Source organism: Pagrus pagrus, assembly GCF_965226575.1.
Source record: "Pagrus pagrus genome assembly, chromosome: 13".
Lineage (NCBI taxonomy): Eukaryota > Metazoa > Chordata > Actinopteri > Spariformes > Sparidae > Pagrus > Pagrus pagrus.
Window position 1 is genome coordinate 25,827,895 of NC_140197.1, and position 60,948 is coordinate 25,888,842.

General features: G+C 41.4%; 2 protein-coding genes across 3 annotated transcripts; one reads left to right on the forward strand and one right to left on the reverse strand.

Annotated features, from left to right (window-relative positions):
* Nucleotides 1-5,671: 5,671 nt before the first annotated feature.
* On the reverse strand, nt 5,672-18,532 carry usp31 (ubiquitin specific peptidase 31). Its single transcript, XM_084371993.1, has 16 exons — nt 17,336-18,532; nt 17,025-17,159; nt 16,568-16,662; nt 16,380-16,472; nt 15,377-15,512; nt 14,842-14,989; nt 14,578-14,758; nt 13,978-14,089; nt 13,680-13,774; nt 12,652-12,729; nt 11,241-11,370; nt 10,693-10,812; nt 10,182-10,407; nt 9,908-10,066; nt 9,437-9,589; nt 5,672-8,300 (listed from the first exon to the last, which is right to left on the reverse strand). The coding sequence occupies exons 1-16, from the start codon at nt 17,858-17,860 to the stop codon at nt 6,811-6,813; spliced, it is 3,876 nt and encodes a 1,291-aa protein (XP_084228119.1). The 5' UTR covers nt 17,861-18,532; the 3' UTR covers nt 5,672-6,810.
* Nucleotides 18,533-24,392: 5,860 nt separating this feature from the next.
* baiap3 (BAI1 associated protein 3) lies at nt 24,393-57,737 on the forward strand. 2 transcript variants are annotated; one of them, XM_084372491.1, is made up of 34 exons: nt 24,393-24,581; nt 32,109-32,251; nt 38,953-39,040; nt 39,834-39,917; nt 40,117-40,224; nt 40,560-40,619; nt 41,729-41,795; nt 42,437-42,650; nt 42,873-42,917; nt 43,310-43,387; nt 44,382-44,487; nt 44,646-44,753; nt 44,841-44,933; nt 45,180-45,283; nt 45,373-45,490; nt 45,663-45,787; nt 46,890-46,980; nt 47,194-47,250; nt 47,367-47,464; nt 47,595-47,646; nt 47,739-47,890; nt 48,042-48,165; nt 48,290-48,430; nt 48,558-48,653; nt 48,930-49,145; nt 49,236-49,304; nt 49,396-49,475; nt 50,595-50,703; nt 51,781-51,852; nt 51,953-52,036; nt 52,601-52,721; nt 52,799-52,922; nt 52,999-53,204; nt 53,393-57,737. In XM_084372491.1, the coding sequence occupies exons 2-34, from the start codon at nt 32,118-32,120 to the stop codon at nt 53,494-53,496; spliced, it is 3,528 nt and encodes a 1,175-aa protein (XP_084228617.1). In that variant the 5' UTR covers nt 24,393-24,581; nt 32,109-32,117; the 3' UTR covers nt 53,497-57,737. The 2 variants fall into 2 exon arrangements, with proteins under 2 accessions (XP_084228617.1, XP_084228618.1); XM_084372492.1 differs by lacking the exons at nt 24,393-24,581; nt 32,109-32,251 and adding an exon at nt 38,234-38,420.
* The last annotated feature ends 3,211 nt before the right edge of the window (nt 57,738-60,948 follow it).

The following is a 60,948-nucleotide window of genomic DNA, read 5'->3' on the forward strand; positions in this document are numbered from 1 at the left end:
GCCAAGATCTAACTGGCTGCTCACATGCTGATGCCAGTCAAACATACTGTACATAGAGACACTGTGGGTTAAAAGATGCTTTAACTATTAGTTAACTATTTAACTATTAACAAATTAGTAGTGGCTTAAAGTTGGTTGTTAGAGCTTTTCCAGGCATGTGTGTATATGTGTCCGTCCAATCTGATTTGTTAAAGCATTGACAAAAAGTGATTAACACCGATTATAATCTAATCTTGATCGAGCCAAGAACATTAAATCTTATAAAATATTACTGGTATAACATTCACTTTTCAACTGAACAAGTGAAATGTTTCGCTGTCGTCGCAGCCATGGGTGCAAAAAGTGGACTCCGAGTACAAGCTGGGCTCAGACACGCTTGCATCTGCACATCCCAGCTCCTGCACCCCCTATACTCTGCAGCCAGGAGAAGCTTGAAATAATAATCCTGGCCAGAAATTTAGAGCCACTCATGTATCGCACAGCCTTGAGGTCTCAGATAATACACTGTCTCTGCAGCGGTGAGACAATGAGCAGTGGATTTGTGCACTCGTACACATGCTCGCCCAAACCCGGCAGGATATAAACTGGATAAAAGGGGAATCTTTTCACATTAAAATAAGAAATTCTTCAAAATGTGTCTCATGCTGCGAGAGCACATGTGACAGCTGTGAGAATACAAACGCCTGTATGGAGACAGACTGTGGACGGTGTGTCACGTAGATCTGAAAACTGAGCCCACTGTTGATTGGTGAAACTCATTACTGGCTCGAGGTGAGATCACAAGTTTTTTATTAAATTTTTTTTACATTAATCCATCTGAAGCTGTGAAATAGTAGCAGCAGTTATGGACCTTTAATGTTCATTTTACTTACATTTTATTGCTGCAGTAAGTCTCTATTTGAAATCCAAGAGCTTCATGTTATATGACGTCCTGCTGAGAGACAATCTGTTAGAGGAAAGCTCCCTCTAGTGTACAACGAACACACCCACACAAATAAACATGAACAATCACACGTCACTAGAACTGTTTCAATATTTTTAATCAGGTTTTTTTTCATTTTGTACTTGCATGGGTAAACCAAGAAAGTATATACACATTTGTCCTTTTGGAGAAATAAAATAAAACAAACATCAAAAGTGCGTACATGATAACAAAAGAGCAATAAATTAACACGGAAGACTTTGACACAGTCTAGAAAACTAACTTTAAAAAACAAAATAGAAAAACAACAAAATAAAAGAGGGAATTGCTGGAACAGAGGCCCTAATGCGGAATAAAATAAAAACTCTGGGCCCGTTCAGACAACGCAGATGCCAATAATAAACTCATGAACCTAGTAAGACAAGAAATACAGTAAAACAGCCGTAATAAGTGAAAAAATATCAATGAATGCAACACAGTATTTTACAAAATGCACTATGAATGACATTATAAAAAATCATAATACAAAGACAGAAAGGTCAAAGGGAAGACATGCTATGTATTTAGCACTGTAGTGTTCATTGTTAGCTTAGAAAATCTAAATGAGACTCATGACATTCATTCATTCATTACACAGCTCCTGCATCCTCCGAAGAAAGTAAACTGTCCGTTACAATTTGATCTGCTTAAGGCTCCTGAAACGTCTCAGTATCATCATCATCATTTAGTGTTTACATCTGTATAATGTCCCCGAAACAAAGTCCAAAAACAAATTCTCAACTGAAGTTCCTTCATTCGAGTCCCTTAAAGTCACAACACTTGTCCATGCAGCTGTATTGCTCTAGTTCTCCAGTATCTGCAGAATCTTAAGTCTGTGGCTCAAATGTAGGATTAAGGTCTTTCACTGTCAGTGGTTATTGCAGCTTTGATTCAGTGGTGAATTGCCTACACAGTCGTGTTGCAGATACTGGCATTAATTAATGGTTTCACCTTGGAAAAGTGGAACTTCCTGCGACTCAAGAATAAAACAATGCAGCCGTGTTACAACAATAACTCGGTGAATGGATTCTCTAATCTTAATTAAATTCTGCGGGGACGCCTATATGCACTTTAACAATTAGAGTGACTGATGTTTTACACCCACTCCACCAGTTATCAGAAACAAATAGTGGTGCTGCTTTAAGCGTGTCTGGAAGTTGTCGTTTGCTTGCCGATTAACTGGAATTAAAAAATAATAAAAATCACATCATGATTGGAATGATTGATGTGGCATAAATACTACAAAAAGTGTCAACTAAACATTTATATTTTAATGTCAACTGTTAATTACATACTGCAATAGAAAACTACAAATTTACTATATGTCTTTATTGCATTTAGCTATATATATTGAGTTTTCTTTATATTAGAGACTGACCACATCTTTGATGCAGCTGAGAACATTTCAACAGGGGTTCACAAACTGTTTTCACTGAAGTGAATAAATGAAAGGCTTTTTCACAATACATACGTACGTACATACATACATGATGCCATTTAGTGACCACACAGAGATTATCGCATCCATAGTGTTGTCTCTGCTGGTTTACAACGGTAATTATTAAACATCTTTTCAAAAATAAAAGACAGTAACCTACCAGTTTGGTAGGAGCACCCAGAGAGCACAGATCAGCAGAATTCAAAAAATAAAAAATATAAAAAACATTAAATGGTAGAATGCTGAAAGCAATTGTGGCATTAAATAGATTTTCATATAGGCAAAGTTCTTAAATTTAATCCTTTTAACTGTACAGATGAAATATTCTGTAATTTACAACTTCTAAATATTGGAATGGTGTGCAAATAAAGCAATGGGATACACCAGCCATGCTCTGCTCTCTACTTTACGCAGCCAAAGACTCTTGCATAGTTAATGAAATACATGCATTAGCGTTTTCATGCAATACTGCATTCCTTAATCATTCTCAATTCTGTACACAGACAACAAATAATACAAAATTTTAAAAAAAACACAGACGATAACAGCGGTGAAGAAAGCTAGAGAGGAAAATCAATTCTGCAAAGTCTCGTTTTCTCTTACATTTAACATTGATTTCTGACATCGTGTCTCAACAGGTATGTATTTGGATTAATTGGATATACAATATACATACTTCTCATATGGAGTACAGTACTTGTCTGGTCTCTTAATGGCCTTTTGAGCTCTCAAAAGTCGCCCATGTTGCACTTTTTGGTAATTCAAACCTCAGCTTTCTGTATTCAACGGTTGAATGAGATGATTACTAGTTATTGCTCTATCACTAGTACGTTAGCCGAGGCCGACTGGAAGCAACGGTTTAAGAAGTGTCATGACGGTACGTTCCTGTGACACAACACAGGACCAAAGTGTTCCTGTAGACATTCAAATCAGCTCAGCAATATGCTACAGACCTCTTTACTAAAGCTACTGAATGTCTCATCTATCATGTTGTAAAACCTAAACAGTAATGTAGGCAATGTGGTGGCTATTAACACAAATGTTATGGGAAAAATGAAAATAGTTGGAAAACAAGGGAATAAGTTCTGTACAGAAAAACAATTCTGCCATTTGCCTCTTAAACACAAAATGATCTCAAATCATGAGCCCTAGTTTAATATACAGTAAGCTATATGCAGTATGTCTACTGATCCTTGTTACAATGCCCCGAAAAGCTAAAAAATAAAAGTCCTCTAGAGGGTCCTCACATCCTAATCCACTGGGTTCTGGCTACATGAATGGATTAGTAATCCAATAAAGTTCTTATTTAACAGGTGGACAAACAATTGTAACAGCATGATCCAGCTCTAAATTGCACACAGACTTTATAACAGGCAAACAAGATGGTGAAAGCCAAAATTACATAAAATTGTCCTGCTTCGATCCAAAGTGCCATGCACAGGTTCCTGATAGATTACAATGTAAAGTAGAAAAGAGCAGCTAAAGGAATACCACCACGTTTGAACAGCAATTTGTTATTTCTATGGTCGGTGACAGTTTGAACAATATATTCTCTCAGTAAAAAGCTCTCACAACATTTTGGGAGACTGGGCTGCTGCTCAGCTCGTGACAGTGATTAAAATCCTGAGAATACAAGAAGGATTTTAGTGTTATTTATGTCCATTGCTTAATAAGTAAACTGATGAGACAATCTTCTTCCTCTAAAATGTCAGACTTGGTGCTCTGGTGTCACATTTTGAAGAGGGATGTTTGTAGTTTCTGTGGCCTAAATAGTATTCTCAGGAGATGGCTGTTCAAATAAAACATTGCAGGGTAGAATTTGGACTCAAAGTGTCACCGTATAGCAATTTTACTTGCCAAGAGTGCACTGATAAACAGCTTGTTGTGCATCTTTGAGTTGCAAATAAAAATGTCTGCTTGGAAAGCAAGCTGCAGCATTCAACAAGAGGAAAATGTGATGGTTATGTGACACCTTACAGCTCATTTTTACATCACGAGATGTAGAAAACTGCTCTCAGTTAACACATATAAGCTCAAACCATACACAGACCATTTAAATAACAAACATCAATCCTTAAACTGCGTGGTGGTTCCTCTGAAACCATCTGAGAACCAATGTAAACCCGGTAGATGCTACAGAGAGAGAATAAGAGGAATAGGATTATGTTAATGTGTGAAGTAAAAACGACTTTCTAATGCTTGGATATCCACATTCATTCGTTCAAAACATACACTATGCTGGTATCTAAAATATGAATATTGCAGTTGCAGGTGGGGTAATTCTACAATGACAATGCTGATTGTTCAAAACGAGACCAGCGAGCATCATGACGGCTGCAGTGACCGTATCCTGCCTCTGCTTCTATCATTTTACTGCGAAAGAAATATACTGTGCAGTGTTCGACGGTTGAGATTATTCAGCCTACATATCAGTATACGGACAACAACTTCTCAGAGACAATATAAATGTAGTTCAACTATTAATTAAATGGCTCGTTATCAATACTCTGTTTCAGCCCGATGAAGAAAAACATGGCAACGTGTTGTCTTCTCCAGTGAGGTACCACAGGTTATGATAAATGCTGCCGACAGGTGTCTGGTTCACTGAAGTGTGTGGTCACAGCTCTGAACATCAGCATTTGAAAATATGCTCATTTAAGAAACATCAGTGCCAGAGGAGCATCGGTCTGTAACAGCACCAGGTGTAGTAAAGAGGTGATTTCTTCAAATGACCCCTGAAACATTGAGATGAATGTACCCTTTTACCATATCAAGTCTAAGGCCTGTTGACTATACGTTACGATATGTCTTCAACTCATGAACAGACAACGTAGTAAAAATAAGATAATTACATTGTTAAGTTAGTGTGTATTTATATATATGACTGCGTAAAAGAAAACTACTTTATCTATACAAAGTGCGAACAAAACAACATTCCTACTCAGTGATGCATACAGTAGTAGACTACAATGTTGCCAAAGGCAATTACTTGTTTCCATGTACAGCATTGGAAGGCGCTTAAGATCATTTTCATCTTGCTCATGGAAAGGAAGAATTTAGTTATATACTATTTACTTTGTCAATATCTGTACAGACATGTATATATATATATTTATGTATTTATATACTTTAAATTTAAAGGGTTTCATTCCAAAACACACCAGTCCTTTGAGAAAAAAAAGACTGGCTAAAATACATTTCTATCGAAAAAGTATTAAACAAAAATAAAGTTTTAAAATATTGGAAAACGTATCTCACTGTTTGTACCGACTCTTCCACATCTCAAATCCTTTTCTGTTTTGGTCCTTGGCCCTCCATCACCTCTGTGTTTTTATACTGTTTATGTTCATAATCAGGTAGGTTGAAGTCTTTTCAGCTAAGCACCAATCCTTGATACTCTCCACATGAAATGTGAGTTCACTTATCAGTACATACAGATTACTAATGTCTTTCTCCATTTCTTTGACAAAAAATACTCATACTAACCCTATTAATTAATGCGCGAGGTGTTCAGAGAAAGTGTTTGAAAAACAGATTGCAGGTTCTAATTAAAACAACCGATGAGAACTCGATTTCGGAATGAAACTCTTTTGTTTGTGTGTGCGTGTATGTGTGAGCATATCAACTCAGTTTCAGTATCTGTCCAGAGAATATTTTTGATGTTACGCTTCTGTTGTCGCTGATGTGCAGTTTAAAATGCTTATAGAAAAGCAATGAGGCTTAGGCATCAACAGCCAGCTTATTTTCCTCTTAAATCTAAAGAGATCTCTGAAAGACAAACCATGCATTGTGGGTTCATACACGGTGAATATGTTCTTTACCCCTTAATTATAGCCTTTTAAATCAGGTTTTTCCAGCAGGATATTTAGCAAGCGAACTAAACTTACTGATTGCAGCGCTGCAAAGATATAACACGGCTCGTGTCTGAAGGAAAGATAATTGGATTTCAAGATTCCAACAGGGAATTCTGTCAGCTGTCATATAGGCCTCCAGTACACACAATCAAATAGATTGTGCTCCACAGCTGAATGCATATGGCATGCTCATGTACCCTCCATGTCAGAAATCATCTTATGTGTCAAGCCATCACCCTGCACTCCCCATTTTCTTACTCGCATCAAACCCATTCATAATGCTCAAAGGTGTAACTGACAGTATATACTGTTTTAACTAGATGATGCAGTGCAGGTGATGTTCAGTTTTTTTTTTTCTTTAATCCAGAACAGCTAAAAATACTCTGAGCTGGCTGCCAAAGTTAAAACCTCATAGTTCCCATATGCATATGATGCCAGTGTCAAAAGGAAAACCATAACATCAAAAAATGTCTCTTTACAAATACTCCTGAAGCTCCCTGGAACTTAGGCACAAAGAAAATAGCTGCATTATGTAAGTTCAATGTACTGTGGATGTATCATTGAGGCCTCTGTGTTGTACGTGCAGGAGATTGCATGCTTGATGACAGCTTTCGGGAAGATGCCATCCTCTCGAGAGGCTTCTTCCCGTTTGCGGGAGACTTGAGACTTACTTCGGAAGTGGAAGACTTGGATTTGCCAACGTTCAATAGAGTGCGACTGAGAGAGCTGGGGGGCTTGGAAGACGTCTTTGTCTCTGACTTCGTCTCACCTCCATGAGTCTCTGTAGATGTCTGTGAGGACACTGCATCTCCTGTTTTTCCCTTATCACCACTGATGTCCTTGGCCTGTCCGTTCTGCTTGCACGTCCTCTCTGAGGCTTTTTTTGCAAGCAGGGTGCTTTTCCCTAGATCAGCCGACCGGCGGCTTTCCCTTTGTCGGAGGGCACTCTTGAAGAAAGACAAGCCTTTTTCCTCAGGTTTGCTGCTACGCTGCAGGTCTCTGGTTGATATGCTGGGTGAGCGCAGGCTAGTGACTGAGGAGCTGCTGCTGGAGCTCCTTATTAATCTCCTCTCAGGTCGGTTGCTTTCCCCACTCTTCGACAGGGGAGAGCGGGCTACCGAACTGCCTCGGAGACTGTCGACCACGGGGCTCGTGTGCATAGAATCTCTGCTGAAGCTCCTTTCTACCAGCTTCTTCCGGCTGCTCGTGGAGCTTTTCTCATTGATCGTTGAATTCTTCTTTGACGTTGGCGAGGGAGAAGCTGAGGACTGTGGTGTGGAGCGGACACATGGCTTATGTTGTGGCGTCTCTACGGGATGAGTTGCCTCCTTTGTTTTGGAGGGAGTGCCACTTGGTGTAGAGGTGCTTTTCTTGGCATTTACACTCTTTTCTTTAGTACTGCTCGCCTTTTTGCCTTTCACAGGTGTACTGGAAGATGATTCAGAAGCGGAGGTCTTGTAGGTCGAGCACAAACGTTTTTTGCAGGTTTTCTCCGTCTCCACTTTGCTGGAACTCTTTGTGGAACCTGTGCTTTCTGCCTTTGAACCAAAACCTCCAATACTGCTCTTACGTTTCTGTTCTTTGGAGGGAGTAGCTTGAGTGGGGAGAATGTTTTGGTCTATAGCTGTAATCTGGTTGTTGTTCTCAGTTGGCTCATTTTTGCTGCTCTTCTTTTCCACTGGTGTGGGAGCCCTGCAGTACATCATGTCAAGGAACCGTTTGTTGTTGTCCTGGTCACTCAGGTTGCTCTCCATCATAGACAGGGGAGACCTGCTGCCAAAGTAACGTTCATGTCTACTGTAGCTGCCAAAACAGGACGTGGACACCTTGTCATCACAGGCTTCTCCTATCCTCTCCAAAGGAGGAGAACATCGAGAGTCGAGGGAGAAACGTGAGGGCGAGTTGGATCGCATGTGCAGCTTTGCAGAGAGAGACCAAGAGGGCTTTATCCCACTGTCGCTGAAGGCTAAAGGGCTAGCGATGGACGACCTGGAGGACAAGCTCTGACGCTGGATGCTTCTCACAAAAGGGCGGACAGAGAATCCTCCTAAAAACAAGGAAACATTTTACAAAGAAATTAATTTTTGTGAAGGACGGTTAACTGGATCAAAGTATCTTTAGCAACCCTGAATTAATCCAAATTAAAACAACATTTTTCGAGGCTATTAAAAACAAATTTATGCAATGCAGCATAAGAAAATTCAAAATTCAACCATAAAAAGAAAACCCATTACATATACCCATTATTTCTGAATTAGTGCCAAAAGATATTTCAGCAGCTTTAATTTAAGGGCGTTAATAATCAATTTGTAAGTAATTATGCAAATTACCTTATAATAATATATTTACTACTGTTAGGACAAGTATTGATAAGACAATTACAGGTTTAGGCACTCAAACATATTTGCAATAAAAAAGCTGGTTGTATAACAGCATACATCATTTGAAGCGCTATCCACAGTGAGATCTGTGGAAGTCGTAGTTAAACATCAGTTTGCCTGGCCAACATATTTGGGGCCTGAGCAGACCCTGTATTCTCTACATTTATATTAACCACACACAGCAGCTCCAGCCAACATCTGTCTCCATTTGGACTCACTCAGACTGTGAGGCTTCCCACAGTACGGAGCTCTCTCAAGCATGTTGTCTTGCTCGCCCCAGTCACATGTGACACATGTCCTTGTAATATTCTCCCTCTTTTATGTTAAATCTTATAATTGGATTTTGGAGTTGACTTTTTTTAAGTTCAGGTGCTCCTGACTATCAAGAACTGTGGGAAACCTTGGTGGTATCTTTTGATTCCAACAGAAATATTGTCAGTGGAGGGAGCATTACACTTCGTACAAAGGTTTGTGTTCCACATGTTGAAAGGTGGAATACACTAATACACAATGAAAGCAAAGCTGTCTCTATGGAGTATTTTCCATTCATCATTTGCGTCTGATGGTTCGCCACATGTATGATGTTGTATATTGGTGTTGGACCTCTGAATTTAAGAAAGTCTGGTCTCATCTGGTGGATGGATGAATGGTAAAAAAAGTTAATTATTAAGTTAGTGCTTCTGTTAGAACGCTGAGCCAAAATTTAAAATGAGTAAAAAAAATAGCAGTTTATGTGCATCTAATCACAAAGCACCACAATCTCACACCCATACAAATTAAATAAATATATGCATTGTCTTACCATCATCTTCACTGCGTTCTCCAGGAAACTCGACTGACTCAGCCAGTGATGCCAAAGAAGTGCGTCTGGATGAGGCCCCAGAGGCCAAGCTAGCAGGCCTACTGCCAGGTAACCTGTTGACCCAGTGGTCACACAGGGATGAACTGGTGGAACCTGCGGAAAAGTAAATAAAAACTCTTATATGACATTTTCCTCAAAAGGGTCTGACGTGTGTGGTCAGTACATGCACATTAAACTTAATAAAAAAAGTAAAAGTCAAAACTAGTAATGCTTGACTCCAATTAATATGTTTACATTGGTTGCTCGACATTCAAACGTTAGTTTGTCTCAAGTATTCAAAGTCAAACCCGAATTGTCACAATGTCACTGCTGTATACTGTATCAATGTACTTTCATTCTGTATTGATCGCAACATGACTTGAATTATGAATATGGTAAATATAGAACTCAGGAAAGGAAATAAAAGCTGACCAGCAACAGAGCTGTTGGCCGACCACGAGGGAATAGCTGTCCTCCGCTGGTAGAACAGTATATAGGCCGTCTGCTGACACACGTCATCGTCAGCTACTGGTGAAACCTCACTGTCATCAAAGCAGTACCACTGACCATCAATGGAGTTCTTACAGTAGGCTGTGAGGGCAAAGCAAAGGGAAGACTGGGTCAAAATTGATAATCAACACATAACTATACAGTCTATTCTATATCCTGATAATAAAACCTTTGAATCAGTTGTTGATCTCATTACCTGTGTAGTGGCCTCCGTGCATGTTCCCGTGGTGGTTGCACACAGCGTACAGGTCGTACAGGTAGTCATCTGGATTTCTTCCCAGGCCGTATGGCCGTCTCCATGGCGACCAATGGGAAGGTAAACTCCAGCTGCTCTGGCTTCTCTTCACCACATGAGGTGCCATGTCCATGCCCATCAGCGGGAACCTCACCATGTTCTGCATCTTCACCCTCCGATCCCCCTCCTGGAACAAGATAAAGAGATCAGCATTTAAATTTATTCAAGCTCTTGATACTCAGAAAGTATCAGAATCATATTCAGGTTTGTTGCATTGTAGATGTTGTCATAAGATACATTTTCCCGAGTTTTGGTGCACAAAAATAAACACACAGCAAGTAGAGAAATATATAAATTTGTGCAGGAATGTGCAAAATATTCACCAGGGAATGTAATAAAGTTGACCTTGGATCTAATGGTAGACCTAGTTTCTATTATCTATTTGAACAAGTGTTTGGTTGAGCTGACATACCTGTCTGAATCTCTTGAGATGCAGTATGAGCACGTCCGGCAGCGTCCATAGGCTGAGCTTGATGCGGCCCTGCTGCAGCTGCTTGCAGTGGGGACAGCGCCAGGCATCGTCTGGGGCCAGCTGAAACACACACACCACCAATCAAGGACAAGCTCCAACCACACTGCTTATAAAAAAAGGCCTCACACAGGATGAGGCCCAGAGTTTTGTGCTCGCTTCTCTCCATTCCCCCTCCAGAGCAAGCGCAGGCAAGAAAACCCACAATGCATATGTCGGTCTGTGCTCAGAATTTCTGGTTTATTCCTAACATAGCATTAGGAGTCAAATACACAGTAAAACCACGGAGAGTGGAAGACTGTTTGAACTTCAGCAGAAGAATAATAAGTGGGAAGAGAAATGTGAGACTATATTTCAAAATATACTCAACACTGACATGTGCCAAGGAAAATCTAAGATTTATTTTCAAACGTCAAACTACCGACAGTGATCAGTTCTGTGTGTATTTGTGTGTGTGTGTGCACCAGCTGCGTGTGTGGTCACAATGTTACCTGCTCCTCCTTAGTGTAAAGCTGGAAGCACTGAGCGAGAGTGCAGGCCTGTGGCTGATGATGATGTTCCCTGTGCAGATACACACTCTCAGCATCAGGAATGTACTCCTCCTCAGTGTGTCCAAACAGACTGCGGGAAACACGAAGCACAGTCGTCCATTCATTCAGCAGCAAAGTCATGTGACAATCAGAAAATCTCTCTCCAGAATCTGTCCCCTTATATCAAAATGAAATATTTAGTTTTTATAGTTTCAGTTGTTTTTTTTTTATTAAAATGGGGGTATTTGTCATGGGCATGTGCATGGGATTACAATACAAACACAACACTTTGTGAAGGCAACTGACTCAGACATGTAGACATCCTAGTCTCAGAAAACATGGACCAATGGCTCCTCATGCTTGTTGGTTTGACAAATCTAAGACATCTCCAGTTTATTTTCATTGCATTTGTTGGGTTTGTGAATACAAAATATAATATCAGTTAGTTTTCACTTTTTTTCCAAAGTCAAACAAGTCTATCTATCTATCAATCTGGTTTTGAGTCTTGTTTTTCTTTAATAACCTTGCTGGGGTGCAGCAGCATTGAAAAGGGCTCAGAAAAGCTTCACAAGCACGAACCATGTGTGTAGTTCTGTGTGTGTCTGTGTGTTAACCACACAATGTAGTAATTAGCTTAAGTGAGGAAATGTTGTTGATTGTGTAGGCGGAACTTCAGACTCCAGTGTTTACTTGGCTACAAACCACAACTGTTTTTTAATCACGTAGATTTGTAAGTAGATAAAGGGAGTTTATTTTTCAAAAAGCAAGTAATGTGATGAATAGCAGGATATACAGTGGGCGGCACCAAGGCTCAAATTAGGTTTAGTTCTGTAAAATAGCCCTTCATAAGTTCAACATGTGGCTTGACTTGACAGTTTTTCTTTTCAGTAATCCTGCACACTGCGATGACTGTCATCAGTTTTCCTGAAATGGTGCCGTACCTTGAACTGTAAACTTGTGTCCTTTACTGACACATGACGGTGCAGTGATGTGTGGGCGAGATTATCCTTGTTTAATTTGAAAAACAGGTACAAGGATTGGATGAGCTGACTGACCATTGACAACTTTGTTTCAATAAATGATACTGTTGACACATGCAGCTACAAGATTCAGGCATATTATTTTTCATAATTTCATATATTTACTTTTAAAACTGCTTCTGTCATCTCAGCTGTGTTTTCTACTTAATAATTTACACTTACACACTTGTTAGCTCGCCTATTACCCACAAAATTACAATAAATTACAATAAAATACACATTCGTGTCATGTCTACAAGGCAAGTTATTTTCGTCCTTTCATCCTGTGCAGAACAAAGATACTGTGGATAAAATAAAGCAACCTCTAGCAAATATTAATCTTTTTCACTCACTAGTCCTTGGTCTCTTTGTCCCACTCGACCACAATCTTCACATGTGGTGGCCCCCCTTGTCCACAGGACTTGTATGCTCTGCAGTGGGAACAAATGAAGACATAATCAAAAAGGGATTTTGAAACCCTTTATCTATGTGTGAAAAGCTTTTCTGGGAAGGGTTGCGTGCCACATAATCCATTTCAAATTACATGCAATTTCAAAATGGGGTCACTGTGAAGGAAATTTACTTTAGAGGGTAGCTAAATCCAATACGGCTGTAAAAGATGAAATCATTTAGTTACTTGTAAAAAACAGACATAAGTTCATGGTTGAAATATATTTCTGCCTTTGGTTAGGTTATACAATTGTGTGCATAACAGGAAATATTTGTTATGAAAGCACATCCTGATCAGAAACAGGTTGGATCTCACTTTGATTTGTGCACCTCTTTGGAACAAAAAAGTTGTGACTTGTTTTATTGTTGTGAACTTATGTAGGTGATGCGTCAAACGTGTTAAACTGGCATTTTAACAAACAGTCAAAATCATGTCAGGGCTTGTCAGCGAGGTAGGCCTGAGAGAGCAACAGTACTGATATGTATAAAGAGAAGATGACAGGACGAGATGGATGTAATTTTGACCTCACCCAATTACCCAAGATCAGGCCTGTCTTTACCTTTGTGTGGATGTGTTTACAAAGTTTACTTTGATTTCAGCGGAGCTCACTTCCACCTCTCACTGACATTAACGTCGAGAAGACACTCTTGGTTTCAAATATCTACACCTCTCTGGATATACACTCACAAACTAATAGAGTATTTTAAACAAAGGTAAAGGTCTTTAAATTTACTATAACGTTCAAGTTTTTCCACATTTCCAATATTAAAAAGGCGTTCCATCAGGAGATTTATGAAAGCATATATCGTGTACACAAATACATGCTGTGTTAAAGACAGGTACATTTGTGTAACTGCAAGACAAAATTACACCACAGTCAAAAGTAACCACTATATAATTGTGTGATTGTCACACAGAAGCAGAACTGACCTATCCACAGTTGGGTGACACAGTGGTCTCTCATCTTGAGGAAGGAGGTAGGTGATACCAACAACGCCAACCACCCGAAGACTGAAAGGTCCAACCTACAAAGAGACAACATCATCAATACTTATATAAGACCAGTATGTCCGACTTAATAACAGGGAGAGCGGATGTCTATGCATGAAGTCACTAATGGTAACTTCACAACAGTTTCACTGATTTCACTCTTTTTTCAAGCTCATATTTTAAATCTCTTCAGTACAATATTCAATATTTAAGTCCAGCTGCTTGGTCCTCCTCCTACCTGAATGTAGACCCCAGGCCTCAAAAGATGACGCATTTTCTCCAGGATCTCTTTCTGTAGAGCATCCCAGGTCACAGTGCGCTCCATGTACAGTACAAACGGCAGTCCGAACCTAAAACAACATAATGTGTGGAGCTCTGTTAGCAGCCATCAATTTCTCCAGGAACTTTTTTTACTACAACTAGGGTGGACGATCTGGCCAAAAGATAAAATCACTATCTATTTAATTGCAATCTTTTTTCTCAATTACAAGGAAGAGCCTTGTGACAAAATGTATCAAATTCGCATAGGCATCTAGTTGGCTACATCATTCTGTCGGTTTGTTTACATAGCGCAGACCTACTGTGAGGATATGTGAAGTTTGAAAACAGAAGAGGACATTAAATGCCACAGTCTCTACGAATGACCTCAAAAGTAGATTGTGTACGCCTTCAAGATCAATAACAATCTAAAATCGTCAGATTGGCCACCCCTAACAACACAAATAGCCCATCAAAGTTTTACTAAAAATGTTTTGGGAACTACAAAAAAAGTAGATCTTGTGTTGGAAACCCCAGTCCTATTATTGACAAGAACAGGAGAACATAAAATATTCTGTACCTCTTTCCTTGGTGGCCGCTACAAGCTCTGTTACACACCAGAAGGATAATTTTTTCAGGTCCCAGGTTTTTATTGGGTGATGCAGTCAAAGGAGTCATCGCCCCCTGCATGAAAGATGGCGTCCTGCTGATTTCTGTCCCATATTTCAAGTTGTTATGATTCAGGTTTGCCAGAAGACTTCCTGTGAAAGGTACAACCAAGTCTCAACAGATTTCCTTCTACAAATTTACTGGGAAAATGTGCAAAAAAGTACGCATGATTTACCTCTTTTTGTGCGTATGTTTTCCAGTTTGAAGGTCTCTGGTGTCTCGAAGGCAAATATGGAGTCGCTCTCTTGAATGATGTCAAGATCGTCATCATCATCACAGAATGAGCGATGAAAACCATCATAGTACATTTCAGTCAAAACAAACTGAAAAAGGAAAATAAAGAGCACATTTAAAAGATTTACACTAACAGCATCCAGATTCTCTTAGTGTTTTATATGGTTACTGGAGATAAAACACAGTCATCACAATATCCTGCTTTAACCCTCATTAATATTTACTCTTGAGGCATTGTATCCTGCCAGCTTCAATCAATGTTAGCACTCAGTTGCTGTTGCAGCCCTAAGGACTACTGAGTTACAACCTGTCTTACTCTCTAAATGTGCAGTGAGTCCACTTCATATAACACTGGGTTCATGACCAACTGCTGGTCAGAGGTAGAGCTGGCTTTAGGGACGCTGTGCTAACATTGTGTGACTGTAACATAGTCTCACTGTGTCAGACCCTGAGCTGATAAGAGACAGGAATAGCACCTGGTCCATGGGGATCTTGGTCTCACGTGACACAGCATCTCTGAGGCGATAGACGGTGCTGTTGAGGGGAACAGCGACACCGATCCTCATGCAGTGAGAGTACTTCCCCTGGTAGACCACCGTCACATACAGGGGCCTGAAAAAAAACAGCCACATACATGACATATTTTACTAAGAAAGACCATTTCTCACTATTTTCATAAGTTTTGTAACCCAAACAATCAGTTGATTAACAGAAAATAATTAACAGGTTAATCCGTAGTGAAAATGAATAATCAGTATTAGTCCTGCTTCACCTGAACTAATTGTAACAGTAAAATCCTGCTTTTACATCCATGCATGTGTAATAGTAATCTCATTTTTTTAATTTTGCCTATTATATTTTCATACTTTTATTTAAGTAACATTTTCAATGCAGGACTTACTTTCAATTACTGCTTACTGTGGGGTGTTTTTACAGTGTAGTATGAGTACTTTTACTCATACCAATTAATTTTGCAACTGAATATTTTTACGATATTTGCAGTAGGGGGTCGGAAAATGTTGAAGACCCCTGTTGTAAGATGTAAGATTATTTCCTCTGACTACACATATTTAACAAGTCTATTTACTCCTCCAAAATGAACACACTGTTCCTTTGCTTTGAAACCATAAAGTGCACACTCCTCCCACACCTGTTAGCTGCCCCTCCTGCACGCTCAACACCCCAGGTTACATTCCTTCTTCTGCAACTGCACATACTGATATTTGCATCAGAAACTTGTCAACACACACAAAGACTGACGTTCAATGAAAGTGAACTCATTCATTGTACTTCCTCAGAGAGTAGAAAAGAGGTAGAACAAGCTTTTATTTGGAAAGCCTTCTAAAAGGATTTTTGTAACAATATCTGTTTACTTTAGTGATTACTGTATATAGCTGGTAAACTATTAATAATGGGTCATGAACATGCAAAAACCTGTCAACTGATCATGCTGTAGCACAGCTGAAGAGTGTAACTCACCGTGTGTGTGGCAGTGGGATCGGTAAGGAGATGCAAAGGAAGGGATCAAACGTATTGCTCTGCTTTTGGCAATGTGGGCAGGTGAGAGAAGACCTGTTGGGACAAAATTAAACCTCTTAATAAAGCAGAGACATTGTGTAGCCACACTGAAAAGAAAACATGGAACTTAAACTGGACATGAAGCCTACCTGTACTGAGCCTGAAAAAGTTCTTGTACAAACGACCCAGCAGAGAGGGGAGGAGATGGCCCCTCTATGCTTTGGTCGTCTTCTTCAATAGGTGGCTGAACGAACACATACAGATTTTATTGGTCAGATTGAAAAGTCATGAACAATACCATCCTGTCAGGGTTTATAAGTTACTGTGAAAGTTGTTTATTGACTAGTTCAAGAGGAAACAAGACCAGGCAAGCCTCGCCAAGCCAGACTGTGATTGCAGTGAGAGAATATTTCAGACACCTGTGAGTTATGATGCAGTGGAACAAAATAGCAAAACCAACTGGAATAACTGGATGAGCAATAAAGCGGACATGTACAGTTTTGACTTGGTTATGACAGGTGTGTGTGGACCACACATACATTCAGTGTTTCTCAATAAAACACCAAAATACGGCTTTAACAACCTTCACAAATCATCTAAATTCACCTTTATAGCGGGCCTGCTGTTGGGGTTGACTGTGTTGATGTCCTCGTGTACTCTGTCCAGCAGCCACAGTAGAAACTCTTGAGCATCATGCTGAGCGTTTCCCTTAAACTGGGTGGCATTTTTTGACACAGCATTCTGCAACAAACAGGGTGGCCCAGAGATCATAATGCATGCAAGGTCAAAACCTCATGAAGTTTAATTAGCTGCACATCCTAGACATCATTTGTCCCTGGCATTTTCAGCATGCGTTAGCAAAGTAAAATCTTCCGGAGGCAGTGAACCATTAGGATCCATACAGATGATGAACCTACCTTAAAATCCCTGCTATGCTGGGGGGTGTACTCAAACGTCCATAAAGCCCGCACCAGTCCTGACAGCTGCTCTGTAACTTCCCCTTTGGCCAGAGGGCCCTTCTTCTGCAGGAGTACGCCATTTGTCTTTGGTTTGTCCTCATCCTGCTCGTCGTCTTTATAGTGCTCCAAAACCAGGTACTCAGCAAAGAGTTCAGTGTTACTGAGGCACTGCAGAATGGCATTCATGAAGCAGGTGTTCCCGTGGTTTTTGAGACCTGACACTCCAGGAATCCTCTCACCAGACAGTAAACTCCCGAGATCCCCATCATCCATGGGCACATCCTTACTTCCAGATTTGAAAGTGGAAAATCCTCCATCATCTTTGTCATCTTCTGTTTGAACTTCAGACCCAAAGTGAGACAACGCTGTCAGTGTCCTGAGGACTCTGCTCATGAAACTGCCCACAGAGCGCACAGAGCCTCGCCTGAACAGCTTCTTGCTGAAGCTCGACTTCTTGTCCTTGGTTGCGGCTTTGCACGACATGATTTCTTCTTTCACAGACGTACAACTCAGACAGATGTGTTGTGGAGACCGACAGCCATCTCACTGGCTGCTATCTGCTGCTCCATCTCAAAACATGTAGACAGCGATAACGCCAACTAGTTAACGTTAAAGCTTAGGCTGCAGGCAGCATTGGGTGCGTTAGCTAACCTTTGCTGATAAAACCATTTTTAACGAGGAGTCTTCTTCTAAAGCATGCCGCGGCGGTAGGTTAATCTCACTTGTCAAATAACGTTAGCAAACCGTGCTCTACAACCTCGCTTAAAACACTGGCGACGGCTACTTACATACCGAGTTGAGAAGCGTGACACGAACATTGCTCAGGTCAGTTACTACGACCGCAACTTGCCCCAGAGTCACCTTGTTTTTGCGGGTTTACTGCCCCGCAGCAATGAATCAACATCGGTTATGCTGAGATCGAAGACAGCAGTGTTAGCTAATTCAGCTAACGCTGACGCTAGCTACAATAACAACAAGACCAACAGAAACAGCAACAGTCCTCTCCGGCGTTGTGTCCATCTCCAAAAGAAACTGGTAGTCCTCCGTGGTCTGCAGGGACTGGCAGCTAAAGCGGAGAGTGTGTCCGAAATTTGGTTAACCTCATATTTGTCACATAATTGGAGGCACATTCGGGCTAAGCTACAAATAGCAGAATCGTTTTACTTCTTCTTCTTCTTCGTTGTCTTCTTGTTTGTGTTGGCAGCTGGTACGCAGCGCTACACGCACGTTACCGCCACCTGCCGGACTGGAGTGAGAACAGCAGCCTGGCAGCCAGAGGCTCTTTTTAATGAACCTTTGTTATTTAAGTACTTTAAATATAGACCAAGCCAGTCATTTTAACTGTCAAATCAATAGGTTAAGTGTACTCACTGCTAAATTAACAAATTATCCTCTTTTTAACAGCAACAATACTCAGAATCAGGAGAGTTTTGTGAATAAGATATCCACTAAGACTGCAGCAGCCTGCGTAAACATGCAACTTTTTTATTCTCTGTTATTTTCAGCTGCAGATGTAGAGCTGGGGTTTACATCACAGACACCAAAGACAGTATTGTTGATAACCATTTTATGAATCACGCTTGCCCATTTCCTGCCATTGCAGTGCATCAATTTATTAAAATAGATTTTAATGCTTTCATACTCACATGAGCTTGTCTTTGAGGCATCTGTGCTGTAGTGCATCTGAAGGTGATCCAGTACAAAAACATTACATCGTCTCACTCTTTTCATCATCAGTGGAATTTCAGTCATTTCAACCTGTATCGTAGAAACCAATTATTTAAATGCACAACTGCTTGTACCTGCTCAGTATCAGTAATTACTGCTTTATGAAATTAAAAGAAGATCTGAGTTTCTGTCTCTGTCATTTCACTCTTCTGCCTGAGGGAGGCACAACGAGGATGGGAAGAGAAAAGGAGAAATAAAGGGACAGGATGTGTCCGTATGTACAAATACATTAAATATTGAGTACCTCATCGAAGTGATTTTCTGTGTGTACGATTGCATATGTGGGTTTTTTTTATACTTGTGCTTTGTGACATACTGATTAAACGTTAATGAACTATTTTATCTGTATGTCATGATTTTTTCAAATCTTAAGTGTGAAACAGATTATATAGAAAATAGCTGTGGAAAGGTATATAATTAAACAAAGTGGACTTTATAAGTGGAGTGTGAGAGTGCACACCCTCTTAATGCACGTAGTTTCTATTCAATATGAATCATCCGCTTCCTTTTGATATAAGTGGGTGGAGAAGATAAAGATAGAGGAGAAGAAAAAATACTCCTACATATGTTACAAGTACAGTTGATTTTAATGAGGCCTAATTCAGCTAATGTGAAAAGATATATATATATATACTTTCCTCTTGTCTTTCATAATCTACTCAAGGTGGAACATCCTGTTTACACTGTAAATGTTAAGTGGGATGACTAATATCAGCTTCATTTCTCATCCTGCAATTACTGGCTTGAATTCAGCAATAGAAAACAAATCATAATGTCAGTGAAAATCCCAAACATTGCATGTCATGATGGGCTTGTCACTGATTCACAATCTAAGAAGTGCAGAAACCTTAATGAGGAGGCAAAACACAACATAAATATTCCCCAAAAATCAAGTTTTTCATCATCAGCTACTGCTGCAGTAATTCAATTAAAGAGAGTCTGAGTGCGCTGTCGTTCCGCTCGTCATGTCAGTAACTACACAGCACATTTCCTCAGATAATGAGTTTTGAGTGACAATTGTCTGGAGTTGTCAAGAGTTGATTAGCTGCTTGTTCTCTCTGATGGAGAAAAATGTAGCTCATACAGTAAACACTAAGTAACAGTGATAGTTTCGTTGTGTTGAAATCTTGAAATCTCTTGTCAGATATCATTGTGGGAGCAATCTAACGCAACATGATGAAAAATACTACCAACCACCAAACTGCAAATCAGTTGCTACTCTTAACTTTTAGTTTAAGGCACTGGCAGAGGCAGTATTTAGACCTGAACTTAGCAATATCATACATAAAAGTGACACTGTGAAGGAAAATTAACATACTTTAAATCAGCGTTTTAGTCCTGATCAACTTTTAAGTGTATTTTAACTACTTTATATACATTACTTTTAGGTAGTTCAGCCTTTTTTCATCTGTTTAATCATTTCATGTCAATCAATGTAATCAGTAACTGAAGCTATCAGAAAAATGACGTGGATGAAAAAGTACAATATTTCATGTGAAATATAGTGGAATAATAATTTAAAGTAATATAGAAATACTCAAGTAAAGTACAAAGTTAAACACCAAATTTGAACTTAAGGGCAGTACTTGAGTTAACATGATTAAATACATAGCACCACTGGTTTTATGCAATGTTTTGATTGCTCCAGATGCATTTGTTATGCAGCTGTTAGTGAAATCATGGATATCAGTGATATTGTCATTGAGGGTACAGTACAGACACACAACTCACCACTGGGTGGCTCTATGTGCACCTCAAAGTCCTGTCTTTTTTATTTTGGTCATACTGCTGCTGCTTTGGAAGACTTGGACACAGCTCTGTGCCGCTCATCAGTGAACAAAGTGGGTCTAAGCTGTGGTGGGTGCAGGTTTTTAACCTGTCAGCAGTTCCCTGAGTGCAGTTTACGTGATCATAACACTGGAAACTGTTGCTGCCTCCATTGTTACAGGTTTTTCGACTCTGATTCGACTGGCAGGATCAGCAGAATGCGTTGCTTCATCCTGATTTGTCGTCTGAGTGGGTAAATTCAGCAGTAGTAAATGGGCACGCGCTCATCCTGCCACTTCAGGCAATGTTGTTGGGACAAAATAACTACCCAGTGTACTCAAGCAATCAAACATATAAAGTCACATTGCGGCAAAGGTTTTATATACAACAGCCCTCTCTTCGCTAACAGTGGTTTGACTCATCTTATTCGTACAAGAGAGAAGAAAGAAAAAAGGTTGAATTGCACCTCCAGCAGTACGACTAATGTAACACAGTGTCTGAATGACCTTTGAGAAGACGTGAGTGTGATCTGACGGTAAGGAAGTGCAGCTTCTTGACACACAGATAAGAACTTCAAGTCTGTCAAGGCAGTAGCAGATCATTAATATAAACTGATGAAGAAAACACAACTACAAAAGAAAAAGCACACATGAAATTACATATCATTAGAAAAACCTCATCACCAGGATATCTACTGTAATCTTCCCATTGTGTCACACCTATCGGACTGTAATGAGACGAGTATTGGACTTGAAAGTCAGCTTCGCTTTTGTCTTGCTTGTAACGAAATCCTTCACTTGTTGTTTGCCATCGACACTTCAAGCAGTCGGGGCCAGCTGGGGAAGTTCTCTAATGATGTGTCCATGGAAACAAGGCAAAGGGTCACATGTGTCTTATCACTCACCACAGGAAAAGCCTTCTGTTCAATTTCGCTGAGACTTGAAATGATGTCAAAACATATCCAAATCAGGGAGACGTGTACCTTTTGTTTTACCTCATTAGTGAATTAGCGAAGGTACCTGATGTAACTCTCCAGACTCAGGCTTATAGTTTCCTTGTCAGCATGTTTCTTTATAATTCCCCGCACAGTCACAGCTCAGGAGGCACTCGCAGTTAGTCATGAGTGAAAATTCCCTCTCTTATTAACATCTGTCCCGATTATGACCCACCTGAGAATTAAATATTACCTGGCGTTGACTTTGAGCTGAAAAACAGTGGATGTAGGATTCATTTTGAAATCATTTTGAAACATATAAGAGTGCTGTGGCACCTTTAATAGCTTTTAACGGTCCCATATTATGCTAATTTTCAGGTTCATACTTGTATTTAAGGTGTTTAATAGGAAATATTTAGATGCCTTAATGTTAAAAAACACATGATTTATCTCAGACTGTCCATCGCTGCAGCACCTCAATTCACTCTCCACCCCCTTCAGAAAAACCCCAGTCTGCTCTGATTGGTCAGCTCTCACAGGCCTGAGCAGACACTGGGGGGCGTGGCTGGGGGCGTGGCTGAGGGCTATGACATCAGAACGTAGCAGAAATTCTTGTTTAAAGGCACATTTTCTGAGCACAGGCTGTTGACTGAGCGTTTTGATACTTTCAGTATTCATAAGCACCCGGACCTGCTTTATGATCACCAAAGACATGGAAAACTAAACTTTTTTCCAATTTGGCGTCTTCAAACTTTTTGTGCAGAGAGCGGAGAGCACAACATTATTATAAAACAGATGTGATTTTAAGTTGCCTTGGCATTATGAATATTTACTGTTAGTAAGTGTTTTTCCACAAGAAACAATAAAAGCTTCAGATCTGGCTCTTATGTAGATTATTGGAGGTAATTAGTGATAAGGAAACTCAGGATGTGGGATGTGGATACGCTTTCACTCTGTTGATGCCTCCATTAGTGAATGGCCAGCTTTACTCTATGATATAGTGTCTGACCGCAGCTTCTGTTATAATGGCCGTGTGTGAAATGCCGTCTACGCTCAGAGACGGGCACATCTTCCCATACAAGCGTATAATTAATGCTCCTGTGCCTATTTTAAGCGTTTGTGCAAATGCTACTCCGTTCACGTATGCGCAAAAAAACAGACAAGTGTGAAAACGCCTGACGTGTCCTGTGATGCAAGGGATTCAGTGCTTCCGCTCAACCTTATTTCCATGTGCTGTAAATATTATCGTAAGAGTAATGAAGCACTGTCGAGAAAGAAATGGTACAGTAAAACAAAAAGTGAAGAGCCAACAATTACTCTTGTATCCAATCATTGTAAATAAGAAGTTATATTTGATTGGCCAGCAGTAAATGTAATATTTACATATTGTAGCATTGTGATAAATGGAGGAAATTGGTTGTTTTTTTGTGTATTTATCTTTTGAGGACGGACACTGAGACCTGTTGGACCTACTGGTGGTGTCTTGGTCTCCTGAGTTGCCCACTTACGCCCTCAGATGTAAAAGGTTCGTTTAGATGTAACCTCATTAAAGCATTGGATGAGCTCATTAGGCAGAACAAAGTAAAAGTAGATGACTGACAGCTGAACCTGGTCCCTGCTGGTGCTCAGAGGATTTTTCTCGGCGACATCCCTCAGCAACAGTCAAGTGATGCCTTCAGGTGCAAACCGTAAACTCCGGTTTTTCTTCGTGTGGTTGGAAGTGATGATCATCCGTATCAAGCAACACGGAGAGTGGAGGAGAAATACGTTTAATGTTGTTTTTGAGAAAATTAAAGCTCAAATAGAATTTTATGATGCAATTGAGTGCAAAACTATGGAGGAATGAAACAGCGAAAATAAATCAAGCTGGGGGAAATAAATAGGAGCAAATCCAAAGGAAAAATAATGCACAATAAAATACCTCGTTAAAAGAATACTGATAAAATGATAAATAAAATAGAAAATGTAATGATATTGATACAAAGTCATATAAATACAGAATAAATTAAAACAGAAACATCAATGTACGTCACATTTTATGAGGAAACTAATGCACACATTTAAAAAAAATTAAAGTGCTTATACTTGCATATTCTTTATTTTTGATTTACCAGTCGTGTTATACTGTATATGTACTATTGCCAAATTGGGTAATAGTTTATGTGTAGGCCTATCTTTTGTATTTCATAAACTTTTTTACTTTTTAATCTGTTAAATTCTCTTGTTATTTCTACTTATTTCTGTCCATGTGCTGCTTCTACTACCAATTTTCCTCTGGAGGGATTATCTCTTTAATCTTTTAAGTCTTTATAAATATTGACATTGAAAAAGGAAAAATATAGGAAAAGTAAATCCAGTCCCTCCTTAATCATCTGTCGGCCATCTGGTGTAATTATTATTGTTCAGTTTATGGACAGAACGCAAATCTGTATTCAGTTTCGATTTCAGATGGCCTCAACCTTTTTTGTGTCGTGCGCTCAACGCGCGATTGCGATATTTCCGACAGTAGTCGAGGGGCTGTGAAGTGTCGTCGCACTTCCTATGGCCATATTTGGGTGAGCATCGGTGGAGCGAGAGCTCAGGAAGCGTTTCGAAGGACCAAAATGAGCTTTTGTCTGTCGTCTGTCACAGGAAAAATATCCAAACGTTGTTTTCTCTGAAGTTGATTGCGCCACGTTCAGAGAGGAAAACAGCGTCCTGCTGCAGAGAGCGGAGGAACTCTGACACACGCAGCACATAAAAGATTTCTCACTGGGAAACTGTCTGGAGACACAGGTAAACTGGATTTTTTTTATCATTTAACAGCATGAAAAAATTACATGTTTGGATGAGAATCATTCAAGCAAACACATGCATCATCTTTATTTACTCATCCTGTCATTACTGAGGAGGCTGGCTGATTGGCACCTGTTGATCTGAATTTAAAATCATATGAAATGAGCCTTTTTTTTTTGAGGAGGATAAAGTTCTGTTTATACACAGATCATATCAATGTATGAATGAGTTTATGATGAAGATTTTAAAGAAAATCAAACGGATTTATTCCACTTTTGGTGAAAAGGAGCATTATAAGTGCTTTACTGTGTCTGCCTGGACAAAAGTTCACCTTCTGGTCATAATAAAGATGTTAAACACTAAAGCTTCAACCTGATCACTAGTTCAACTTGTCTGTGTGAAACCAGATTTTGGAAGAAGATTCTGGAAATCCAGTTCTGTAAAAAAAAAAAGAAAAAAGAAAAGGCTTCACCTGAACTTCACAGGTGGCCATGGCTGGATGGTTTCATGAGGTTTCACCATTTTTCGTGAATCCTCTCCTGTTATTCCTGTTATGTAACATTACTCTGGACGTCTCTAAAAGCTAGAGACGCCCCACACCCATTAACAATCAAAACACAAACACGTACACGCAAAAACACACACATATAGGTGCAGCAGAGCAGCACCACATCAGATAAAGCATGAATTTCACATCGAAGACGTGCTATTTTACTCATTTTACTTGCTACAAACATCTGAGACGCACTTTTTGGCACATTTGCAGGCTCGTGTTGAAGATGTGCATCTCTCGGGTCTCCAGGTGAGAGCAGGACAGGTTCAGACCTCTTGATCTTGATGTGATTTTAACCCCTTTAGCTGTGTGCTGAGCCTCATGCTGTGTATGAATCAATGATGTACTTTGGAGTGAGCTCTCTCTCTCTCACTCTCTCTCTCTCACACACAATCATCTTTCCCCCCAGTGACAGCTGCAGCAATTCTGAGCCTGTAATTTACCTGTGCTTTTAATATTGACGATGATTAAATGTGTAGCTGATTAAATGGGTAATAAAACAGGACTATGTTTCATTATTCACTGCGGTGTAACAGAAACGCGGGTGCGTGTGCAGAAATGATGTGTGACTCTGTGTGGCTTTCTCCTCTTTTCTTAAGAAGCCACCGCGCTGCAGGTCATAACTCCACTTTCAACTACTCATTACGAGTCCATTAGTCATCATTAATTAATCATTATCTCTCTTGCTTATACAGTAGATCAGTGGTCATTATTTGAGAACCTGTCTATAAAAAAGCAGCTTCCCCAGTGTTTTCCTTTCGCCACACGTTCACAGAGACACTCATAAAAGGTTATGGTAATGACGTATAAATATAGTGTTCAGTCGTCCTGGTCGGAAGTCATTAATTATAGCGTGTGTGAGCAGTTGTAAGACTTCAGAGCACATTGTGTTGTAGATGCAGATTGATGTTTTTTTTGCGTGAACTATGAAGGTGGCGTTACTGCCCTCGCACACTCAGTGGCTGCTATTTTTGAGAGCAGGGTTACTGGAGTGATTGTTTTCAGGGTGACAAAGGACGTATTATCTGTGGTATAATAAGTGAGGAATTGCACCATTGTTTAAGTTTTATATTTGGTGCGTGGCTGTCAGTGATTTCTGCTGCCTGGCTGTGGTGCAGACGCCCTAACCCCTTTACAAAAGCCCCCCAACCGTCAATTCCTGGGATTTTCTCTGGCAATCAATTTCCAAGCCAAAGTGCCTGTCATGTGCCTTCACAACACAGACACCGGGAGCTTTTGAGAATACGCCGGCTTGATGTGCTGTGTTTCTCTGGGCCACAGCCTGCTGGATTATAGATTGCGCGTTATCTACAGGTGCATACAGTATAGATCACAGCCATGTCTACACTTGACCACATCAAATCCAGTGGAAAAGCTCGTTAGAGAACTGGCAGCTCGATCCATGTAGCTTATACAGTTTGTCCCTCAGGACCAGTCACATGATAACGCTGATGGCTGATGATGAGCCTCTCGGTTTCTGTCTCAAAGGTTGTGATAGTCATGCTTTTTATCATCAGCGACACTACAGGATAATCTACTCACAGTTATGATATGGATGTGTATGCCCTCAGGCTGATGTGTTAAATTAAGTCCAGAGGAACATGAAGGTCAAAATATGCTCATCCTGCTCGACTCAATTACATAGAGTGTCAGTGTCACCATGAAAGGATGCTGTTAATATTTCTCTTTCATTTTGGCACCTCGGGAGGAGTGTAATGAATTAAACGTAAGACAAACACACGTAGAAATTCCTCGCCTCTGTCTCCGTCACTCTGAAGCTTTCACAGTCAAACACACACTTGGAGAAAACAACGGCTGACTAATGGCTTATAAAAGGTGCGTTATTGAGAAAAAAACACAAAGGCTAATCTCCAGGCGTCTGTTTGAAGCCGCTAATGACCGACTGGAGCAGAATGTAAAGCTTGTAACTGTATTGATGTGCTGCTGTATCTCTCTGTGTCATTTGTCTGACGTTAGAACATCAAACGGGAAAGGAACGAGAAGTGGGAACAATAGTTGAGAAGAACAAGCTCATGAGTCACGTCCAGGCGTTATTCACGAGTGATTGACACTGTTGGGTTAAACAGTGACTGACACTGGCAGAGAAAAAACAACGCTGGGGAGAAAGTCTTTCCTTCGCACCTGGATTATGATCGTGTTATATATGTCCGTCAACCCACTGTGGCCTTATCGGCTGCTTTACTTCTCAGTGTGAACTGTAAAGGCTACATAATTTTCTCCATGTTTGACCGCGTTATAATGGAAATATTCAAACATAAAGGGTCCCTCTTTCTCCGTCATCGCAGAATTCCATTTACCTGTATTTACCAGCTCCTTTTCCTCTGCTGTTACCATAGAGACACTCACATCCCTATCAGCAAGGCGCCTTTGGCTGCCGGGCTCATTGGCTCTCTCGGGAGAGAGACACTGGTGAGCAAGTGTTTCCTTGGCACGACTTCGGCACCGATGTAGCGAGAGAGGCATTTACTTGGCTTTGACAGTGTTTCCTTGGCAGCCGGCGCCCCGCTGTCGGTGGCACGTCGACCCGTTTTGTCACTTTGGGTTGACGGCTGAGACAGAGTGAAATCCAGTTGGGAGAGATCCACTCCTGTAATTGAAATGAGTCCACCTGGGAGAAACGGCTCCGCGGTGCCTGTTAGCTGTCAACAACCCTTCCTTTCCAGCCTGCATGTATAGTGGATGTGATGTGATGCCTGAGCAGGGTGTTTTTTTCTCTGGCTGTGACACCACAGTCTGAAGTTGGGGAAACATGTTTTCTGTTTACAACGGCAAGAAAAAAAAAAATGCCTCAGATATTTCAGCTACACAGCCTGTTAAAGATGTCACAAAGAGAGCGCGACTGTTTTATCTGAGCAAGTAGAGCATGAAACAGGGAGGATTTCTCACCTTACACAGCTGTAGCCTCTGATCTTTAGTGACAAAATGCTCATAAATGCAAAGTTGTCTCAGCAGTCAAGCAAGGCCTGACAACCATGATTCATTGACTAATTGGTTTAGTCTATTAAATGTCAAAAACATTTTCCCAGAGCCCAGACTGACGTCTTAAAATTGCTTCGTTTTGTGCAACTCATAGTCTTGTCATTTAAGAAAAGCAGTAAATCATGTCTTTAAGAAGATGGAACCAGCAAACGTTAACAGTTGTACTTCGATCGATTATCAAATAGTTACTGAACAACTTGACTAATCAATGAATCCAGTAATTGTTGCAGCTGAGTGTTTCATAAATGTCCAAAATCTGGATAAGCTCTGTGGTTTCTTGACATTTCCTTTGCCACCGCCGTCTGTAGAAATTTCATAATGGCTGATATCTTGACTCCTCTCTGCGTCTCCTATTAGACTGATAATATCACTAATAGCAAAGCATACACACCCCAGTGTGCTATTATAGCTTCAATATTCACGGGAAATTCTCACTGAAGCTTTGTAGCCACAAAAGTGGTATTCGGAGTGAATTCTCCGTTAGACCTGGTATGAGCAGAACGGTTCACTTAAATAACACAAATCTAAATAGACCTAGGGGGGATGTGAGAGGGGTGAAGATCCGGTGAACATCCATCAGCACTTTTTGACCTGGTGGAACCTCTTGTTTCAGCGGATAACTAAATAAAGTTTGCTATTATGCTCTCATATTTATGACATGTTTCTGGCGCAGTCACAGTGGAGATTGACAGCACGGAGCATCAACAACTCTGAGACTCAGTCAGATGTAAAGAGCTCTCTGAAGACGTTCGGCAGTGACGCTCAAAGCATTCAAGGATAAATCCATCATACGAGAGGCAGATTCCCACTTCAATAGACCACGAGGCAATACCACAAGACATGTTGACAACTAGCTGGCTAGCTGAATGTTTATACAGACACATTCACTTTGACTGAAAATAGATAGTAAGACGACACCTTAACCCTGTCTGAGGGAACTCCAACAGTTTCTCACTGGAGCGCATTGGAAATGCCACACTGATGATATCTGACAGAGCAGGAGTATCGACACTTCAGTCTAATTGAGAAAAGTGTGGATACTCCAAGTGGATAACAGGTGTCAGCCTCCCAGATCGATAACATACTGTCCTTTGGCTCGGCCAATGATGCAACTTGTATTACGAATTTCTGGCATACTCGGCGCTGAAGAGCCGACTGCTCGCTGCTCGATGTCGCAATTGGCCTTGAGCGCCGAATGATAGCAGACACGCAGGCAAATATGTTTCATTTTCTGGATCCTTTCGGTGTAAGCACACTGATTTCAAAACAGAAAACCTTCCGCAGCGCCATCCAAAAGGAAAAACAAAGTCAAAATGAATCAACATTTCTTATAAAATGAGCAGCATCAGCTCAAATCTCTCTCCACGAGCACACTGAGCTAATTGTCCTCTATTACAGTTGGATAATAACGGTGGCTATTGTGTCTTTTGCTGGCTGGAGACTCTGAACAAGCCCCCAGCCCACGGTTCATTGCTTCCTTTTCACACAGATGTACAGACATTGGCTGTCAACTATTGAAAAGAGCGTCTGGCTGTCTGAGTCCGTCCGTCTGTCTCCTGTAACAACTTCTCCATCAATCAAAGCCTCTCTCTTGTGTCCTTGTTGTCTCTTTTTGAGTGCTCTGTCTCTTCCTTCTTCACTGCTGTTCGTCGGCACGTTGACTGTCGGAGCCTCTCGAAGCCATCCAGGTGGAGCTAGTCCCGTTTATAACAACCTTGCATCACAGTTAAAATGCCGTAAATTGGACAAGCAGGGACAAAAGTGATTGGATGCTGTTAGGGAGTCGCTTTGATTTGACAATCAGCTTCACTCTCTTCCTCAGTTGCTAGGCAGATGTGCGAGCATTCCTGAGCGATTCGTTTTAGCAGCTGACATTTATGCGATTAATGACCTTGCAATCAAATCATTTTCGTGTTTTTTTCTCATTTAAATGAATAATGAAATGAAATGTACGCAGCCCCGCCGCCTCAGCGGCTTGAAATGTTGTGTTGTACTTGAGAACTGTGGCAGCTCATAAATGTATTCTGCTCCTGTGAGGATTCAGTGACCGACTTCAATATTGAACTGCAGGTATTTATAGACGCCCAACCTTCTGTTGAGATTAGAAGGATTAAAACGTAATAACAGGTAGATATACCACTGATACATAATGAAGTTCAATGTCTGACGTGTGATAAAAAAGGTCATAAAGGAGCATTACAGTTAAAAATAATCATGCCAATTATAAGGCTCTTGAGAATAAAGTATCCAGTTTATATCTGGCCTCCTGTTCCCACAGACTCAGACTGCAGACTCCACTTCAACCTTATGTTATGGACTAAACTGAGCTGATATACAAGCAATTATTGTGCTATTGCAAAGAAACGGCAAAGTTTGCTTACTTTACATTTTTTTCTCCACGCTTTTACTTGAGGAAAATGCAGAGATGCACACTTTCAGAGGATACACATGAGCAGAACACTTTATCTTCTTCTCTGGCTCTCCCTCTGTGGGGAGCACTGACAGTGCACAATATTGTTATGAGGTCATATAATTGAGTTAAACTTTAAAGACACCATGAGGCCAAAATGAGAGTTTACTTTATGGCACCGGGTCTCAGCGAATTGCTTAGCAACACAGCGCCAGTCTCTCTGAGGTCACCAGATGGGCTCATTTTTCTAAATTCAGATTTCACAGTCAGGATAATCTGAGTATACCTGTCCCTGTGAAAGCTCAGATAACAGTCCTGCTCCTGTTAAAGTAAAAAGCCCTCATGTGTTAAAATCTGTAAGAAAGTCATGAATTTATCTAATGTTTGTTTATTATGTATGATGAATGTATTCCCATTTTGGTTTGAATATTTCTGGTACATTAATTGATTGGAGCTGTAGGTGGATTAATGAAAACTACACAGAGAATAATATTATAGGTGGTATATGATGCTTATTTACAAAATATGATGGATGGTCAAAGGATAGAAGAGGAAAGAGGAAATTATGAGATAAGTTACATGAGTAAAATGGTTACACTGTGTATGTTGGTAGCTACGTACAGCTGGAAACAGCAAAGCCCGGCTCTCATTCATTACCATCATCAACGTATTTTCTGGTTTGTTTACGAAAAAGACCAGTTTTTATATTTCAAGTTTATTTCTAAGGCACGTTGGCAAAGTTTGCAGAAGTTTGTTCTTCTCATTAAATCTGCAAACCCACATTTCAGGACACTTTCCCGCAAGCTCTTCCTTTGTTGACCATCAGTATTATATCATTATATTTATGGCACTTCTTCAGCTAAATAATAAAAGGTTTCTCTGCGGAAGAGGAACTTCTCCCTCAGTAGAAAAACATTACAAGGCTTATTCTAATGTGTGATTATACACTAATGAAAACATAACTCGTAATATTTTATTCCATTTCTGCCTGAAGATCTCCCTGAATCCTACACACTGGACCTTTAAGTTTTGAACACGTCTTCCTCCACTGCGTGCAGCTATCAGATCCTCTCACATTGTTTACACTGCAGATGTCCCCGGATTATGATTAAGACACTCGGAAACCATTTCTGTACACAGCACTTTTACTTACAGTAGCCCTTTTTTCTTGCCATTTTGTTTTAGTGACACAGTCGTTTTTGTGAAATTGCTACTATGAGGCTCTTGTGGCTCTTGGCTCTCTGAGGCTCATTTGCACATTTTGTACAAAGAGTGATCCCAAAAATAAAAGTCAATTGACTCTGAAGTGACCAGCCTAAAACACAGAAGATAAATTTCACACCCTGCGGCATCAGTAAGACTCAGACAGAAATAGAACGCGCTTTCTGCCGAGGAAGAGCATAATTATGTTTAAATAATGAGGGGAGGTGATTATGCAGCTGATTAGACTAAAAGAATCCCCCAAAACTAATTGTGTTTCTAGAAACAACCGGTTTATAACTCCCTTTTCCTTAACGCTGCCAATCAGGGGTGTGATGTCTGCTCTTTGTGTCTGTCCTGGCAGTGAAAGATCATGACGACGCTGCTGGACCTGAAGAGTAGTGTGCTGAGGCAGGTGCAGAGGAGCCAGTCGCTGAGGAGCCGAAGGGAACCGCCACCCACCGCCAGCAGCCCCCTCACACACTGTCCTGAGCCCTTGCCTCGCAGGTGAGTCGCTGCCGTGCACGCGTACACACTTTTCTCGACATCAGTTTCTGCCAGGTTATTAATAACTCTTCTGGGGTTCCTTGCAGCCCAGTCGCCAGGAATATGTTCACATTTGGATGTTGCATACTCATGACCTGACTTTCATGTCTGGAGGTGGAGGGGATGGCGGTGGAGTTACAGGCCGGAAGGCAGTGATCGCAGTGTGAAACCACCGGATATCTTTAAGGGAACCTCGAGAAACGTACATTGCCAACATTTATTCTGGTGATTGGGTTGTTTCATGACTCTTTCTACCTTCATGGTTTACCTCATGAAAATGTAGCGATGACGAACATTTAAATTGACGCTTGTATAGCTTGAACTTTGTGTCTTTTCATATTAGAAGTAGAGCTGTGATGCGTTCCCTGGCTTTGGTTTTGAATTACTTCCTGCATTACTGTTAGACGCAAATTAAGCCCACTTGAATTTGAGCGAGAAGCAGGAGGCAGGCTGTTTATTGATACATCACTCTGTCTGGAAAGATCGTTTCTAGCTAAAGTTGATATTTGGCTGATTGTTGCCTATTAGAACAAGTAATAGCTTCTATAATGAGAGTCTTTTTATCGGAAAATTTGAATAGCAGTCAGTGTAGCTCAGAAAGATAATGACAGCCTTTACGAAAACAGCGGCACAAGCTCATAAGCAGTAAATCATGGTTGTTATTTATTTGTTCTCCACTTGCCGTCCAGCTGGAGCCACAGGCCATCATTTCTTGTCAACAGCAAGTGTTTTATCGTGGGTGACATTTATTCCAGAGTTGTGACTTGCTGTGAGCGGGGCCCTGCACGAGCTGCCTCTCCCCCAAAGGAAACATCAACCACGCTATTACATGCACAGTCAGGCTCTGACTTGGAACAGAAATGCTGCTTTCTTGCATATCCGTTTATACAACATGGTTCTGATATCCACATGTCTCCTTCAGCATGTGAGTGCAGCACGGTACAGCACACCGCTGTTTTTACTTGAGTGAGAACATCTCACTGCATCCTAAATCAGAGGAGCAGATCGCCTCATATTTTAGCGTCTGTATGTTTGTGTTCTGTTTGTAAATCCTTACATGAAAGCTCCTCAAAAGTGAGGATTTGCTGCTGTTTCTCGTCCCAAATTATAGTAAATTGAACATCCTTGTGTTTTGGACTGTTGGTCGGACAGACGAAGCAATCTGAAACGGTTACCTTGAGTGTTGCGTCGGGTATCTTTCAGTATTTTCACACATTTTAGAGACTAAACGATTCTCCAGTTAGTCTAGAAAGACTTTCAAACATGCAATCCAGAGAGTGAATAGATCCCAGCTGGGAATTTGAAGATGTGTTATTAGTTATTTCAGCATTTCTGTGCAAATGCCTGTACATGTACAGCACATGTATGTTCATATGCATTTAGACTTGATGATCTATGTGCAGCTTTCTTGTTATTTTTTTAATTTTCTGTGTTATGTGTATGTTTTAGGTTTCTCGCATAATTTGTACTGTCTTGATTCATGTGTTCTTAGAGAATAAGCAGGACCTAAGTGGATTATGTACCTCGGTCTTGATCTCGTCTGATCTCTCCCACCGTTGTCTCCTGTTGAACGCTGTCTTTTCATCGCCTGCCACAGTGCCACAGGTGAAATCATCCGATTTTGTTCAGCCTTGTTTTGAAGCTTCATCTGAAGCCAAAAGTAATAGTATGAACCTGAGGTTTCTATAGCAACCTAAACGCAGGCTGCTGCCAGGACGTGAACTTATACTTGTAATGACGACCATGTCTATTTTTAACATGGAAGATAACCTCGGACGCTGTGCTCAACACTGATCAATTTAGGATTGAAGAGAGTAATACTATTCCTGCAGAGCACAACATGGCACATTTCTCATGCATGTTTTCATTCAACGCATATTCTTAATATGTTTTATCAAATTAACATTTTCATCTATTTCATCTATGTAACATCTGCCCCGGTAGGACCCTATTTGAGTCCTTCATTAAAGACTGGTTTGAACAGTCAGTATCTCACCTTCTACTCATTTCCCTCGCCAACTCCCTGGTGCTACAGCCTTCCCACTGAGCCTCAGCCGTGCACATACCCGGAGTGCTCATCATTAGAGGCAGGCCGCTGATCTTTGTTATCCATTCAGGCTGCTGCTGCCCTGCCTGCACTCTCGCTTTAATTGAGAATTTGCAAATGAGGCCGGGTGGATTTGGTCTGCTCCGTCCGCACTTGTTGACCTAGTAGTCCAGTCGGCTGTCGGAGCCGAGAGTGGCACGATGGAGGTGAACGTTTTAATTCAGTCGAGCAAATTATGGTTTTACCCCTACAGTAAGCGAGCAGGTTGTTAAGCCCGTGGAAGTGCACACCACACCGTCAGAGACGAGCCTGACTGAGTGTAATACGGCATAAAACAAGTAGGGATTTACATTTAAATGTATATTTTGGTTTATCATTGTTTCCTTATTTCACTCCTCACTTCCATCTCTCTCACCAGCGGTGGACCACAGCATGTTTTTAATCGTGAGCTCGCCACAGGGTCATTAATGAATTTGACTCAGTGTCACTGTTGAGTTCATTTTTTAATTAATGCAGAATAACGCAGTCGGTGTAGAACGACATTAAACAGAGACCTTAAATGAGCATGCCAGTACAGTAATTACTGACAGGCATAATATACATTTAAAAGATAAGACTGGTGTTATTCTGTATTGTTATTATTGTCAATAAATCAATTAAAACAACCAAAACCAATCCCGTCGCTGAATATTTTCCTAGTGGATCAAGCCTGTCTGTGGCTCTCCCAACTGTTAATACTGAAGGTGCGCAGGAGACCAGAGACACGTTTTTAAAAGTCTCTGTGTTGAGCTCTCAGAAGCTCTTCGTAGCTCTTTCCCTCCTGCGTCGCTGCTTGTGCCTTCAGATATCTGATATTTTTTATTGTTTCATCATGTTGGCTTTCAGCTACATAGAACTCGGGTTAAGTCAACATTTCCTGATTTTGCTGCTTCATAATAAAAGCTTTAAAATAACTAAATGACAAAGAGCTTTTATTGTGAAGAATGTGTAGAAAATGAAAGCTTTTCTTTGATGATACTGCAGGGAGGAAGAATATTAACAGTCGCTCGTTACAGCGCTACCTCCAACCGTAATGTTTTAGATTTATTGACACATTGGTGGCCCTGATACAGGAACCAGTCATTTACAGCACATCAATGTTGTATGTGTGACTTTAGCCTGGCAATAAAGCAACTTTTTGACTTTGACTTATTATTCTTAAGTTAAAGCACAGTGACTGCACAGTGTAATCACTGTTGAAAAAGTGCCAGCATCTGCTTATAAACCTCCCCATAGACCTCTCTTTCAGTGTGTTATGTGGGATGCAGGCGGGATTTTTTTTTTCCCCGAAAATGAAGGTGTCATTATGGCACATAGGAAGCGAGTCTGCCATTGCGTAACCACAACAGGAAGAGGCATTGCTTTCCCCTGGCCGCTATCCTCAGGTAATGGTGGAACAGCTGAAATAATGGTGAAAACCTGTGAAAAAGAGCCCCACTGATGGAGGCAGACGGTGGAGTTGTCAATTTACACTATAGTGCCGTGTTTATAATGAAGGAACATGTCGAACGTGTGAGTGCGACTCATTGATGTGTTTTTAATAGTCTTTGGGCAACAATGCAGCTCTGTGGCACAGAGTGATATGTATCTGGCTTTACTTGTTAGCAGGATCAATTCATTCAGATTGATCGATTGTGGTCTTTCGGTGAGATTTGTTGCAAATATGGAAAATAAATCAACAGCCTTATCCTTTAAACAGATAACCTCTCATACATGCAGGTGTGGTCATTAGTTACAGACATGCTGTCCATTCAATAGGAAGAAATAGCCCCAATATGGTCTATAATATTCACTAAACAGCCTGCTACTGTCAGTGCGTCTAGCTGGGAGACTTGTTGAATGGAGAGATCCTATCAGAGCTGTTGCATTCGTGTCTCCAGCCTTTTCACCTGTAGTGTTTAGCTGCTTAATCAAATGTGTAATTAGAGTAAAACAAACCGTCTTGTGTGTAGTATTTGAGAGGGGATCCTTGTCACGGAGATCCTCAGCTCCGATATAGGAGCCACAGGCTGATATCGTGCACTGACGACCGTGATGAATCAGATTAAAAAATCATCTTATTTCAGTGGAATGTACAGACGTCACATTGTCTTTCATGCTGCAGCCGACGGTGATGTCCGCTCTATTAATTATTATGTATGCACTGCCACATTATATTGAGGTTTGAAGCGAGGGTTGCTGTCACCGTCACACTCCCAATTAGCCGCATCTAAACACGCGGATAGGAGAAGTTCAGAGCGTTAATGTTTTTATTTATGTTTTCCTTTTTATTTACTCTCCAGACAGGAAAACACAACTGTATGAATTCTGAAAATAAATGAGAATGAAATGACGGTTTAAAAAAAAAAAAAAAAAAGAAAAACGAACCTGTTTCCTAGCAACATCAAATCAGTTTGTTATTCTGGTGGCATGTGTGTGTGCATGTGTGTGTGTGTGTGTAAGAGAGAGAGAGAGAGAGAGAGGTTGAAAGATATCAGCATCATCTTTTTTTTTTTTTAGATGTATCCAATCAGAATGGACTGGATTTTATTTCTGCTCATGAACACGTCGTCCCCAAGCTCCGAACAAAAGATCCCAGACTGTCGGGACAAATCCTCGAGCTGTGTGCTTGACTGACAGAAGATGGGACAGATGTCTCGATGGGAGAATGCCCTGGATGATGGAGGATGGATGGGGAGAGAATTGAGTGTCTCGCAAGTATTAGAATCAAATGAAGCTTATTTGCACTATATGTGCAAATGAGAACTGCAAGCTCCAAAAAAATAAACGAAAACCTCTCATCGCTTGTCAGTGGAACAGGCTTTGTTTCTGGAGTCGTTCACTGATTGTAGATTCTGGTTTTATGGTTTCAAGCTTTCAAACACTGACTGAGAGGTTTTAAATTAGAATAACAACTCAGTCTCTGATCGGTATTTGGAAAAAAATCAACAAACACGCCATGTTGCTGAAAACTAAAGGCCTCTCCTTGTTGTACTTCTTGTCATAACAAATGAAGGGTTAAAACAATACTTTTGTGATAAATTAGTGTTTATTCATGTGTTGTCGTTATCCTCGTTGCGATTGGGCGTCTGTCCTTCAGTGCAAAGCTGCATGTGGGTTGTGGCGGCAAGGTGGCGGCACATCAGCCCCAGAACACAGTTTGTGAGTTGTTGAGGTAGGGGAAACTTTATAAACTAGTCTACAACATGTTTTTGATTACTTGCCCCCTCTTGTAAATTCGGCAAATGTAATACATTCAATTATGTCATTGTATAAAGAATATTGTGTCAGTTTGTCCCATTATGTTGAAGTACAATGACTAGGCTACTCTATGACGAGATAAATTATATGTCTTTTTTAACAGCACATCAGCTGTACAGATGAGTGCAATCCACATGCTCACCTACAGTTATTTCTTACTGTATATCATTCATTTTGCTCCCATGTTGGTTTCATTGTTAATGCAGTTCTGTTGGAAAACGCATCTCTGGAGCTTTCATGGCCGATAATAGACGTATAGTTGATGCGTGTCTCTTTATATACTCTAATTTCGAACAACAACCTATATTTTGCTGTCAAAAGGATTTTCTGACATTTTTTGGACCAAACATTTAATGCCGTTGTCGAGAAAATAGTCGCAGCCCGACTAAAAGCTCGACAGTGGCGGTGTGCACTTGTTCTGCCACGATTTTCACCCAACAGAGATTAACTACCCTACAGTTAATCTTGTATTGATTAAAGATTTCAATCATTTTAACTGAATCACCTTTTCAGGTTTCACTTGGTTTCAGGCCGGTGGAAACCAGACCAACTCTCCCAGCATGGCTGCCATTAGTCCTCATCAATACCTCAGGGGTTGCCATCCGCTCCCCCACCACGGCGAGAGTCAGTGGGTGCTGGTACAGGCTGCCACACACCCGCTGTGATGTGATGACGCCAATAAAGGAGCGTGACAGGGCCTCTGCCGACGGCTCTTCTGTGTGAAGTGACGGGGTAGGAGACAGAGGCTGGAAGAGGTTGAGGAGGCAGACGGCACGGCTGATCCCGAGAGAGGAAGATGCCCCGGTGAGAGATTTGGGGAGGATGAGAGCGAGAGGTTGGGGTGATGGGGGGGAAATCCAAAGGTGTTCAGCCCTCCCTCCCTGAATGTGCCTCCATCGCCATGACAACTGGGGCCAGCAGGAGTCCGGGGATTCACTCACACCTGGAGGAAACAGAAAACATCATTTGCATTTTGCACACAGCGCTGCTAATCATAGTAGATTAACATGGCTCATGCAGGGTGCAGACATGTTGGATTGCTGGGAGCTTTGGTCCGGAGCTGCTTTGCTTTTTAGTGTGTGAGACAAGACTGCATTTCGTTGCTAATAAGGAGCCGAACTGCAGGCGGCCGAGTGCAAACATGATGCAGTATGATCCCACCAATGTCACTGAATCCCACTTTGTTTTTAATCACGACAGATGAGAGGATGTCTCTGTTTACCGTAACATAACATGCATTTAACCTCACTTTTTCCTCCCTCAAATTTGCATATCTCCCAATCAATTCATCTCCGTTGTAGAGATGAATTGTCAATCTGTTTCCTCATCTTGGCAGGATTTCCGAGGAGAGCGTGGAGTTCTTTGAGCGCGTGAATGCCGTCCTTCAGAAGCAGGAGAACATGCTGCGGGCTGCCCAGGCTGAGGTAACCCACACCCCAAACTTCCACCTTTCCATCTGTTACGCATTTGAATCATGTTCGTGGAGCTAGAGGGCCTCAGCGCTGTCATTCAGCCCACCATTGTGGCCAACATGACGTTTGTAGACAGAAGGGCCGGGGTGAGTTGGGGGCTCAGAAGACTGGAAGCTCAGCTGTGACAAGCTGCTGTGGATGGCGGTGTTCAGCTCCTTCTGCCGATACTGCTAACAAGGCGATGATGCTGTATTAACATCTCTGCTGAGAGCTAGTGATCTCCTTATGTCCAAAATGCTGTATCGAAACAGAAGGAACATCCACACTGCACGACACGTAGAAGAGACAAGACATAACATTATCTTCTCAGGACTTAAATCTCGGTCCTTATTGTGGATGTCAACATTTGGAATGAGTCTTCTGACTTTGGTTCATGAAGTGGCTATGAAGGCAGCAGCAGTAGAAATATACTTTACTACATTTAATCAATGTTTCCAGATTCGTATTTTGGCGAGAGTGGCGTCAAAAAAAGCTGCTTTATCATAATAACTGTTTGTATTATTTGCGATGTGTTCAAGTGCAGCTTCTTTGTGAAACCACAGTCTTTGTCACATCTTGTTCTTCGATGTCAGCTTGGTGTGTCTGGGCCCTAAAATAATCATTGGAGATGTTTGTCCTTCCGAGTGATGACTGGCATCCTACTGTCAATAATGCATTTCTGCGACCTCCTCTATGCAATTCTCACCCTACACAGCCTTAAGAAAGGCTTTTCTTTAGGGACTGAACTATTTCTGTCCCCTCACAGTGCCAAAGAGGGGCCTGCACGGTGCCTCCACCCCAGGAGCATGTGGACCAGTCCTTTATCCCTGACAGAATCAGCAGGACAGAGGTGCGTCGGCTCAGCTTTTCTGTCCTTTGTTGTATCTCAGCAGGAATTAATTCTTAAAAGTCACAATAACAGAATAACAGTTGAAGATTTTTTTTTCTTCTCTTCATGCTTTTGATGTGCAGGAGAGCAAAAAGCATGCAGGCAAAAGAACATCCTGTTTTTGAAGCGTTGTTATTAAGTGGAGTGTGTTTTCATGTAGCTGGACCTGCTTTATGAGGAGGCTGTGTACACGGTGGTCAACCGGGTGGGCGTGCCTTCATCGGAGCATGTGAAAAGTGACGAAGAGCTGTTTGCTTACTTGCTAAAGGTATCTATCTATCTATCTATCTATCTATCTATCTATCTATCTATCTATCTAGAATCTGTAAATCTCTGGCAGTAACACTTATGAGAGTGTTATTTGTTGTGAGCGGGCTGGTGGTATCCGAGCAGATGCTCTCGGCTCAAACCTGATTAAACATCAAAGCACAGTCACGCTGTATACTGTTATTCAGCTGGGATATTACATCCATTCAGACAGTGTCGCTCTATGTATTGTAGCCTCTTTTATGTCATTAGTGGGCGTCTGTTTTTTAAGGTGTGTTTCACTTTAGCGGTGTTCAGGTTTTTGTAATGCAAATGCTTTCTTACCGTCTCTTCAAGGTGTTTGATATGGGCGAAGAGGAGCAGGACATCATTATCCAAAAGGTTCAAGAAGCCAAGGTAAAGGCACTTTGTACATGAGTCACTGTCAATTCACATGTTTTCAGAGCAGTATCCGTCAGATAGATTGTGGTGGTTGAAGCAGTCAGTCCTTATTCATCAGTTTTCTTACTTAAAGGGAAAAATTGACTTTTATCAAGATATTGAGGGAGCATACCAGTATTTGTGTTTTAGAGGAAAACATCTTTATTAATCTCACATATCACACAATGTACAACATGTAAACTCGGCAGAGTAAGACCCTGCCCTAGTGGGTTAACCACTGCGGCACAGTGTGGCCCAATTTTAGACTTTTATAGTATATAGTCTTTTCGTAGTATCTTCCCAGTCAGTCTTTGGTGCCATTAAAGTCATTTCAGGACGAAAATAGCTAAAGATCCCCTGCAGACATGTGTCTGACATGACTGTTGAAGTGGAAAAAAAGTATAATTACCACATTAAAATCCTTAAAAGGACACCTACTCATTCCTAATGAACCATTTCAGAATATATGAATATGCAAGTATTTTCATTTCAGAGGTTTATCTGTTGGACACAAGATGTCTCCTGTATGGGACCTAAAACATGCTAAATGTCTGGTACAGTCCAAGTCATTATATTCTTAAGTTCATAAAACACATAATAAATCCTCTGCGGTCACAAAGTGCAGATTCAGAGGCTTCTTGCAGTCCTCCGTTGTGCAACTCCAGGTGGTGTTTTAGTGCCGTCAGTTTGAAGTGTGAAGTGGTAATACGGTGAAAACAGGGCCTGTTGAGCGGCAGCTGGAGGCCAGAGCTGATGGAGGCTGTGAGACCTGTATCTCCTTAGAGCTCAATTTTGTATGATTTTATTTACTTTTACTTGACTGCCAGAGACCTTTCAAATACCTCTGTCCAGAACAGAGACTCCTGATGACAGACAGAGAGAAATATAGAGTGAAAATATGTTGCTGTTTAGTTATTTTGTCTTCTGTGGAACATTGAGTTTTTCTGCCTTACGACTCACAAAGGCAGACTTTACGATAGTATATGGAAGTTTTTGAGACTATGCAATGTGTTGGCTCGGTGCATGACCTCGGTTTTTTGCACTCCCTTGCAAACGCAACTTTTCTTGCTCAACTTTCTTCACAGCGAGCAAGTTTCTCTTTGAGAGTTTCTGTCATGAAAGCAAAGAATCTGATGGCCAAGGACGCGAATGGTGAGACATCTCCAGCATTAAATAGCCCTTCTCTATTAGTCAGCAACACCATTAGGAACCAATACCAATAGGAATTAGACAGTGATTATATGAATACTGAAAAGCTTCTCTCATCCATTGAACTGTCAGTTGATTCACCTCCTGTCAGCCAGCGTCATGTAGTTTTCAGCTCTTTGTGGCAGTTGAGTTTTTCAAGGTAAGCAAGGCCTGCGGGTTTGACCAGCAGTGATGATGCAATGCATGATGGGTAGAATTCTGTCCAACCTACTGGTAATTCTTTATATTTAGGTCCTTGTAGTAAGTGTTAGTTAACAGATAATAAAGCCCTTATAGGTTTTCTACTCTGAGTTCAGTTATTTTATCACATTAATTGTTTCATGGTTCTTGAGAGAAGCAGTTACAGGCAAGCCTCACATTTCAGATGCATGTACAAGTACAATAAGACAAGATTTTTAAGTGACACTAATACAGTATGTGATACAAGTTGTTGACATTATTTCATAATAAATTCTGCGTAGACAAAAGTTCAGCCCCATAACTGAATACAGTACTGTTTTAAAAACAGCTTCATCAGGCCGATATAAACAGTTTCACACGCGTGATTAACTTTTCGTTCTTGGTGTCACCCTGCGTCCTGCCAGGTTACAGTGACCCCTACTGCATGCTGGGAATCCTGATGGGCCAGAGCCCGCGGGAGATGGAGGATAAGAAGGAGAGAAAGTTCAGCTTCAGGAAGAGAAAGGAGAAGCTGGAGAAACGCTCCAGCACCAAGGAGGTGTTACCCGCCAGGTGTATCCAGGTGACCGAGGTCAAACCGGAGACTCTCAACCCGGTGTGGGACGAGCACTTTGTGTTGTGAGTACAGCCGTTTAACCTCCATCACAGAACTGGACGTGGTGATATGTGACGTGGAGGATTCACAGTTTCATTTGTTTCACACTGACGGACAAAGCTGTTATTTGTGTGACCAGTGCAGCACATTGTCATCATCCCTGTGGAAGATAAAGTATGGAGGTGTTTATTGTCAGTTTTTACTCACAGAGGAGAAAGTTCAATTCATTTTTTTTTCCTTCACAGTGAAGTAGATGATGTCCACAATGACCTCTTACATCTTGACATATGGTAAGAAACACCTTGAATGTCTTTTTTTCTTTTTTTCTTGCATCTGAGATAACATATAAATGCATATACTGTATGCGAAGCACACAAAAAACATTTGAGATCAATACCTTATCTTAATAAGTCGCTCAATCGCTTACTCAATTTACAATCACAGTTTTTCCAGGAAATTGGTTTGGATTATACTCGTCAGTTTTGTCCTGTATGTCCTTCACTGTGTACATTGAAATGTCAAGAGCTGACTCTTGACTTCAGCACACGTTGAAAAAGCTAGTTCTGCTTCAGTGGGTATTCATTGTGGATCCTCTTCACTTCTCAGTTCAGTCAGTTGTTGTGCACACTTGCTCTCGCAGGAGATGAGAGGCTGTAATAGCTGATTATCCTCTTTTCTTTAGGGATCATGATGATGACGTGTCCGTTGCAGAGGCCTGCAAAAAGCTCAATGAAGTCAGCGGACTTCGTGGAATGGGAAGGTAGAAGATACCATGTTGTGAAATCTTAAATTATCATTAATGTAATGAAGTGTAATAACAGAAACATCTCTGGTAAGAAACTCTTTTAGCAGTGCTATCCTTTTATTTACTTTGAAGGTCTGAAGGGCAACAAAGTGCAGTTGTGTGCGCATTTATATTAGTTGGTGTAATCCAAGTGTCAAGAAGACCCAAGATCCCAAATTGATTTGAAAAGACGTTATTTACACCCTGAAATCTTCACTGTAGCTGTTCAGTAAAAGCGTTGAGTGCACCTTGTCTGAAGTGGGTGCACATGCTCACATCGAGTGGTCTTTTCAAATCAATTTATCGATGTTCGCTGACTTGTCGTGTCAGTTTTTTAATGGAGACATTCAATCAACTTTCTGTCTACATTAGGGTGAGAAGATAATGATTGCATTTTTATTTTGGGGGGAACTTTTCCTTTAATTAATTCATGCAGTTGGCATTGTGGCAGCAAATAGATGAGTCAGTCAAACTGTCACTCAGTCGGCTGTGCATAAAGAGGCCTACATTGTCTACATCTTTTGAAAACTACTGACACCACCCTGTTTGATAATTTTAAGAGTTCATTTGGTGTTTGTTTTTTAACCTTGAATAAGGGCTGACATACAGGAAAGCCCAGTGCCAATAAAGCAGTGCACACAGATAACACCGAAAGTTCAGCCAAGGCCATGGAGAGACTAATAAATAGCAGACATGTTTAATGAAAACTCTGGCATGTCAATCATAACCAAGGGACAAAAGAAATCATAATCCCGTGTAGGAAAATGTGCCATTTTCCGTTTGAAGTAAAATCTGAGTCATAGCCGACTGTCATTTGGAAAAGAAACTCACTCTGCCGATGCTCTAATTGTCATGGTGGATGAAAGCATTAGCTGAAGGTAGACTGAAGGTCTTGCTTTAAAATTAAACATGAATTCAAGCTGTGACGAGCAAGACTCCCCTTTCCTTGCCCTCTGCTTTTTCTTGTCAGGTATTTCAAGCAAATAGCAAAGTCAGTGCGCGCCAACGGGTCCGCGTCATCAGGCTCCGAGGAGAACGTTGATGACTTCCTCGGATGCATCAACATCCCTTTAAATGTGAGTGTTTAAAGTGGAACAGTTCACAGTCTCACTAGTCAGAAACGACTATGACAAATCAAAGACGACCACAAATAGATTCCACCCAGGAATACGATGTGAAGGATTTCCCTGGAAGTGTGTCAGCGTCATTAATCTGGCTGGTTTCCTTCTTGCAGGAGGTCCCAGTGGGCGGCTATGACACCTGGTTTAAGCTGGAGCCTCGATCGAGTACGTCTAAAGTTCAGGGAGAATGTCACCTGATAATGAAGCTCTTCACCAACCAGGTCTGTGGAGGATAATAGTCCTTCTGTATGCAGATCTTCTTGTATGTGCAGGATATAAAGAATTACAACAGTCTTTTTCTCTTTCAGAGAGACACGGCTTTGTCTAAGAGAGACTCAAACATCCCTATTCACAAGAAACTGCTCAGTCAGATTGTGGAATATGAGCACACCCATGTCAAGGTGAGTAAACAGCCTTCGTAATGAAGTTATTTGTGATTGTGATCTACGCTTGATCAGTCAGTTGGGATAAACCGCCCACAGCTTGGCCTGTAGGGGCGTTTGAATGGGATTAAAGCTGATTAGACTTTGTTCTGACTGCAGGGAAATGTATTTTGTGAATGTGTGAGAATGGAGTTCAGACAGATTCTTCCCTGCTTGTCATTATATGATTGAACTCAAACGGTGATCTACCACATGTAATTGTAGAGAGAGCCCTACAACTGGAACGGGCAGGTTTGCCCTGCAGCTTGGACTGTACTGACTCACCATGCTGTGCAAACTGATCTCTCACCCCTCCAACAGGCCATTATGTGAGTAGTAATGGAGGAATAAAATTGATCAAATCAAACATGAGAGCTTCAACATCAGGTAAAAGGTGCATGTTTCGCTTTTTACACAGCCGCTGGCAGTGCTACAGCAGCCACCATCGGACCCAGAGGGTGTGCTACTCCCTGCTGCTGCGCCTCCTGAGGACCATCGATGCAGAGTGGGACCCGACCGCTGTGAGGGGCGACCTGGTAGGTTCTCCACCTTCAGCCTCTCAGTAGGATAAAAAGCTTTCATCATCTGGAAACAGTCACCTCATTAGCTCAGCTCTTCACTGACATTCATCAAGGTTTTTGGTTCAGCCAAAAATGTCTCACAGCCAGTGTAAACGAAGCTATAACTGAGGGCCCTTCCTGTGTCCAGGAGAGGCAGCTGTCAGACAGCTTCAGGCTGTACACAGAGCACTGCCTGTGTCTGATGAAGAACATGCGTCAGGTTTTCCCCTGCACCAGCGCCGCTGCCATTACACGCTACGAGCTCATGCTGAGGTAAAGTCACACTGCCATCACATCACATCACACACTCGCCTGTGCTGCCATACCAGGAACAACTCTCAACCCAACAGACACAGAGAGACCTCAACAGTCGGTGGAGGGAGCAGGGCTTCAGACATTGCTCATTACTCATTTCAAAATAAAATTCTAAACATTTGTTCCCAACCACAAATTTTGTTGAATAAAACCTGAAAAAGAGCTTTTTATACACCAACACATTGTGGTCATGAGCAGCATTTTACATATATTTGACACAACATATAGTACTGCCTATATGATAATATGCTTTCATTCCACCAGTACGATGAGTGACCAGATCCGGTCATACACACTGGTATGACGGCCACACAGTCATGGGAATCTGAAAGGACTACCCTTTCGGAGCGTGTATGTGCTCAGCTTATGTACATATTAAACTCTGGAGGACATTAATATCAACGCTGAATTTCATGGAGATCCAGGCATTAACTTTCGGATACATTGTCATCAAACAAAGTGTTGGCCATGAGGAAACTTTAACCAGAAAATCCAAAGAAGACCGCGGATGTCTGTGCGAAATTTGATGGCAATCTGGTGTTTGTTGCAGAGATATTCTGCTCTGAGTCAAAGTGTTAGACAAACAGACTTTTTGGCCGTGGCTGCACATTACCATCGCACAAAAGAAGGAATTTAAGGCAGTGAAGTGCACCAAACGGGGGAGTCTGTTCCACATAAATGCCAGCCAGTAAAATCAGCTAATTATTGAAGGTCTTGTTGCTGTGTAAGACTAATTTGGAGAAGTTTTTAAATAGAAACTTCCCAGTATGAAGTCCGGCTCTGCCCAGTGATCAACACCTCCAGGGAGATCTTTCCTACACCCCCCAGAAACACACACACACACACACACACACACACACACAGTGACTCACCTAACAGTTAAAGCTCCTGCAGTGATAATGCAGGATTCTGCTTAAAATCAGAGTGACAAGAAATGTGTGAGATTGAAGCTTTTGTGCTTATTTGATTTGACGAACAACATGTTAGCGTACGATGTGAAATCAACAGTAACGTGACCTCGCAGTCTTTGATCGTTATGTTCTCTGTCTGTGTATGCCAGGGGGATTGGCTACATGCAAAACATGCGGGCGTTTAAGACTGTATGTCCTCTTCGAAATGAGCTGCATTTGGACATCACGACTGCTGTCAAGGTAACAATTTATCACCAGTGCAGCGTTTTCTGATTGTTTTGTACCGAAGCAGTGTTTGTATTAGAGTTGTTTCATGTTAAATCTGCAAAGTATGCACACCCCCTTCAAATAAAGTTACCCATATGTTGTGTTTAAGTCAGAAAAACTGGATGCAAAGAACATCAAGTGTTTAATGAACCCATTAATTTGCCTTAATTTGTGTAATTATTTCAGAAAGGAAGTGCGGAGTGGTACGAGAGCTTAATTGCGCGATATAAACCAGAGGATGGGGTAAGTATATACTGATTAAAGTTCTAGTGATGGAAATGATTACAGTCTATAATTTTACTGTCTGTGTCTGGAGAATTAATACCCAGGATGTTGTTCGCTGTGTGTTGACATCGCAGACTCTGGAGGAGCAGCTGAAGCGGCTCGTTCAGGTGGTTGACTGTGTGTGCGCAGACGTGCAGCGAGCCCAGAACATCTACAACAAACTCTTCTACAGGCAAATATCATTATTCTATACATCTCATCAACGATGTGCAAATGTCACGCTACCTCGTGCAGAAACATTGATTTGCATGAGTTGTCGTTGGACTGATGCCACTCCATCCTTTCCTTGTTTGTTCTCACAGCGCAGTGAAAGTAGACTTCCTCAGCTTATCATACAGGCAGTTGGAGAAACAGGTAGGCCATTGAAAACGATGCCAAGAGTCGTTGTGAACAAGTCATGAAACAGGAAAGTTACTCAAACGCAGTCAAATTCTTTCGTCCTTCAGGTAGCCGATGACGTCAACGTAGCGATGGAGCGGGTTTGTGGGACTCTGGAGCAGGAGAGCTCCAGACTGACTCAGACGATGGGAGAGACCATCTTTGAGCTCTTCATGTCCTTGAAAACCCTCAAAGGCTTTCGGGAGTTTCTTCCTCTCAAGTTGGTTATCAGTTCGACTCTAATGACTTTTCATATATATGGCAGCGTAGAAGCCTTTGATTGTTGGTTGAAATGTCAGCGAGGAGATGAGACTTTAACCTTTCCCTCAGCTTTGAATTAATTAAAAAATCCTCCCGTTCTTCTCTAACAGGGATACTAAAATGTTGGCCTTAACGGGCTTTCATAACTGGTTCAAGTCCTCCATTCATAAGTGGCTGCAGATCGTTCATGACAGATCCTGTGACAGAATTCGTAAGGCCGTGGAAACTGACAAGGTGAGAAGCTCCAGTGATGTACATAACACAGTTAAAATACATTTCTTAGTCACTCCGTGGCCCAGAAAAACGTGTCACCTGTTCTATGCGTCTTACGTGTTGCATGCGTGTGTTTTGTGGGCAGCTCGAGCTTGTGCATCAGGCCAAACACAGCTCCTCAGCAGTAGAAGTGACAGCGTGCTTCAGCCAGGTACGCGAGATCTGGCTCCAGCTGGCCTGGCCAGACTCTGCGGGGGCCTTCATCTTCATCACCCGTTTGACAGACGTGAGTCCCACCAAAAACACATGAACGCACAGGGAGACATTTTTTTACCAGTGTTATAGTCAAAACCAAAAAAAAGAAAAGTGAGAAAATCACTTTAATAACAAGACTTGTACTTTATCTGTCAAAGAATTTCTGCAGTGAGGCTGTTTGCTACTCGGAGATGATAACACGCAAGATTGAGAGGAACCAGCTGGGCCGAGACCACAAGAGCTTCACAGTGCAGGTAACGCCTGTAGCTAGACCGAACAGGGGGAGGGCACATGATGACGTGGGAAGTAAATGTCAGCAAGTGTTCTCCCCGGCAACACAAAGGGCTCAGCAGGAGATCAGATATGTTTACAGTATACACAAAAAGAAAGCAGTTGCCTCTTGTCGTCGTCAATCATTCACACTCGCACCCCGTCCCTCCACTTCTCTGTAGCCCTGCTTCTTTTCCTTCTTTGTTTCTCCACCTCCACCCTCTGTTTCTCCTCTTCTGCTCCTCCTCGCTTTCTGCTAGCTCTGCATCGCCCTGAACAACACGGAGCACGTGCGCGTTTTCCTGGGTCACCTGCCGCGCGACCTGGACTGGCAAGGTGTGGAGCGGGCCATGGAGGAGTCGTGCGGGGTGGAGGGGAAGGAGCAGGTTTACAAGGCGCTCAACGGGCAGCTGTTCAACATGGACCTGGACCTGCAGAGAGAAGCCAAACGTCTCATCGCGCAGCTCACCGACAAGGTGACGTACACAGAGCACGAAAACCCGCAGAGCAACTACACTGAAAGTATGCAACATGGTACACTTACAAATCAATTTGTTGTTGTGCAGATGCTGCCTGAGCTGCGGAGGTACATCCAGCACATCAGCCTGTCTCCAGACTCCATCAATAATGATGACGTAAGGCCTAGAAGTGGTTTTCTGCACCATTCATTGTTTTATCAGCGATGTTTGCAGCCACAGTACATGAGATTATGTGCCATTCTTCCAGGCTGTGTCCCCTCTTATGAAGTACTTACAAGACACGATGGTCATCCTGACTGAAAATCTTGTCAAGGAGAATCTTACCAGGTAATTATTTCCTCCTCATCTCTCCTCACTATGAATATTGCTTCATTTATTTTTCTGTTTGACAGGTGCAATAGCATGTATTTTTTATCAATTGTGCCACATTCGGCTTAATTTCCATCTGCTGTGCCTGTGCAGCTAATGATAATAGTTCCAAGTAACCAATGAGTAGAATAAGGAAACACAAACAAAACAGACAAGGCAGGTATGCATTGATAAAAAAAACAACTTTAAACCCACCATGTGGGTGGAAATAGTTCATTTTTTGACAGTGAAAAGTCTGTTTTTTCTTCTTCTTCTTCTTCTACTGTATTGACACTAGATTGTGACACAGCCTGTGCTCACTGAAAATCAGATTTTAAGAGGCGGGCCTACGAGCACGATTTGTTACATCACAAGAAGTTTAGAAGCCGCTCCTGGTCCAGCATGTGTGATATGGAAACTTGAAGCCCAGTTCTCATACAGTGAGGATGGACTTTACAGTGAAGCAGGAGACGTCTTGTGTCCAGCAGTTAAACTCGTGAAATGATAATCTGCATCAATACTGCAGACGATGAGGATTGAAACTGTTTCAAATATTCAGAATTGATATGTATTGACAAATCAGCACATCTGGCTAACAATGTTGAAGCTACTGTGTTAAATTAAATTAGAAAATAAAAACCTCCCAGTTGTTGAAATGTACTTTTTTTACTTTAAGATTGAAGCAAGCATGATTAGATCAGCCATGCTGAAGTGTGCACCACTTGGTTCCAGTCTGCTGAGTATTTCTTTGCATACACACAAAACCCTGCATCCTCAGCATTGACGTATGCCAGCACACACAAAATGGACTTGTTGCAAATCTTTAACTTCATAACCACGCTCACTGTTTCATCCTCTAGGAATAAATTGCCATTTATTTGATTATCACTTAAAAAATGGTGTCATCTCAGTAAACGCGACGCTGCGATTGTGTTTGAATGAAAGCTTCCCAACGGCAACACTCAGACATGTTTTGTGTTACAACTTATTATTATCGAGCTATTATCTGTTAAAACGTACGCAAGGCCAAGTGAGGGTAATTGTAAAAGCTGGTGAACACAAACGTGTGGGTGTCTCGCTGTGTCTGCTGCCTCGTAGAGTCCTCCAAAGCATGTGGGAGCTGCTGCTGCGGATGATCCTGGACGCGGTTGCAGAAAACAGGGGCGTTCAGGTGGAGTTCTACAACCGCTTCCAGTACACGGTGGAGGTCAGTGACTGCTTTGATTTAATCATTAAACACTCACTTATAGCTGTTTCCCAGTTTGCCCACTAAGAAGAGTGTGCTTAAAAAAGACATGTATCAGGATTATCATCCCAACTGTTCCCATAATCCTTTAATTAGCTCTTTATGCTTGCTGTCGTGCAGTCATTAGCATATATTAGATATTTATGTAGTCAATGGGTAATAGTTCAGCGGCAAAATGAGTTCCCTCGTGAATGAGAATATGGGAGCGTCTGTATATTCTAATGCCAATTTAACCAGCTGGCAGGGGATGGGACCGATTTGCATGAAAAGTCACGGCCTGCTACAGGAGTGGGCTCGGTTTGGAGACTGGCAGAGGGAGATTTGCCTGCAGGAAGTTTCATGCTGTTTGTGTGAACAACACGTCTCTCTACCACCCTGAGACTTAAGTCTGTTGAAATTAAATGGATGGAGGTGATGACCACCAGCTCGTACTTTGGATTTTCTGTGTGCGACTCTTTTCAGCCCAGTTTAAACTGAGGTGTTTTAATTTTGATAAGCAAATGTTTGTCAGTTAAAAAGCATGTTTTAAGGACCAGTGTTCGTCAGCAACGGTGATTTCTTCGGGTAAAGAAATGAATATAATTCTAGCGAAGGAGAGCAAATTCCTGCACACACTTTTCACCTCTGCATTGACGGATTTATTAAAAAGGTTGACAAAGGTCTTTGTGACCCAAACATTGACCTTTTTTAATAAATGTCTTGAGAAAGGTCTTTGTGACCGAAGCGTCGACCTTTTTAATAAATCAATCAATGCAATCCTATTTTTTGGGGGGGGGGGGGGATTTAATTCCCTGCACAGAAAGAGAAAAAAACAAGTGGTGTGCCTCAAAAAATAAATATATACTTTATTTAATCAGGAAGTCACGCTGAGCTCGAAATCTCATTTACAAGTGAGAGTACAGAGTAAAATAAACTAAAATAAAAAATAATAATGAGAATAGTAAACAGTAATCACATAGAAATATAACAATAAAGCAGGAAAATTAGTTAAAGTAAACTAACCTTCATATATTCATTTGTTTTACTTAAACGTTTCAGACCCTGCTGCACTTCTTTCACATGAAGGGCGAGGGTCTTACCCTGGAGGACATGAAGAGTGGAGACTATAAGGTCGGACTTCTTGCATTTTTTTTTTTTGTTTTTTTCAGTATTTATGTCCTTCTACCTCATTTATCTCTTTCCCTTTCTGACCGTGCTCACGCTTCTTTAGGTCCTGGATGAGGAGCTCAGGCTGAATAAATGCTCCTCCTTCGAGCTGATTGAACAGTACTATCTGGAGAAGATTTCCCATCAGGTGTGGTTCAACTTACCAGGCTGACAATTTCATTTAGCCTTGAAGTGGATAGATGTGTATTGATTGAAGAGCACAACACTCTGGTGTTTTAACTCTGATTGAAAAACCTGCCTTTCTCCTGGACTCTTCAGTACAGGGTGCTGTCAGCCGACGCAACATGAAGACGAATGTTTCCACTGTATTAAAAAGTCTTTTTAATCTCTCTGCACTTTTACCTGCTGATTATACTTAAGAGTCATGTTTAGAGCATGCTTTGCTTGGACATATCTGATATTATTCGGGTTTTAGGAGCCTAAATTGGACTGTCTGCTCTGTGTTGTACATAAACCAAACTGCCAACAGCTTGCAAGGTTGAAGAAGAAATGCCCAAAGGAAAAGACAGAAGAACCTACTTTTGAGAAGGTGGTTGAAGGAATGAAAGAGTCTGTCACCGGTGGAAAACTTAGAAAAAATCTTATGATTATGATTAGAAATATTGTCTTTTTTGGAAAGCGGGCAAAAGAAATCAGAATATTGTGTTCATGTGAACATAGTCAGTGATCAAAACTGTGTTGAATGTTGCAGAAAACACTCAAACACACCCGTTTCGGTCGGATCAGTGTGAAGTGTTACTACGATGCTCCAGAGCAGAGGCTGACGGTGGAGATCCTGCACGCTGCAGATATCATCGCACTGGATGCCAACGGTAAAACGATACCAGTCTGAGTAAAATACAGCTTGTTTTCTTCAAAGGTTTCACTCACTTTTTCTGGTCCTCCTCAGGTCTGAGTGACCCATTCGTCATAGTGGAGCTCTGTCCTCACCACCTGTTCCCTATGGCCAAGAGTCAACGCACACAAGTGAAGCTGAAGACCCTACACCCAGTATTCGATGAGCTCTTTTACTTGTGAGTACTATTTTCCTCTCTTCATGCACTTCTTGCGCAGCCTGAGGCTGATTTGTTTGGTCGCTGTGTCTTCCAGCCACGTCAGCCCTGAACAGTACAGACACAGGTATGCCTGTTTGACCTTCACTGTGATGGACTATGACTGGCTGTCCACCAACGACTTTGCCGGTGAAGCCGTGGCCCCTCTCAGCGACTTCTGCTGGCCGGGGAGACCGAACGCCTCACCAGCCGGCAAGAGCGTCCAGCCCTCCATCCTCCACCTGTCACGCAGTAAACCCAGTGGTACATATAGCTCCAGGCTCTATCCAGCTTTTTGTTTTACACAAACATAATATTGGCTTCTTGGGAGTCCAGAGGGTGTAGCTCTGGGTTTCCAATTACTTCTCCAATACAGCATGAAAAGCCATTCAATCTCAAGATATTTGTGTCAGGTGTAGGGAGCGCTCTCATCTGTTTGCTCTCCCCTCCAGAGAAGCCAATCATGAGGATGTTGGACGCGCGCATCGGGGACAGGGAGGCTCAGGAGTTTGTCCGCAGGCTGAAGGAGATTGAGAAGTCAATGGAAGAGGAGTGAAAGCTGTCAGCGCTGCCTGTGTTGGTGTTTTCTGACCGCGTCTTGCGACATGTGCTTCTGTACTGGTACGATGTTTACAATATTTGAACTTTTTGCAATGTTATCGTTTGTTCAGTAATCACACCAAAACAAAAAGAGTTTTAAAAAAAAAAGAAACAGTGGAGCTTATCGCTGTTTTCTAACTGGGAGAGTAACATCCTGTCACTGTGCAACCCTATACTGTCTCAGTCAAACTATATTTTAGAATTGAATGGATAGTTGATCCTAAATGTTACTAGTCTATATTTTTTGTAACAAGGTTAACTGTTATCTTTGTTGTATGATCTTTGATATGATAGATTTAACATTACAGAACTATTTTGTGGAAGTAGCTTACATAACCAATAGTATTCAGTCAAAGTATAAATCTATACCTCAGACATGAGACTTTTCACGTTCTCCACGCACGTCGTGGAGATAAACTGCATGAAATCCTATTTAGGATGTGAAAGCTTGAACCCACATTGATTTTCCAGATCATACGGTGGCATACTAACAAGCAATCCTGAATAAAAAACACCCACATAATGGAGGAAATCATGAAGACAGAGATTTGGAGGACTGCACTTTCTGAGACTTGGTGTTTTACGGCCACTCAAACAGATCAGCAGCAGCCTTCACTCCCCTGAGGCGCACGCCACAGCTCGGGTTCATTCGACTTTTCAGATTGCTCCTTACAAAGCGTGTGATGGGTCGTTGAGGAAGCCAAAATCCTTGGGGTGGGAAGACCAATTCTTTTGACTCAGTTCATTCTCACAGTCTGACACCAGTGAGTCACCGCACATTTCTGTGACAGTCCTGCTGGCAAGAGCGCACTAATTTAAAGTTTAATGAAGTCGGCACATTGATGACAAACTCGTCTGTCATATTTAAGAGAGGGAATTGTGTTGAACAATGAATATGTTTATTTGGAGAACAAATGAGGAAATTACTGGCATTTGTACTCCTTTATTTCAATCTAAATCTGTGTTGTGGATGTCTGTGGTTTTTTAACTGAACCATCTGGAGACATCTCCGTCTAGAAACCTTTTGGAAAAGGGCAGACACAAAAATTTGGATGAGCGATCTATCACAATTTGATTTCAACCATTTAGATCAACAGTAAGAGACCAACAACATGTTTTCCATCAAGAAAAGCCCTCAGTGCCATTCTTTGCTCTTTTTCAATGAAATATACTCTCCAGTTCTCTGACTGAGGAAGCAGGAAGCAACTACTCCAATCTCTCGAGGAGCTTTTTGTTTTCAAATGGCCAGGTCGTCACACTTAAGTCACAAATCAGGAGCTGCCAGTACTTCAAGTGTGCCTGTGTGCTCCTCCTGATCTCCTGAATCCAGCTGCCTCCCAAGGTAACTCATCCATGTGATAGCAACCAAATTATTATCATGCAAAAAAATTCTGACATATACTTTTTCTAAAATTTCGGTTTCACCACCCTGAATGGCACCAAAAAGTGAAATTTTGGGAGCTATCATATTGACTTGGAGTGACTTTTTTCTTGCTTAATCAGTGAAATGATTAATCACGTATATACCTTTCTTCTCCTCCACGGGAAGCAGAGGCTATATTGAGAACCATTCATACTTTCATGGTTATGGGGATACACCAGGAGACCCTGAGGCCCAATAATTGAAAGGGAGAAAATGACATCCCTGAAGATAACACAGTGTGTGCCACAGTGTGTGGTCTTGTGTCCAGATGGTAGAGCTTCAAAAACACTTATTAGGAGGAACCCAGCTAATTGCTGTTAATGAGCTCATGTAGTGTTCAGAAAGTTGTGGAAACAGCCATTAAACATGGCAGAGCCTTTGTTATGCTGACTTTAAATCCATGCAGGCTCGTCACAGTCCTCCTACAAGGACCAAAATTTGAGTGTGTGTCTCAGCGTTGGGGGCCTGATCGCTTGAGGTAAGGAAAAAGAAAAGGCATAATGAACCTGTGCAGTGGCATAATTATACTTAAGGGGAAAGGCAAAACCTTTCAACACCAGCTCTCACCAGTCCTCCAAAGCTGTGCATCTCATCTATGGGAAAATAAGGATCCGACTACAACCTGGAATTAAACTACCATATTGTAAAGAATATGACATTGTTATGCAATTGATACATTACTGAGAAACTCAAAAAAGCACAAATTCTGGTAACAGTTTATCAATGGAGTAGCCTAGATTTTACTCTAGTAGCGACGACTTAGCAAGCTAATATTATCGTAGCAAGTGTAAAGGCCCAGTTCCCTGGACAGCGTTTGAGTTAAACCAAGAGTCTGTCTCGACTCGTACACTTAAATTCAGTCAGCTGTGTTAGTGAGAGTGAACTCAGCTTTCTCTAATGAGGTTAATATCAATCACCTGTGTCGTCCTCGTTAGAGCTGGACTGACGGCGCTCGTGAAAGCTGAAACTCGGCACAGAAATCCCAAAAGATGGTGGGGACCAAACAATGGAGGCACAAAAAGTACTTGACTTCCAAACTGGAGGTTTAATTCAAGCCTGAGTCCCCCAAGAGGAGCTAAAAGACTGAAATGTCAGACTGAGTTAATCTGTTTGCAAAAGGCCCCTTTATGATTTAATTTAAGTTAACATCCTGTCTAGGAAACTGGTCCTTACTGTCACCATTGTAGCTTAAAGTTTACAATTGGTAAACATGTGTGAAGACGTGACATTTAAAGATGCAGACTGGGTAGACTCCTCTACTCAGAAACTCCCAACAAATAAACGGGTATCATGATGTTGCACGTAAGAAGATGTACACAAATCTGGCTTTTAGGAGTTATTAATGAGTGTTACCACTTTAAATGTGACACATTTTATTGTAGAGGGACACCATAACGATAACATGAACACAAGCTAGTCACATTAAAAAGAAAAAAAACTGTAGCAATTACCGAGAACTTAGCACCAAAATGTTCACACCGACAGCATTTTGATAGTGATATAACCTAACAGTAGCTGCTTGTGTAGTGCTTTGTCATTCCCCTGTGGAGTTGTGAGGATGAAGCACGCAAAACAAAACAAAACGGAAAAAAAAAAAAAAGACACATCTATGCCTGGAGAGTGTGTTGCATTACAGGGATTGTTCAGGTGTTCAAGAAGACTGCCTTACTTAACAGGAGCGAGGAATCCTTTCAGTCCATCTGAACAGCTCTTGCCTTTATGATTCATTTTTGTTTTTAAAATATTGCAGGCAGAGTTTGTGTTTCTGTGCACCGTTACTGAACTCTTCATCATCGGTATATCAATATCACCTGCCTTCGTTTTTTTGTTAAAGACATGCAAACTGTAGGTTATCATAGGCAAAGACAGATGGACTTCAGAATAAATAGTTAATGGGTCTATCGACTGACATATTCCTGATTTTCTGCGTGGCATATATATTTCTCCGTATTCTGGTCAAATGTTTACACACAAAAAAATCAACCTCACTTTGAGTCTAAATATCCCTTATATTGTCAAATAAAAACTATATAATATAACAACATTTATAATACAGTAAAAATAAAACTTTCAAAAGTAATTTACACCTTTCTAATAACGTTGAAGGTTAAATTCAATGTAACAGGGACTATTTAAAATGAAAAGCAATCTTTTTTCCAGAATCTTAATGTGAGGAAAGTGCAGTGTATTTTCCCGTTAAAGACAAGTTACGTCTGTGTTCAGTCACAGTATTGTAGACGTCTTTACGTTGCCCTTAGACAGACAGGCAATGCTAGTGTCAGTTCAGTCAGTATAAGTATAAGTCAGCTGTTCGGTATATGTTGAATACATTGATTTATTCTGATGATGTTCACATTTAAAAAAAAAAAAAAAAAAAGTATTTTAGCCTTCAGATGTTGAGTGAAGTCAATTGTATTATCACCGTTCACATTTTACAAAATGTGACCATAATGAAAAAAGGCCTCAGTATCTAGTTTTGGGAAAGAACTGCAAAGGAATCAGACTGTGAATTAACAGATCATCGTCTCAATTTGTCTTACGACCGTCACTGATATAGAAATATTGTAGAAGTGAGTATTTGGTTTGTCGTCTGCCGTCCAAATTTAAAGGCAACAGCTGGTGAATCGTATCTTCGAGAGGCAGAACACCTTCGATTTGTTATTGTAAAAGTGAATTATTTGTCCTTGAATTGTAAATGCCTGTGTTGCTGTTTATTGGATTATACATTTGGGAGATGTCTATGATCTTGAATAAAGATTGTATTTAAATTTGAACTTGGTACTTTGACTGACATGAACAGAAAATTTAAATATATAGCATGGATATTTAATGCACATGTTGTTTCTAGCTTCTTCATAGCAGGTATATATGTCTACACTCCATCTTCCCATTCACCCGACAAATCTCCTATGTTCCTACTCTCAGCGTTGTCTCCGTCTGTCCTCGGCCTTTAATATATCGTCTCCCCTCTGCAGCAGCTACCTGGGAGATCAAACACATCCTGTCACGCCAAAGCAACCCCAGAGAGAGCGCACATGCGAACACAGAGAAACGGGTGTGTTTATTATGTCCAGTGTGAGATCAGAGAGCCAGAGGACTCACTGTGACACAATCATTTTCATGTTCTTCAAAGAGCTGCTATGACAGTAGATTAGACAAGGATTCCTCATGGCTGGAGGACGCGACCGTCTGTGAGTGCTCGTACTCTACTGGATGCTAGTCGATACGTTTTAAATTAGAAGCCCAGTGATGACTGAAGGGTATTAAGTTGTGTGCTGGCTCAGGTGTGGAGAGGATGTTGTCATCTCATGCCCTCTAGTCAGCGCCTGCACACACTACATGCATCAGTGTTCCTGACAGCTCTCAGCTTCTTCAATGTCTGTGTGCAGCTGGAAGCTTTATATTGGTCAATGATTCTCTCCCCGGTTCCCTCTCATCTATTCTGGGCTGTAATATTCAAGCTGCTTTCAGAAGAAAAAAAAATTGTGAGAGAGAGAAAATCTTCATTTGGGACTTCTGGTTTTAACCACTAGATGTCCTCGTGTTTTTACAAATACCTTCGTGAGCTTGACTCGTACTTGTAGTCCTGTGCGTGTAGTCCTCTGATTCATTACAGAGTACTGCCACTCTGTCATGGCATTATAAACTGAGGAAGCTCGGGGTCATCATCCCTCTCCATCACAGGGATGATGTCTCTGATGTTGGAGGTTATTTGAAAAGGCAAATGGCTTCAAATGGTGCAGAGTAGCTAGTACATTCACTCAAGCGGTGTACTTCAATCACATGTTGAGGTACTTCTGCTGCTAGTTACTTATTGCTTTGCTGGTTTAGTACAATAATAAAAAATATATCAACAAATAAATCATGTAATATTGTCGATTCACTCAAGCTACCCAGCAGATAAGCTATATTATTACTATTACTATACTATTAATCCAATAGTATATGATTCTGAAATATGCCATTCTGCATAATGAATGCTCTTGATTGGTAAGTATATTTTGATGCTTATACTTGTTCTTTTACTCAAGTAGTATTTTGATGCATTCATTCTACACTGTGCCATTGCTACCTTTACTTAAAGTGACTGCAGCCTTTTCAATGCTATTATTTTTGGTGCCGCTCTTGCAAAGACAACTGGATCATTTCCGTTCCAAGTCGCAAATAACAACAACAACAGCATACATGTCGATCGCAAGTTTAAGTACATGATCTGAGTGCTTCTTCCACATCTTTCAGCTGATCAGTTTGTGTTTCCTAACAGTGCTGACATGGTGCTCTGACGACAAACAGACATACGATCATCAATCAAAGACTTACCCTCAATAAATAAAAAAAGTAAATTCATGCCTTACAACTATAAAAAAGACCCAACATATTGATGAACTTTACTACAGCTCTTTAATAGACATGGCGCCTACATTACCCACAATGCATCTTTAACCACTAAGTCACATCATTTGGGGAAATTTATCAGATTACACGCAGCTTCCTCTGGAGCCACGAATGGCAAACGTTATACTTCTTTTCTCACATATATGCATTGGTACTCCACAAGACCTTTATACACTTTAAGGTGTAAAATTGGTGGAGTTACCCTTTAAGTTCTGTCAGCAGGGGAGAGAGGTGGGAGTCTTCAGCTGGTGATGATCCCCAGGAATGTTGGCAGAGTCTCTGCGTCGCTGCTGTTCCTGCGCTGGCTCTGGCAGATACATTTAACAGCGCTGTGATCCCGCGGTGTCTTATCTCCCCTCAAACAACCTTAATCCTCCGCACAGAAATGTTACACCGCAGAGCGCCTCCCCTCCCACTGCAGGAGCTCAGCCTGGAACCCCCACACAGACACTCCTTCCACTCTTTTTTTCCATCTGAGATTTTAGATTACACACCTGCAGATTCCCTACGTGGCGCTGCGTGGCTCTCCTTTGAAGGCCGATGCCGTAGATTTAGTCGCGACACTCCCTCTGATACATTTACATCTGCCAAGGGAGATCATTAATTCAACAGAACCAAGCTATCGTGTGTACAGTACGCTTGTGTACTTGCGTGTGCTTGCTTGCATGCGATAAGTTATTTCAAGTGTCTTCAGAGGAGTTCAAGGAATGGAAGGAATGAATGCTTCTGATGCACTTCCACAGAAACGTCCTCCTTTGGACTATCAGTTAAAATGTGATGACTTCAGACGCAGCACATAATAAATGTCTACGGCTGCCAAGTCCTGAGGTGTTTCCTCTAGAATAAAGGAAGGGACCTCGCAGACTAAGGACATAAACACCTGTTGTCTGCAGGTGCATCCTCTGCTGAGGCGTCATCATAATTAGGCACTTCTGAAGTCGGCCTCTCTTCTCGAGAAACCGGTGATGAGGCCAGGGTGAGGAGAGGCCAACACAGCAAGTCCTTTGTGGCTTCAGGGGCCTCCATCGGAGTGAGGAGAGATAACATTGGACAGCTTGCCCCTGAGGAATGCAATCGGGACAGTGCCTGGGCCGAAGCCAGAGACTCCACTGAGCCTTTCAACAGAACCCATCAGTGAATCATCTCTTCAGCTTCACACAGAGCAGAGTCAACTGATCTCAAGCGAGTGAGTGGTCCAATCGTAGCATGTCGACACGGACGCAGGCTTCGACGCGCTCTGATTGGGTTTATCCCACTGTAAAACCAGTAAGTGCTTGAGGGCTCTCGCCACAATTTACTGCATTGTTTAAGAGAGGAACGACGGGGAAATCCAGACCCCTTTGAGCGAGCACAAGTTTAGACCTACTGGTACTCAGCCCAGTAGCAATCTTTCTGTTATTCAATTAATGATTTCTGATTTTTTTTACATGATTCGAGCCAGCAAAAATATGATTTTGGTACTTTGGATTGAATAACAAACATTTATATTTAACCATATTTAACTTTGGCAACCACAGAAATGCCTTTGCTTTGGTCACTCAGAAGCGCTCCACTGTATTTTGAGCTGACATCAGCTAAAGTCAGTGAGAG

Coding starts and splice junctions, on each gene's coding strand:
- usp31 (XM_084371993.1), bottom strand. CDS start 17,860: ATGTCGTGCAAAGCCGCAACCAAGGACAAGAAGTCGAGCTTCAGCAAG. Junction 11,371..12,651: donor GACAAAGAGACCAAGGACTA/GTGAGTGAAAAA, acceptor TGTTTCCCGCAG/TCTGTTTGGACACACTGAGG. Junction 8,301..9,436: donor AGAACGCAGTGAAGATGATG/GTAAGACAATGC, acceptor CCTTGTTTTTAG/GAGGATTCTCTGTCCGCCCT.
- baiap3 (XM_084372491.1), top strand. CDS start 32,118: ATGACGACGCTGCTGGACCTGAAGAGTAGTGTGCTGAGGCAGGTGCAG. Junction 48,654..48,929: donor ACAAGAGCTTCACAGTGCAG/GTAACGCCTGTA, acceptor GCTTTCTGCTAG/CTCTGCATCGCCCTGAACAA. Junction 49,146..49,235: donor TCGCGCAGCTCACCGACAAG/GTGACGTACACA, acceptor GTTGTTGTGCAG/ATGCTGCCTGAGCTGCGGAG.